Raw genomic sequence first — 70,849 nt, 5'->3', positions numbered from 1 at the left:
GAGACCAGTGTGCATTCCACAAGGGACAGTCTGGAGGAGGTTTTTATTCTTTTTTCACAGCTATCCTTCTCACCATTCCTGGTATTTCCCCTAAACCTTTACCTTAATTCCGGTCCATGGAAAAGAGTCTGACAGCAGCTAAGGACATTGGGTAACCAGAGGGAGTAAATTGCTGATAAAATGACTGCTCCATCAAGAACCCACTCCTCTTTGTCTGCCTTTCTCTAGGTCTAAAGGTCTCCTGCCTGTATGTACATTAGGGTGTTTCACTGAGCAAAAGAAGGATAGAAGAGGAGACTTCATTCATTTATCCCAGGTTTGTGTCAGTGGGGACCTGTAATAATGGCAACCAGAGAAGGTCCCTTAAAAAATCTAGTTCTGGGAGTTTCTGTTCCTCATCCATCCATCATCAGCCCTCCTGCCATCCTTGACACAATTCATTTTGCATACAAAAATGGCTGGAAATTGGGGAGGGTAGGAAGAAATGATGAAAAGTTTGTTGATCTTTCTCTTCTCCCAACAAGTACATCATTTCTACCCTTTCCTATTCCTGGTTGTATCTCTCTGTATAATGCCATAGAGTTAGAAGAGATGGTTACATTCGTTTCCTTCTTCCACTTCTAGGTCTCCTTTGAGTGGCAGCTCTCCTGGCCTGTAAGTGGTTAAACACCATTGCTCAGACACACCATCTTCCTTCGTAGCCTGAGTGAGCCCAGTACATTGTTCCTGCCTTCAGCAGGGGTGATTACATGGGCCGAGTTCAGGATGTGGGCTGGGCAACTGCAGGACTGGTGATCTGGGCTGGCACTTGCTACTGCATTTACAGATTAACCAAGGGAAGATCTCAGAGTGGGAGCAGATTTGCCAGAAATGGGTCCAGGATCGAGACGGAGACTGAGGTTGGGGTACAGAACCAGACCGTGGCCACAGGTGAAGCCATGGCTGGAGCAGAGACTAGAGTCAAGACTGAACCAGAAACTGGAGAAGGAGGTGAGCCTGTGGCCGAAGCAGATCCCAAGGTCCCTGTTCTAGCTAGAGCCAGTATCAACTGTCAGACCGAGACAATGCTTGAGGAGGAGGTAGAGACTCATTCTGAGACCAGTTCATTGGTGGAAACTGTGGTCATGACAGACGCAGTGACTTTTACTGAAGCCACAGCCACAGCCAAAGCCAAAGAAGTAACCATGAAAGAGGCAGTCACACAAACTGAAGTTGAGACTGAGGAAGTAGGCAAGAAAGAGGCAGTGACGCAGACCAAAGCTAAAGCTTGGGAAATGGCTGGCAGGGCAGAGGTCAAGAAAGAAGCAATGACCCAGACCAAAGCAGAAGCTCCTCCATTGGCTGAAAAAGAGACAGAGATTAACAGAGTAACAGTGACTCAGAGTGAGGTCTTGGCAGTGACCAAGGAAGTAGTCAAGATTGGAACCATGAATGAGACTGGAATTGTGGCAGAAGCCACGATAAGAACACTGGAAGAGACTGTGAGTGTGACTAGAACTCAATCTGAGACTAGGCTTGGTGTCACAGTTGATACTAATGAAAATCCCATTGATATGCCCCTTGTAGTGGCTGGAGTGGACGTGGAGTCCTATGCACAGTCTCAGGTTGTGGACATAATTCAAAATGATGACATGATCGGTGATGAGGTTGACGACAAGGGGAATCTCAAAAGCACATCTGAGGCAGGGTCTGGGGTAGATACAAAGGCTTCTGATCAGCCTCCTATTGTTGCCAACATTCCGGCTGAAGCCATGCCAGGGGCAAGGGATGATGCTTGTGATAATACAAATGACATTTGTGAAGCAGAGGCAGATATGACAACTTGTATAATACAACCCGAGACTGTGGCCACGATACAGGCTGAGACAACGTCTGGTGCCACCACGACTGATGACAGGGAAGATGCCAATGGTGAATTTAAGGCAGTGACTGGTGCTGACATAACTGATACCGATCCTCAAGCTGTAACCAGTGACCAGACTGAAGCCATGCCTGATGCCAAGGTTAAGGGTAAAGGTAATGACACTGCCATGGCTAACGCAGGGACCAAGGCAAACACAGAAACCAGTTTGCAGACTGATGCCTTGCCTGATACCGAAGATAAAAACATAAGTGATCCCAACGATGTGGCTAAGGCAGAGGCTAGCAGAGATGTGGTTTTCTGTACCCAGACTGAGCCTGTGGCCAATGTCCAGGGTGATGACTTGCCTGACGGCAAAATCAAGGCTAAGGACAATGCCAATACCACATCTAAGGAAGGGGTTCAGGCTACGGCCCAGAGCCAAGGTGAAGCCTTACCTAACACTAAAGGTAAGGCTAGAGGCAAAGCCAAAGCCAAGTGTAAGGCAGGAGCTGCGACAGATGTGAAAACGTGTGCACAGCCTCAAGCTGGGACGAAAACCCAAGCTGAAGCCTTGTCTGATTCCAAGGTTGATAGCAAAAGTGACTCCAATGCTGCTTCTAAAGCAGGGGCAAAGGCAGACAGTTGCCAGAACGAGGCCCTGCCTGGAACTAAGAATAAGGTCAAGGGCAACTCAAATCCTGTGCCTAAGGCAGAGGCTGGGACAGCTGCAGTGGGCTCTGCCCAGACCAATGTTGTGACCGGTTCCCAGGGTGAGAGTGCATCCGGTGCCAAGAATAAGGTCAAGGGTAATCGCAATTCTGTGCCTAAAGCAGGGGCTGGACCAGACCCTACGGATTCTGCCCAGTCCCAGACTGTAGCCACTTCCCACAGTGAGAACTTACCCGGTGCCAAGAATAAGGTTAAGAGCAATCCCAATGTTGTGCCTAAGGCAGAGGCTGGGGTGGGTGCCTGTCCCCAGTCTGCGGCCATTTCCCAGGGTGTTGCCTTGACTGGTACCAAGACTAAGGCCAAGGGCAATTCTAGTGCTGGGTCTAAACCGGATGCTGGGGCAGGTACAATGGGCTCTGTCAAGGCTGTGGTCAGTTCCCAGGGCGAGGCCGGACCTGGTTCCAAGAGTAAGGTTAAAGGTAATCCCAATGCTGTGCCTAAGGCAGAGGCTGGGGCAAGTACAATACTGGCTTTGGCTTCTTCCCAGGCGGAGGCCTTGCTTGGTGCCAGAAATAAGGTCAGGGGCAATTCCAACACTGTGCCTAAGGCAGAGGCTGGGTCAGGTGCAAGGGGCTCTGTCCAGTCCCAGGCTGTGGTCAGTTCCCAGAACGAGACTTTGCTTGGTGCCAGGAATAAGGTCAGATCCAATGCTAGTACTAAAGCAGGAGCCAAAACAGGTACAAGGAGCTCTGCTCAGCCCCAGGCTGTGGTCAGTTCCCAGAACGAAGCCTTGCTTGGGGCAAGGGATAAAGGTCTGTCCGGTTCACAGGTAGGAGCCACTGTAGACAATAAGATGTATGCAAGGCCCGTGGCAGGTGCTGTGCCCACTTCTGAAACTGCGAGTGGGGTAGGTGCTCAGCCTAACATGCACGATTATTACTGGAATGGAATTGGTGTTGAGGACTGGATTGCTGCTGAGCGGTGGATCAAATTTAGGTTTCAGACCATGGATGGAGACTGGGAGAATACTGTATCCTGGACTGATGATGAGAATGCAGCCAGTGTCGGGCCCTGGAGTGGGGCTAATGAGAAGACTGGCATTGTTAGTTCCTGGGCTGTGGCTTGTGATGAAAACAGCATTAAGTCCTGGACTGGGGCTAGGACTGAGAATGAGGTTGCTCTTGGGTCCTGGGTAGGTGCTGGTGACCAGGCCAGTGGGGCACTCTGGGCAGGAGCTCAGGCTACTGACGCCACTGGAGGCTCCTGGACTGGGGCTGAGAACCAGATCAGTGCAGGTTCTTGGGTTGTCTCTGGAAACCAGGCCATTGCAGGGCCCTGGGCTGTGAGTCAGGTCAGTGACGGGTCATGGCCTGCAGTCCAGGCCAGTGGAGTGTCCTGGGTAGTGGACCAGGCTACTGGGACCTGGACTGTGGCCGACAATCAGGCTGGTGCAGTGTCTTGGACTGGAGCTGGCAATATAGTTAGCATTGGATACTGGACTGGGGCTGTAGACCAGACCAATGCTGTGTCCTGGACAGGGACTGGTGATCAGGCTGGTGGTGAGGTCAAGCCAAGGTTTGAAGATCAGGCCGGTGAAAAGGGGACCTGGGCTGGAGCCGGTGTCCAGACCAGTGGAGAGTCCAGGTTGGGACCTGAGGATCAGGCCAATGGAAGGTCTTGGACTGAGACCGCAGACCAAGCTAGTGCGGCATCCAGGCTTGGGACTGTAGATCCATCTGGTGGTGCATCCTGGGCTGGCACTGGGGACCAGGCTGGTGCAGTATCTACAGCAGGGTCTGCAGACCAGTCTGTTGGTGGATCCAAACCTGGTTTTGAGAATCAGACCAGTGGTGAAGGGTCTTGGACTGGGACTGTTGGCCAGGCTAGTGGAGGGTCCAAGTCGGTGCCTGAGGATCAGTCTGCTGGAAGATCTTGGGCAGATTCTGGAAACCAACTCAGTGGAGGGTTCTTGGTTGGGCCTTTGGACCAGGCCAATGGAGAGTCTCAGCCTGGGTCTGGAGAACTGGCTGCTGGTGGAGTAGATCAGTCCAGTGCAGGAGGATGCTGGGCTGGTTCTGGGGACCAGTCTGGTGGAGAATCTAGGATGGGGCCCAGGGACCAGTCTAATGGAGAGTCTTGGCCTGGCACTGGAGATCAGACCAGTGGATGGTATTGTACTTACACTGGGAATCAGACCATTGGAGGAGGCTCTTGGGCTGGGGCTAGTGGTCAGGACGTTGGAGGGTCGAAGCCAGTGCAGGTGAACCAGACTACTAGTGGATCCTGGCTTGTCACTGGAACTCAGATCAGTGGTGTGTCCTGGACTGGTGATCAGGTTGGTGGCTGTTCCAAACCTGGATTTGAGGATCAGGCCGTTGGAGGAGGATTCTGGGCTGGTGCTGGGGACCAGGCCACTGGAGGGTCCAGGCCAGCTGTGTCTGAGGATCAGTCTAGTGGAGGAGTTTCCTGGGGTGGAGCTGGGAGTCAGGCCAGTGGAGGGTCCTGGGTTGGGCCTGTGGATCAGACTAGTGGCTCTTCTAAATCTGGATTTGAAGATCAGGCAGGTGGAGAATCCTGGCCTGGGTCTAGGTCTAGTAATGAAGCCAGTGGAGGATCTAGGCTAGATACACAAGACCAGGCCAGTGGAAGATTCCTTGTAAGTGCTGAGGTGGAGGCCAATGAAGGATTTTGGTTTGGGCCAGGGAGTGAGGCCTTTATAGGGTCTTGGTGCTGGACAGAAGAAGCTACTATTTTGCCTATAGCTGATCTTAAAGATGAGGCCAGTGTTGAATCCACGTCAGGTACTAAGGAAGAAGCCACCACTAGTTCTGGATTGGGGGATGAGAAGAAGACCAGTACTGAGGAGACAGCTTTAACGGGCACCTGTGTTGGAGGTGAGGCTGAGACTGTGGCTGGAGCCGAGGCTGAAGTTGAGACAGAGGCTAAGGCTGGAGCTGAGGCTGAGGCTGGAGCTGGGCCTGAGGCTGGAGCAGAGACAGAGGTTGAGGCCAAGGCGAGAGCAGAGACAGAGATTGAGGCCAAGGCAGGAGCAGAGACAGAGGTTGAGGCCAAGGCCGAGGCCGAGGCCAAGGCCGAGGCCGAGGCAGGAGCAGAGACAGAGGTTGAGGCCGAGACGGGAGCGGAGACAGAGGTTGAGGCCAAGGCGAGAGCAGAGACAGAGGTTGAGGTTGAGGCTGAGGCGGGAGCAGAGACAGAGGTTGAGGTTGAGGCCGAGGCGGGAGCAGAGACAGAGGTTGAGGTTGAGGCCGAGGCGGGAGCAGAGACAGAGGTTGAGGTTGAGGCCGAGGCGGGAGCAGAGACAGAGGTTGAGGTTGAGGCCGAGGCTGGAGCAGAGACAGAGGTTGAGGTTGAGGCCGAGGCGGAAGCAGAGACAGAGGTTGAGGTTGAGGCCGAGGCAGGAGCAGAGACTAGGGCAGAGGCTGGGGCAGCAGCTGCAGCTGCAGCTGATTCTGAGACTGGAACTGAGGCTGGTCCTAGAGTTGAGGCAGTGGTTGGGGCTGAAGCTGGAATGGAAATTTGGTCCTGGGAGGGAGATGCAACCTCTAAAGGGTCTAGGCTTGGGGCTGAGGCTGAGGCTGGAGTTGGGGGAGGGGCTGAGGCTGAAGCTGAGACTGAGACCAGCATGGGATTTTGGTTCTGGGATGGAGATGCAGCTACTAAAGGATCTAAGCTAGGCGCTGAGGCTGAGGCTGAGGCTGAGGCTGAGGCTGAGGCTGAGGCTGAGGCTGAGGCTGGAATTGGGACAGGAGCAGGGGCAGAGGCAGAGACTGAAGCTGTGGCTGAGACCAGCATGGGATTTTGGTTTTGGGACGGAGATGCAGCCGCTAAAGAGTCTAGGCTTGGGGCTGAGGCTGAGGCTGGAGCTGGAGCAGGGGCAGAGGCTGTGGCTGAAGCTGTGGCAGAGACCAGCATGGAAATTTGGCCCTGGGATGGAGATGCAGCCACTAAAGGGTCTAGGCATGAGGCTGAGGCAGAGGCTGGGGCTGGAGTTGTGGCTGAGGCCGGGGCTGGAGTTGTGGCTGAGGCCGGGGCTGGAGTTGTAGCCGAGGTTGGGGCTGAGACCAGAATGGGGTTTTGGTTTTGGAATGAAGACTCAACCACTAAAGGGGCTAGGCTTGGGGCTGAGGCCGGGGTTGGAGTTGTTGCAGAGGGTGGGGCTGAAGCCAGAATGGAGTTTTGGTCCTGGGAGGGAGATGCAGCCTCTAAAGGGTCTAGGCTTGGGGCTGAGGCTGAGGCCGGCTTAGGGTCTTGGACTTTTGCTGCAGATATAAATGATGATGATGATGAGGAGGAGGAGGAGCTAAGTAGAGAATCCAGCCCTGGTATTGAAGAGATCAGTCTAAGAAACTTGTTTGGGGCTGACAGTGAGGACAATAATGACCTCAGATCTACAAATGAAAAAGATGCCAACTCTGAATCTGGGACTGGGGATAAGGTCAGCACTAAAGATAAGTTTGATGCTGCTGATGGAGTTGACATCCGATCTTGGTTCTGTACTGGTAATGAAAACAGATGTGAGGATGAATCTACATCTCAGGTGAAAGCCAAAAAGACAACTGAACCAAGAGGCATATATCCATCCATGGTCCCTGGAGCAGGAATGGGTGTATGGGATGGGACCATCATTTGTTCTGAAAGCAAGCTACTGAAGCAAAGCAGCTTTCCAGGCGAAGAAGGTTTCAGAAAGCAAGTCAATACTGGAGACAAGGTGCATTCCTGCAACTGCCGCTGCAGACGGGATGTTAACCTGGATCCACAAGATCTTGAGAAACTCATTTGCATGATTGAAATGACTGAAGATGCTTCTGTTCACGAGATAGCCACGAATGCTCTATATAACAGTTCTGATTATCCCTTTCCGCAGGAAATTGACCGGAATATAGGTGGAATTTCAGTTATCCAAAGCTTATTGGGTAATCCCTACCCTACTGTCCGCCAGAAGGCTTTAAATGCATTGAATAACCTCTCAGTTGCTGCTGAAAACCATAGAAAGGTTAAGACATACTTAAGTCAGGTATGTGAAGATACTGTCACCTGTCCCTTAAACTCAAATGTGCAAGTGGCTGGACTAAGACTGATAAAACACCTGACTATCACTAGTGAATATCAGCACATGGTTACCAATTACATTTCAGAATTTCTCCGTTTGTTGGCTATGGGAAGTGGAGAAACTAAAGACCATGTTTTGGGAATGCTTGTGAATTTCTCTAAAAATCCATCCATGACAAAAGACTTGCTCATTGCCAATGCACCAACAGCACTGATTAACATCTTTAGCAAGAAGGAGACAAAAGAGAACATCCTTAATGCGCTTTTACTTTTTGAAAATATAAATCGTCATTTTAAAAAAAGAGCAAAAACATATCCCCAAGACAGGTTCAGTAAAAGTTCCCTTTATTTTCTGTTTCAACGACCTAAAGCCTGTGCCAAGAAACTTAGAGCCTTAGCAGCAGATTGTAGTGATCCAGAGGTGAAAGAAAAAGTTGAGGTATTAATAAATAAACTCTGATTGGCTCTCTGTTCCCCCCAGAGTTTGAGTAACATTTTGGTTTTACATCCTGGACATGCTGTACATTGTAAATTGCATTAGAATTTTGAAACTAATGTTGCCTATAAGGACCTATAGCTGGACAATTTTATGAACACCAAACGAATTCAAGCTTGTTCTGGAAATACATGTGTCAATTTTTATCTTGTCTGGATTGAGATATTTTTAGTATGCTTCATGAGCAGAAACCAAACTGATTCTTCATAAGTAAGGTAATCTTTGGTCCTTTGTGTGGACTTATGTTTATACATTTGAGACTTTATTTTTATGTCATCAATAAAGTTGTGTGTTTTAAGAAGCAAAAACGAGATATTGTCTTCATCCTTGGGTTTATGATCTGTTTAGAAATAAAATCAGGAGTCTTCCGGTCACAGACAGCTGCTTCCTGTCAGTGCTTAGAGGAAGCAGAAAATGCTGCCCAATTTATCAGTGCCCAGGGAATGCTTCATGGAAAAGGGAGTCTTTTTAAGTGAGCTGTGCTTGAATAAGATACAAAAGGTCAAAAAGGCCATTCGAAGACGGAGAATTGATGGAAGAAAGGCAAGGAAGTGGGAAATCCAGTTCTGGAGAACCTGGGTAGAATGACTCAGGAGGGCCATGAGAGGGGATAAAAAGGACCGAGGAAGTCAGCATGATTTCTGTCTATGGAGCACTTCCGACTGCCAGAGTGTCTGAATATTGTATGTATCCCTAGAAACAGCAAGGACTTCCACGACTAGAGGATGAAAGGAAAAGAATGGGATTGATTTGTGTCAGGATGAGTTCAAGTTGGAGCGAGGATAGGAATGGTGACCAGAGGTAGGAAAACAAGCTAGGAAGCTACCATCGTAGCAGAGGCACGAGATGACAGACATCTGAAATGTCATCAGCTCCTGTGGGGATCCTAAGGACAGGACTGAAGTGAGAATGCTCTCCTTTGTGACTTACTATGTAGTCAAGTCTGGCCTTGAACTCCTAGCAATCCCCTAGCCTCAGTTTTCCAAGCGTTGGCAGTATAGGCCGGAGTCACTTACTGTGCCTGGGGTCTTTTGTGGTGAGTAAGTGCTCCAGCTTATTCTGAGGACGTATAAAGAGGATCAGTTTTCTTTTAGGGTTGTGGAGTCCACGGGAACATGTCCTTTCATAGCCAACTCTGGTGTCTATATAAGTGCATAAGAAAATTGTTTTGAATTAATGAGAAAATACAGTTGAAAGAAAAATAAATTTTAGTACTTGCATCAGGATTTTTTTTTAGTAAGATTGATTGGAGTGGGTTTTCACAGTACCATCAAGAGTGATGTTGGGATCCACAGGGGAGAAGTTCCATTTTTCTTCCACCACACAGTATTGACAAGGGTACCTGTATATGTGTGTGTGAGCATTCAGACTGTGAGGCTGGCAGCCTGTCAGGTATGTTCCTGAGCATTTCAGTCCCTGTCTACTCACTTTGTTTCCTTGTATTCAAAAAGAAACTAGGAAAAGGAAATTAGTAGGGGAAAATAGTTTTTTTTTAAAGTTTTGCCTAGTTTGAGGGTAAAGGATGTATGTGGGATTTTTTTTTTTTTTTTTTTTGGTTTTTCGAGACAGGGTTTCTCTGTGTAGCTTTGCGCCTTTCCTGGAGCTCACTTGGTAGCCCAGGCTGGCCTCGAACTCACAGAGATCCGCCTGCCTCTGCCTCCCAAGTGCTGGGATTAAAGGCGTGCGCCACCACCGCCCGGCATATGTGGGATTTTTAAAGTTTATAGAAAACTGCAATACCTTTAAGCCCAGAAACACACACATACACACACACACACACACACACGTTTAATTGATCCTTTCCTAAGATGACTGGGTCTGAGTTTGCCTCTGTTGTCACTGTTCTTAGCAAGTAGCGCAGAAGGCCATACACATCTCTCCTTTAGAATTTGTAATATGTCTATCCTATCAGAGACCCAGGCCATTCTCTCTTCACTTGAACCTTGGCTTCAGGTACAAGTTCCATTGGCACATTTCAAAGCCTTGAAGATATGCATGTCTTTTCTTCCTTTTCCCCTCTTTTATATTTTGTTTTGTGGCGTGTGTGTGTGTGTGTGTGTGTGTGTGTGTGTGTGTCTGTCTGTCTGTCTGTCTGTCGAGGGAGGGGGCTTGCCATAGCACACATGCAGAGGGCAGAGAACCACTTGTAGGAGTCTGTTCTTTCCCTTCCACCATGTGGCTCTGGGGATCGAACTCAGGTTGTCAGGCTTGGCAGCAAGCGCCTTTACCCATTGAGCCCTCTCACTAGCCCTGTGTATGCCCTTTCACCCAATGATTCTATTTGTAGAAATCTATCTTTAGGAGCAAATAAAATAACCAGCTTGCAGTAAGTTGTGCATCTTCAAGCTGTTTTGAAGGGTGAAAAAATATAAGGTTATTTAAAATAGACATCTGCGTTTACGGCAGAGAATTCAGCATGTAATCCTCAGTAGGAAAACAGATTGTAAAAGCATATATGCTTTCTATGAAGAAAAAAAGGTGCATTTCATGATCCCTAAGAGACTGGGGAGGTTGACTCGGTGATGTGCTTGCAGTCCTGGGGACCTACCTGAGTTTGGCTCTCCAGCATTCACAGAAAAAGCTAAACTGGCCTGGCGGTGGTGGTGCACGCCTTCAATTCCAGCACATCCAGGCAGATCTCTGTGAGTTTGAGGCCAGCCTGGTCTACAGAGGACAGGCACCACCAAAACTACACAGAGATACCCTGTCTTGAGAAATTAAAAACAAAACAAAACAAACAAACAAACAAAAAACCACTAAACTGGCAGAGTTTGCCCGTAATCCCTGTACTGTGGACTCAGGAACAAGATGATCACTGGGACTTGCTGCTCAGCCAGTCTAGACAATCGGTGAGCTCCAGGTTCAGTGAGTGACAGCGTCTGAAAATAACAACAGCAACAGCAACAACAAAACAACCAAAGTGGAGGGCTGGTATATACAGGGCTTAGCCTTAAGAGCACTTGCTGCTCTTGCTGAGAACCTGAGAGCATTTCTCAGTGTCCATGTAGGGCAGCTCACAACCATCTGAAACTCCAGCTTCAAGGGATCTGACACCCTCTTCTGGCACCCATGGGAACCCAAACACCTATAGTGCACATTCAGATATCCATATACACATGAATTTTAAGAAAGTAAATTAATCTTTAAAAAAATAAACCTCTAAAAAGGAGGAGAATCAGTCTACTGGGAAGACACCCAAGTTGACCTCTGGTTTCCTCATGCCCATGCATACCACACATGTGCACACACACATAAACACATGCATGCACAATAAAAATAGCCTCTAAAATGAACTATGTACTATGAGAACATTAATAATTTTATGGGTGTTAGTTAGATTGATGGAGATTTTATCATTTTTTTTTTTTTGGTTTTTCGAGACAGGGTTTCTCTGTATAGCTTTGCGCCTTTCCTGGAACTCACTTGGTAGCCCAGGCTGGCCTCGAACTCACAGAGATCCGCCTGCCTCTGCCTCCCGAGTGCTGGGATTAAAGGCGTGCGCCACCACCGCCCGGCGATTTTATCATTTTTTAAAGATTAAAAAAATATTCTTTTTTTATTTATTTTTTTGAGACAAGGTCTCACTGTGTAGACCTGCTTATCCTGAAACTCACTATGTAGACAAGGCTGGCCTTGAACTCACAGAGATCCACCTATCTCTGCCTCTTGAGTGCTGGTATTAAAGACATTTGCTATCACAGCTTCCTTTATATTTTTATGTATGAGTGTTTACCTGCATGCATGTATGTGTACTATGTGTGTGCCTAGTGCTCGTAGAAGCTAGAAAACAGTGTTGGATCCCCTGGAACTTGAGTTACAGATGGTTGTGAGCCATGATGTAGGTGCTGGGAACCAAACCAAAGTCCTCTGAAAGAGCAGCAAGTATTCTTAACTGATGAACCATCTCATCAGCCCCACTTGTTTTGTAAAACACATCTGTATTTCATGATTTTTATATAATAAATAAACTTTTCTTGTATAGTTTAGCCCAAGATCAAAGAATGCATTTTGGATGGGCAGGACTCCCAGTCACATTTGAAAACCTTAGAGCAAAAAATCTAAATAAAGGTTCACATGTTATATCTAAATATTCGGAAGGTATAACTTAAAGGCTCAAATGAGTATTTAAATAAAACTGTAAGTGTATAAAATTTTTATTCTCTTAAACTATTCTGTAAAATGAAAGTATTATTGATCCATATCCAATGGCACACACTTATTGTCCGAGCTAGTCAGAGGACTGAATTTGAAAGGGTGGACAAAATAGTGAGGCATCATGAAAAGAGATGCAAAACAAAAGAGCTCTCAAGTCTACTGTTTGAGAACCGCCAACATTTCACTGTAAAGAAATGCTATCCCAGGCTAGGGATGGTGGTCCACACCTTTAACCCTAGCACTCAGAAGTAGAAGCAGGAGGGCTTCTGTAAGTTGGAGGCCAGCCTGGTTTACATAGTAAGTGCCAGGACAGCCAGGTCTATGTAGAGAGACCCTGTCTTAAAAACAAAACAAAATAGTATCACATTGTAATGAATTCTACCATCTGCTGCCTGGTCCCCCTACAGGAATAAAGTGCTTATTTCATTTGTTAGGAGTGATGTTAGTGGATAGCTGTCAGCTGTCATCACACTTCCAGAAATGCATCAACTGAAGACAGCCATCTCCCCAAGATCATACCACCTTCTTGGGGGCATTTTGTGTCCAGTGACTGATGGCCATGGCTTGAGACAGTTTATTGGCTCCCTCTGTCCATTCCAGCTCCCCTCTCTTCCCTTCAATGGGTGTTGATCCCATGGAATTCCCTAATAAAGCCCTCCATGCTATACTCTGTCTTTGCTCCCTGGAGAACAAACCTCAGGAATCAACACAAGAAGCTGCTCAAGAAAGCCAACCCTGGGATGACAGATTCTAGGCAGATTTCTTGCCGACAAGTTGTCAGTGTTGGAACTAGTGGAACACTCTTCCATCATGGGTGGAAGATTGCATAGATCCAAATATGGGATGAGGTGGCACAAGGATGGCTGGAGAGACTTTGCTAACGAAAGGGGAAGCATTGTCTGGCACCATATGGCAAAACTTGAAAAATGGGGCTGGAGACAAGGTGCATTGAGAGCACTTGCTGTTCTTTTAGAGGATCCAAATTTGATTTCCAGCACCCACGTGGTAGTGTACAACCACCCGCAAGTCCCATTCCTGGGGATTCAGTGCCCTCTTCTGACCTCTGTGGGCACCAGCGTGTACATGGTGCACATACATACATTCAGACAAAACACTCAACACTCATTAAATAAAATACATAAATCTAAAAAAAAATCTTAAATACTTTGACAAACATGGTATAAATTTATATATAGGGAAGGTTATTAAATTTAATTGACATTTTAAAAACTGAAAAAGTAACTTAAATAAATTAAATCCTAAGAGCTATATTCAAAAGTAAGAGAGCTTCCCTCACAGATTATGTACAGCTTTAATGTACAGGAAGAGAAATATAAAGAGTAGGTACAGGAATTATTGAAAAAAGTAAGCTTCAAAGAAAGTTAAAATCATAACCAAATCTTCTGTTAGACCCAAGCCTTGGTTAGAAAGATACGTGACCTTGTGACCAGTAGGATGGAACCTCCTGATAGTTGTCCATAAGTATTTGTATCTCCTACATCTCTCTGCATCCTTTAATTATTCAAAACTGTCTCACTTTTGACTATTGAAGGGTGGAACTCCACCTTTCTTGAAGATTTAAGCATGACTTTCCTCTTTACGATGACATGGATTGACCCTGGAATCTGCTCTTCTCATCTTGGCCACTAAGCCTATAACTGGATCTAGACCACAGTACTAACCTCTCTGGGCTGTACTGAATGTAATAAGAAAGGAAAGGGAATATACAAGTAAGTATCTGCAAGATCTGACTGGCTATCAGTACCAGTAGGTACTGAGAGAATATGCATAGGAGTGAAATCTCAGGAGCATGATTAGTGGGTCTAGAGCACAAAATGGAAAAGAGGAGAATAAATCAATTTGAGAGTCTTTCCAAGATTTAAAACCCTAGCAAAGATCCAGGAAATGATATGAATTAATTAAAATGGTTCCTTAAAGTATGGGAAAACAAAAGCCCATATTGAGACATAAATGCCATCAAGAATGCTGAAAGAAGGGATTAAAGACTCAGATAAGAGGCTGCAGAGATGCCTCAGTGGTTAGGAGCATTGGCTGCTCTTCCAGAGGTCCCAAGTCCAATTAACAGCACCTACTTGGTGGCTCACAACCATCTGTAGCTCCAGTTCCAGGGGATCTGACACCATTTTCTGGCCTCCCCAGCACTACATGCACATGGTATACAGACATACATGCAGCCAAATCACCCATATACATAAAATAAAAAGTTTTAAAACCATGAAATAAGTGAGAATGATAGAACTGTATTATATAATGTAGGGAAAATTTCCCAAGGACTATATGGCACTGGAAAATTCCAAGTGTATGCATGCTAGTTAGCAGAGCTATGAGGATTCTGCTGGTGAGAGGGGTACCATCACCACTCATTTCAGTGGTGTTCCTCTCTGGAGGCCTGGGCTCAGAGCACAAGAGTGTGCTGTGGGTGGACGAGTAACAGTAGAAGTGCTGATGACTCCGAGACAATAGATCATTCAGGGATATCCTTAACTATGAGAGGTCGAGTGGATGTAAGAACAGAGTAGGGGGGGCCAGTGCCGTAACTTGCAGAGACCCATGGGGATGGTTAGCAGTGCTACAGATGGATGGCGGGTTAGGCATGGTTAACGAGACATAGACAATCAAAAAGCAGCTAATACACCACTCCAAAGAAATCAAAGGTGGTTGTGAGTCTGAAGGAAGTTAGTCCCTGTCCAGCATGAGGTCCTAAAGTCATTGAGAGCTTTTGCTCTAGATTACACTATTTGAAGGACTATCTCTTGATGTCCTTCATTGGAATTCATAGGAATGCTTCCTCAGTCTTTCCACCGTCTCAGGTAACTATATGCTAAGGAAAGATGAATGACCAAATATTTTGAGGACAAACATTGGTTTTCAATTGCCTGCCATGGATACTCAGAGGACCCAAAATGTCATTATAGCCCCCAGGGTCCCATGAGAATATGGAAGCTAGGTATTAAATGAGGTCAAGTCCTAGGTCCAGCCCACAGTAGGTCCACTGAGTTCGGAGCTTGACCCAGTGGTTACTTTCATGATCTCTGAAGATTTCATTGGTCCCAGCTCCCTTGTTCTTTGGCCTGTGGAAGCAGTGCTATTAGTAGAGGAAAAGGCCAAGTGACTACTTCTGAAATTGTATATGCTTTCCCTAGGAAACTGAGTATTTTATAGCATACTGGAGGGAGGGTGTGGCACAGATTAGTGCCTCTTTTAAAGACCTAGAAATTATAGATGTGGTCTCCATTATGCTTTCTTTTAATTACCAGTTTTGTGGCCTGCAAATGTGGACAGTGTCTGGAAGATGACAGGAAATTACTGTCAACTCAACCGAATAGTAAGGCGATTCCAAGCCCATGGCAGATATATGTAGTATTTTCGTTAGAGGAGATTATCATGGCCTTTGCATGTAGTATTCAGCTCTTGTGAAAAATGTGCTTGTCCTCCTCTCCTTATTAGACTGAACATCAAAAAAGTGTTTGTACTCACTCTACAGAGTGGACAACACTCCATTTCTCATCTTTCCTCAAGGCTCTACTGCTCTCATGTCTTCTGTTTTAATATCGTCTAAAGGAGTCTGGACAATGCTTCCGAAGGGGTAGCACATTGGTTGCCTTGGTAAGACACATGCACTATAGAAGAAAAGAGCCAAACTCTAGAAAGGACCAGAGGCTGGCCACATTAAGTGTAACTTTTAGTGGTTGAATGGTCTGGGGAATGTGAGAAGATCTTTCTACATAAGGAACAAATTAGGGCATTTTCAGAGTTCTTCACAAAGAAAGGAGCTCAACTTTTGATTAGCCTCTTAGATTCTGGAAGTAGCACATTTCACTCTGTTTCAGTCTGCATATTGAGGAACAAAAGAAACTTCCAACCTTAAGTGGAGTCTAAAGTAGAAGAAGGTTCTATGATCCCAAATAAAGTTTCAAGCCTTCCAGACACTTGGCCCATACAAAAGATAGACCCTGTGGTATTAGTTGATTTGTGTTGATAAAAGTAAGCCTCAGTGGGGCAGTTACAATCTAGCTGAGTTTCCGGAGCAGAGCCCTCTCACATACAGGGGAGGAGTGTGGACCTTTTACAAACAGTGCTTGACATGCTACTGCATGCTGGTAGAGATGGAACACGTGACTGATTATAAGAAACTAAATGGCCATGTAACCATATCCCATTATGAGCTGGGCCATGTCAGACCCATGAATGTAGAAGGTTGAATAGGCTCAGGTCTCCCCCAACATCTATTACTGTTATTCTAATACTCTTCCTTCACCTCATTGCCTACGGCCTCATTGACATCCCTTAAGACAACTTTTCAAGAAAGGAAAACAAACAAACAAACAAACAAACAAAAAACAAAACAAAAAAAAACAAGTGCTGTTTACAGATTGGTAAGCTTATTATATAGGCAGCAGACAATGTAAGAACTTTAGCTTGAGACGGCTATGTGTTCAGAAGTGAGAATCTGGTCACACAACCAAGAGTCTAAGAATGATGTTGATCTGTAATTGATAGCAGGAAACAGAGACAGCTCTCGGTAGCTTTGAGATAATGGAGAGATGGAGGGTGTACTTCATCCTTAGTTTCACCTGGTCCTTGAGGAACTGATTCCAGAACTGACATGAAGTGGATCTAGAATGGACAAGAAGAGTGTGGAACCACTTGAAATTCCCTTTAGGAATAAATGACTTATTGCTTCATTTGTTGGGAATGTTGCCACCAAAGAGAACTTAGCTGTCAGCACTCTTCTGGGATTGTCTCAGTTGAAGAGTGTTTCCTTATTTACGATTAGATCCCATTTCCTGGGTGGCACATGTCCAGTGACCCACTGATGTTGTCATAAAGGCCCCAGTACTCTTGAAGCCATCTCTGAAGTTTCATCCCATTCTTCAAAATTATTATTTATTTATTTATTTATATTTTATGTGCATTGGTGTTTTGCTGTGGGTGTCAGGTCCCCTTGAACTGGAGTTACAGACAGTTGTGAGCTGCCGTGTGGATGCTAGGAATTAAACCTGGGTCCTCTGGAAGAGTAGTCAGTACTCTTAACCTTTGAGACATCTCTCCAGCCCCCATTCTTCAGAATTCTTAATAGGGTATGCTAAGAAATTCCACTACCTCTGCACTGAAATTTGATTTCTCTGATAGTTTGTTCCCATTTCCTTCCTCTCATAATGGTTGGTTTCAGGAGTATTCCCTCAAAATATCATCTCACAATCTGCTTCCTGGGGAGTACAATTTGACAACGTTTTACAAATGTTATCTGTCTGTTCATTTATGTATCTCTCCTAAAATCAGGAGTTACACGGGTTGTTTAATATTGCAAAATGTTCTTCAGCCTCCCTCCATATGCATCTGTTGCAAATATTGTACTAATTTGTGCAACAAAAGCCAGAAAATGCAGAGAAGCAATAAAATGGACACTGTATGTTACCTACTAGGGAATGATAGTTTGTTAAGCAAAAATACATCATGCTCATATATTTAAGGCTTTGGCAACTTAGCTAGTATTTTCTTTTACTTAAATCTTTTTACCCTTTGAATTTTCCTTTCCTGCACTATGAAATAATGCTTGTCTTTTATATGAGGACTGACGAAATTCACAAATCTTCATGCCATTTGGACATAGTTGTCTTTTGTTTAGATAAGAAGAGGCATTTCCCTAGAGCCTGAACAGTGTATCAAAGTGTAAATGTTTAAAGTTACCAATTGTACTGTGCCAGCAATGAGCATCAGAATCCACATGGCACAGGCATCCATGTGTTCCTTAATAGTTGTACAAAGCACGGGACTTATTAAGGCTTCCATGACCAATCCTAAGGGTTTTAAGTGTAGTAGTGAGAGGCTTGGGCATTAGTGGACAACAGTCCATGAGAGTGGCCTCATAGACTATTCTGTATTCAATAATTAAGTGGTCTCATAGACTATTCTGTATTCAATAATGGTCTTAGATCCCTAGGTTTTACTTCAATGTTTCAGTAACAGTCTCAGGTTCAGGGGTTAGTGCAAAGTTTCATTTATTGGCGCTTGCTGGACTATGCACATGTGGGGAAACATTTACTATCACTTATGAAGATGAAAATGCAATCCTCCTTTCCGGACAAAAAGGTCCCTTTAAGGGAATCACAGGAACTGATTTTTTTTCCCTCAGAGGAAGTCTTGTGCATTGGGAAGGGCTGGATAATCTGGAGTTGTAGATGACAGAGAAGGATATGAACAGTTCTCTTTTCTATTTCTATGAATTTGACTACTCCGGGAACTTCATATAAGTGGAGTCATACATGTGCCCTGTGATCAGCTTATTTCACCTAGTATAATGTTTTTTGCATTTATCTGCTCAGGTTACTAAAACAAAATATAATGAACTGGTGGTTTAAGCAACAGAAATTAATTTTCTGGAGGCTGGGAAGTCTGAAATCAAGTTGTCAGCAGTTTCTAGTAAGGGCTTTCTTCAAGGCTGTCTTCTCACTGTACTCTTACATGACAGTTCCTGGATGCACTTGGGAAAGGCAGGAGACTAAAGAGGAGGGAGGGGGAGAGAGAGAGAGGGAGGGGGGAGGGAGGGAGAGAGAGAGAGAGAGAGAGAGAGAGAGAGAGAGAGAGAGAGAGAGAGAGAGAGAGAGAGAGAGAGAGAAGAGCGAGCTTGCTCGCTCTTAGGTGTCTTCTCTTAGAAGAACACAAGGGCCATTGACGAAACCAGACTGCCTCCATCTTGAGCTTAAAAGCCATTTTATAGTAAAGACAAACTAGGTTCATTCCTGTTTATAAGTAAACCTCTGTTTCTCAAGGATTGGGTTATGCCCCACCTGTAACCTTAACTACAAATGGTCTTGACTGCCTGTTCCAGGAATGGCAATGGTGTCTTTGTTTCAAAAGTTGTTTATAAAAGTTGTTTTTGTTTGTTTGTTTTTATAAAAAGTTGTTTATAGAAGTTGTAACTCTACCTTTGTTTCAAAAGGTTTATGACTATCTTGTTCTGACTACCTTGCTATTCCCGCTTGCAACCATGTCTTTGTTTCAAGAGGTCCTTAGACCTAATGTTCTCCTCTAACCTCACCTGTTTTGCTTGCCAACCCCCCATTTGGAAACCTCCTATCCCTGAGCTATAGAAGCCTTGTCTCCCTCACGCCCAGTGCTGACCTTTCAAACTCCACCTTAGGGGGTGGCAGCCCGTGTACACAAATAAAAAAACTTGCTCTCGTTAATTTGGCTATGGTGATTTGAGTTGTTGGTCTTTTTCCTCCCTTCTTTGGGATGAACACTATCTGTGGTCAGTCCCTGGGAGCCATGTAAAGATGGGAGGAGAGAAGTGACTCCACAAAACTGGTCCTATGATTTCCACACAAGTGCTGTGGTGTGCACAAGCCATCCCACACCAACTCACAGCTAAGTAAATAAGTAAACAAATAAATAATGTAAAGTTAAAACAAGAATACTCGTTTTGGGAAAGTGTACGGAGGCTGGTGGAGGAAGGGAATAGGAAACTTACCTATGACAATTCCACAACAAAACCCATTACCTTTTATGCTAATCTAAAAAGGTAATTTAAAAAATCTTATATTACTGGAAAAAAGAAATTGCTAAGTGGCTTTTAGCTTTAAAATGTTAGCATTTCTATGAAAGAATTATTTATTTATTACCAGGCATTCAAAAATACAAGTTTAAAAAGTGTGTGTGTGTGTGTGTGTGTGTGTGTGTGTGTATGATGGCATGCGTGTGGAGGTAAGAAGACAACATGGGAATTGGTTTTCTCCACCATGTGGGTCTAAGGGATCTAACTCAGGTCACCAGCTTGGTGGCAAGCACCTCTACCTATGGAGTCATTTCTCTGGCCCTCAAAAGTATACGTTTTAACATTGAGGTATTATATGTCTAAGACTCTCATAAATGACTCAGTACATACAGTACATACTCCATCATAGTGCCTTTGCCAGAATCTGGTGAGCAGTAAATCTATTTTAGATTTAGACAGAAAAAATATCTATTCATAAATAAATATATCTTGTTGTGGCTGTATTATTTACTGGAGGGCGAGCAACTTACCAGTGGCTACATGACTGAGAAAAATAATTACTGAAAAAAATAATTTCTTTTTTCCCAGCAGCATTAATTACCAACAGCTTCTCAAGGTGGGAAGGATTCATGAGTTCCTTCCCTATCCAAGATGGGATGCTGATGGGCCCAGTGGTCTGCAGGTAACCACAACTGTTGTGAGATCATAAGCGGGCCGAGGGGCCGAGGGGGGGCCGAGGGGCGGCCGAGGGGGGGCCGAGGGGGGGCCGAGGGGCGGCCGAGGGGCGGCCGAGGGGGGGCCGAGGGGCGGCCGAGGGGCGGCCGAGGGGCCGGTTTCTCTGGGTAGCTTTGCACCTTTCCTGGAGCTCACTTGGTAGCCCAGGCTGGCCTCGAACTCACAGAGATCCGCCTGCCTCTGCCTCCCGAGTGCTGGGATTAAAGGCATGTGCCACCACCGCCCGGCTGTTCATTCCTGATAGGTAAGGGCCTTTATTAGTCCTACGTGAATTAGATGGCCTATAGTTTTCCATCACTTTCCTTGTGAATAAGGATCAACAACACAAGCTAATATCACAAGTCCTGTTGATTCAGAGTCATCAGGATGTCAAAGTTGTAGGTGGCAGGTGTAATTCCAGTTCACTGGAGTTACTGTTAAGTTTGCTGCTGGCAGCATTCTTCCATCTGTGATCAATACTTCTAGATCAGCAGAATATAACATTTAAAAAGCAAAAATTTAGCCGGGCGGTGATAGCACGCGCCTTTAATTCCATCACTTGGGAGGCAAAGGCAGGCGGACCTCTGTGAGTTTGAGGCCAGCCTGGTCTACAGTGTGAGATCCAGCACAGGCACCAAAACGACATAGAGAAACTCTGTCTCAAACAAACAAACAAAAAAGCAAAAATTTACTAGAAGATCAATAGATATGATAGAGTTGCCATTCCTTGATTCCAGGACCCATGAATTCCAGTTATTAGAAAAGCAGCACCATAAATTTGATACTGATTCAGTTACAGTTTGTACTGTAACTGAATCCTAAAAAAGCCATTTCATCTTGGCATAAGACTAGTGAATTCCATGAGCATGAGCCTATTGCCATTACTCATCTGCTGTAAACTGAATTTCCTGATTAGAAGTAATATTATGTTGGATACTATAATGGTGCATGAGGTATTTTGTAAATCTGTAGATGATTGCTTTGCAGAAGCATTGAAACCAGGGAGGACACATTCATATGCAGAGTGAGCATCTGCTTTAGTAAGAATAAAATTACCTATTCTTTCATAGTGATGGATATAGTCCAATGTAATAAACCTATCACCTGGTATCTGATTGATTATTCTGAGGGAAGGAGCCATACATTGGACTCATTGTTGGTACATAAGGATTGGGCAATCAGTATTGGCTATAGCCAGGTCAGTCTTTGTGAACAGAATCCTATGAGCCCATCTTTACCTAAGTGGCAGCTTTGTGAATAAGCCTATTGCAAAACACATAGAGTAGCCGCAGAAAGAGGCTGATTGGTACCAATTGAACAGGTTAGAATGGCCTTTCTCTACTAAGGTCACCCTTTTGTGAATGTTCACATGGGTCACAAATATCTTCATATCTCTAGACCACTGAGAAAGGACTATATGCATACATATCCCCAATTCTTTTTTTTTTTTTTTTTTTTTTTTTTTTTTTTTTTTTTTTTTGAGACAGGGTTTCTCTGTGAAATAGTCCTGGCTGTCCTGGAACTCACTTTGCAGACCAGGGTGGCCTCGAACTCACAAAGATCTGCCTGCCTCTGCCTCCTGAGTGCTGAGATTAAAGGTGTGTGCCACCACTGCCCAACTCATGTCCCTGAAATTGTTAGCTACCGGTTTCCCAATTGTGTTTCTTTGAAGTTCCTACCACTCAGCAAAATCATCGGAAGCCCATAAACTGTAACACAATAAATAACAAGGACATTTTTCTTTTCTATTTTTAAAAAAACATTTTATTACATATTTAAAATATTTTTATTTAGTTCTTTGAGAATGTCAGACATCATATCTTGATAATAGTCACCCCCCCTTGTCCATCTCCTTCCAGATCCACTCTCTTTATCCTTACCTCCATATCTACACAACTTGAGGTTTTCTTCTTTTTTAAACCTAGGAAGTACAGTTTGTATTGCCAAATTATTTTTGGGAATTGGGGCTTGCCCTGGATTTTATTGACCTTTTTGTTTTGGTCACACTGAAGAAAAGTGACTCTCCTTCTCCCAGGAGCTATCAAATGTCAATAGCTCCCCACTCAGTGGTGGGATTTCACAGTCATGCTACCCTCATGCTGGGATTGGTCTTCCTTGAGCTTGCATAGGTCTTATACATGTTATCACAGCCATTATGAGTTCACAAGTGCACTGTCTTATATGATGAAAGAACTCTTTCCTCGAAGTTATTCAACACCTCTGGCTTTTATAATCTATCTTCTGCAATGATCCCTGAGCCTTAGGGTGAGAAGTGTTATATAGTTGTTCCATTTAGGAATGAGCATGCCACAGTCTTTTATTTTTGGCATGTTGACCAGTTGAGGGTTTTTATGTTAGTTGCCATCTACTGCAAGAAGAAATTTCTCTGATGAGAGTTGAGAGATGCTCTAATCTATGGGTATAGCAATACGTTATTAGGAGTTGTTTTAATACTATATCCATTTAGCAGAATAACAATATTCAGTACTCTCCTAGGGTGTAGCCACAGGTTCTTGCCCCATTAATGCCAGGAATGGTTTTCATTTCATGGAGCAAATCTTGGATTCATCAGAAAGTGGTTGGTTAACTTCCATAACATTCATGCCCAATAATAGGGATGTTGTGTGTAGGGCCAGTCATTATTGCAGGTCACAGGATTCACATCTGATAATTGCTTTTTTCTCCTCTGGTAGTGTGCACAGCATCTGTAGCACTATGCAAGGTAGTAAGTAGTGATGAAGACTTCAGTTGAGTATCAGATTGATTTCTTCAGGTTCTATGACTCAAATATGTGGTATCTTCAGCAATAAGGTCTTATTGTCAAATTCTGGAGGGTAACAGAGATTATTGTGTAGTTGGTTGTTTTTTACTCTTTGCTCTTTGGGGGGGCCTGCCACCCAGCTCCCAAATAATCACACAGAGACTTATTCTTTCTTATGAATGCCAGGCCTTAGCTTGGCTTATTTCTAGCTAGCTTTTCTTAACTTAAATTAATCCACCTACCTTTTACCTCTGGGCTTTTCCCTTTCTCTATTTCTGTGTATCTTTTCTGTCCTTTTTATTCCATGTCTGACTGAATGGCTGTGTGGCTAGCCCCCAGCATCCACCTCTCCTTCTACTCATCTTCTCTTCCTATTTATTTTTTTTTCGTGCCAGCCCCACCTATCCTTTCTCCTGCCTAGCTATTGGCCGTTCAGCTCTTTATTAGACCATGAGGTGTTTTAGACAGACAAGTAACACAGCTTCACAGAGTTAAACAAATGCAACATAAAAGAATGCAAAACATCTTTGTGTCATTAAACAAATATTCCACAGCATAAGTGAATGTAACACATCTTTAACTAATATTCCACAACAACATTGGTAATAGCTTGTTATGGCTGCCATTTTTCTCTCTGAGAAAAATAAACAACCACAAGAACTGCTTAAGTTCTACCCACAATTTAACTTCACAACTGCCCTTCAGAGATTGTTTAAGAATGGACCTTTTGGGGCTGGAGAGATGGCTCAGGGGTTAAGAGCACTGGCTGCTCCTCCAGAGGTCCTGAGTTCAATTCCCAGCAACCACACATACATGCAGGCAGAACATTGTGTACATAATAAATAAATTAAACTTTAAAAAATGGACCTGTCTTATTTTCCTTTCCTATTGCAGTCATAAAAAATACTCTGACATACTCAAGCTATGGGAGAAAGGCTTTATTTGGATCACAGTTCCAGGTTGCAGTTTGTCGTGTCAGGGAAGTGACAATAGCAGGAACTTGAGAGAACTGGTCACATCACATCACAGTCAAGACTTCAGAACAATGAATTAATGCACATCCGTGTTGAGCTAGCTTTCTCTTTTTTATTCAGTTCAGGAACCCCTTGATTAGGGAATGTTACCACCTACAGTAGGCAGGTCTTCTCACTTTGATTAGCATAATCATGATATCCCCCCCCCAGACATGCCCACAGGACAACTGGATCCAGACAATCCCTCACTGAGATGCCGCCTTTCTAGGCGAGTCTAGATTCTGTCAAGCTGACAATTAACACTAACAGTCACAGGACCATAATGTGCAGGTTTTATAGCTGTGGGTGGCTCTTTAATATGATGCAGACCCATCTGTAAACTAGACAAGATTTTATTCTTCCTCAGCCAATGAACTGTAGGGAAATTTCCGCGAGGCCAGGTACAGGCTAGGAGAGACAGGACAATGAATGCACTAGAAGTGAGAACTGTGAATATTCGAACAACCTTCTCATATAACTTTTACTTTCAGGGCCTCTTGGAGCCAAATCTTGAAACATATCACCTCAGTATAGTAGGTCAGACAACATTCAGTTCACAATGGGCAATTCAGGTTGTACTATAACTTGGTGGACCGTGATTTGGTATTCAGTTTCCATTAAGGCCCAGTGACAGGTCAGAATCCATTTCTTTTTTTAAAAATTTATTTATTTATTACACATGCAGTGTTCTGCCTGCATGTATGCCTGCAGGCCAGAAGAGGGCGCCAGATCTCATTACAGGTGGTTGCTGGAAATTGAACTCAGGACCCTGGAAGAGCAGCCAGTGCTCTTAACCTCTGAGCCATCTCTCAAGCCCCCAGAATCCATTTCTTTAAAGAAAAGTTCCATCTGCAGAAGGTGACAGGGTTCTGCCCCAAAGCTGCATGTGTTTGAACTGTTGTGCATCTATGAGATAACAACAACAAACAAAAAACAGACCAAACCAAAACTCAAACCCTATATCTGTCACTGAAATTTGGAGCACCACTCGACCTGCTGGATTGTAAAATTCAGGTATCAGAGTAGCTTGAAAGGCAGTGTGGACCTGTTGTCCATTTTTCTTTTGTGGGTCCCATTCAACATTAACAGTCTTTTCAGTTACTCAACTGATGTGATAAAGTAACACATCCATATAAGGAATATGCTACCTCAAGAATAAAAAAAAATTAAACCATTGGATGCTATGCCTCTTTTTTTTTCCCCCGCTGTAAAAGAGCTACTTTAATATGGTATGTATCACTGGATCACTAGAAATTTTGCCAAGATGGAAAGCTCTTGAATTTGTTATTCAGTCCCTCACATGCAAATGCCACTCCTTCTTCTTCTCCTCCTCCTTCTAATATTTATTTATTATGTTGTTGTTGTTTGTTTTTGTATTTTTCAAGACAGGGTTTCTCTGTGCAGTTTTGGTGCCTTTCCTGGATCTTGCTCTGTAGACCAGGCTGGCCTCGAACTCACAGAGATCCGCCTGCCTCTGACTCCCAAGTGCTGGGATTAAAGGCATGTGCCACCACTGCCCGGCTTATTTATTTATTATGTATACAGTGATCTGCCTGCATATATGGCTGCAGGCCAGAAGAGGGCATCAGATCTTATTACAGATGGTTGTGAGCCACCATGTGGTTGCTGGGAATTGAACTCAGCTCCTCTGGAAGCACAGTCAATACTCTTAACCTCTGAGCCATCTCTCCAGCCCTCTTTATTTTTCTTAAGGGAAGTAAGTCTTTATTTCCATGTTTCTAAATTAAGATGTGGGTTGGTTGCTTGAGGGGATTAATCCCAGCATTCAAGAGGAAGAAGCTAGCAGATCTGTGTGAATTTGAGACTAGCCTGGACTACAATAGCAAGTTCCAGGACAGCTAGGGCTACATAGAGAGATCTTGTCTGAAAAACAAACAAAAGAACAAACAAACAAACAAAAGAACAAACAAACAAACTGTACTGGCTTGTTTTATGTCAATTTGACACAAGCTAGAGTCATCTGAAAGGAAGGAGCCTCAACTGAGAAAATGCCTCCCCAAGATCCAACTGTAGGACATTTTTTTAAAATTAGTAATTGATGGGGGGAGGGCCCAGCCTATTGTGGGTGATGTCACCCTTAGGCTGGTGGTCCTATGTTCTATAAGAAAGCAGGCTGAGCAAGCCATGATGAGCAAGCCAGTAAGCAGCACCCCTCCATGGTCTCTGCTCCTCCCTCCAGGTTCCTGAGATGTTTGAGATCCTGTCCTGACTTCCCTCAGTGATGAACAGTGATGTGGAAGTGTAAGCCAAGTTAACCTTTTCCTCCCCAGCTTGCTTTTGGTCATGGTGTTTCATCATAGCAATAGAAGCCCTAACACACAATCAAAAAAGGCAAATGGCTTTTCAATTAAGTCTAGAGTCATTGCTATTGCTTCCTCACTTTGTTCTATCAGCAAAGTGTCATCAACATGATGAAACAGTGTTGTAAGTTTTGGAAGAGAAGGGAGACCAAGGACCTTGCAGATTAAATTATGAAGCAAAATGGCAAAACTGATCTAGCTCTGAAGTGAAACACTTAAGGTATATGTTCTTTGGCAGGTAAAAGATTATTTCTGGTAGTCTTTTCAAACTATTGCAAAAAAAAGCATGTTTTTTTTTTTTTTGGTTTTTCAAGACAGGGTTTCTCTGTGTAGTTTTGGTGCCTGTCCTGGATCTCGCTCTGTACACCAGGCTGGGCTCGAACTCACAGAGATCTGCCTGGCTCTGCCTCCTGAGTGCTGGGATTAAAGTTGTGTGCTACCACTGCCCGGCCAGAAAAAAAAAATTTTCTAGATCAATAGCTACATACAAGTTTCCAAGGGATGTGTTAATGTCCTCAATCGAGTCGAGCAAATGGGAAGCGGCAGCTGCATCTGCACTCATCACTTAATCTAGTTTTTGATAGTGCACTGTCGTTTTCCAAGATATGCTTTCTGCATAAGCCAAAGAGGTAAGTGTTGTGGGATATTTGTAAAAAGTGTGAAGATGTATTTTCTTTGATTGGTGTAACAAAAAAAACAACTGAAAAGCCAATAGCTAGTCAGGAGGTATAGGCGGATTTCCAGGGAGAGAAAAGAAGAGGAGGAGAATCTTGGTGCATGGGAGATGCCAGGGAATGCTGAGGGGAAACAGGAGGTGCAAGATGGAAGAGAGGTAAAAAGTCACAAGGCAAAATGCAGATTAATATAAATGGGTTAATTTAAGTTACAAGAGCTAGTTAGGAACAAGACTAAGCTATAGGTCAAGCTTTCATAATTAATAAGAAGTCTCCATGTGGTTATTTGGGAGCTGGCTGGCAGGACAGAGAAAGACTCTACAGGTAAGTTAAGTGGGGCATGTGTGGGGAATAACTACCCGTTCATTACATCTTTGATGATGGCACTAATATCTATGACCCCTCTAGAAATGTGATATTGATTTTGGTTTCCTATTTCCTTGCTTCCTTGCTTCCTTGCTTCCTTGCTTCCTTGCTTCCTTCCTTCCTTCCTTCCTTCCTTCCTTCCTTCCTTCCTTCCTTCCTTCCTTCTTCCCTCCCTCCTTCCCATCCTTCCTCTCTTCCTCTCTCTTTTTCTCTCTATCTTCTTTTGGAGACAGTCTCAGTATGTAGAACTGGCTAGCTTGGAACCCCCTATGTAGACCAGGCTGGCCTCAAACTCAGTGCTTCTGCTTCCTAAGGTGTGTGCCACCATGCCTGATCCTGGTTTCCTATTTTCTTAAAAAGAAGCAATTCTAGTAACACTTGACCCTTCCTACCATAATATTCTTCACTCCAAAACTGCATGCAGGATCTTGCTTGTGGCTGACTTTTTCAATTATGTGCTTTTGAGTTTACTTATTTTTGAAATTATTTATTATTTTAATTACTAGATGATAAAAACAATATCGTTACTTAAATTACAAGAAATTAAAATTTTGTCAATTGTAAGGCCAAATCTGTGTCTCTTTCACTTCTTTTAAGTTGTTTTTTTGGTTAGTATATAAAGTCATGTGTGTCGTCATGACATCTTCACACATGTTTCATTGTACTTGTTTCTCATTTGTTTCCCTTCTCCCAGCCTTCCCCTTCCTCCCTGTCTCTCTCTGTGTCTGGTTCCCTTCCTCTAGGTAATCCTCTTTTCTCCTTTCTTTTTTTTTTAAATTTATCTGCATTAGTGTGAGGGTGTCAGGTTCCCTGGAACTGAGTTACAGACAGGTGTGAGTTGCCATGTGGGTGCTAGAGATTGGACTCAGGTCCTCTGGAAGAGGAGCCAGTGCTCTTAACCTCTGAGCCATCTCTCCAGCCCTGTCTTTTCTCCTTTCTTATCACATGTATTCTATTATCCTTTCTATTTCCCATTTCCCTCAAGACTCCTTCATCCTCTTCATGATCCCCTACCATGACCTCCTCACACACAATTTAAAATCTCAGTTCCTCATATAAAAGAAAATATAGTAGTTGTCTTTTTGAATCTTGGTTTGCTTTGACTAATGTAATTTCCATTTCCATCCACTCTCCTGCAAATGTCATGATTTGATTTTGTAAGGTTACACAAAATTCCATTGTGTACATGTACCACATTTTACTCATCTATTCATCTGTTGATGGGCATCTAGACTGGTTCCATTGACTACTTATGTCAATGAGTGCAGCAATAAACATGGATGTGCAAGTGTCTCTGAGGTAGGTATATTAATGTATTTTTCATGCTTGAGAGAAGGAAAGTGAAAGAGAATTGTATTTCAGCAAACTTTTCAGTATAGAAATAGGTTCAAAGAGCGTCTACAAATGCCTGAAAAAATTTCCTCCACATGGCTTCTTCAAACATCCATAGAGTTATCTATCCTTCTCCCTACTTTCTCTTCCACACGATGAAATCCTACTGTTTTATAAGTTTCATATATTCTTTTTTAAAAGATAGATTTAATTAATTAATTAATTAATTAATTAATTAATATTTATTTATTTATTTATTTATTTATTTATTTATTATGTATACAGTGTTCTGCCTGCATGTATGCCTGTAGGTCAGAAGAGGGCACCAGATCTCATTATAGATGGTTGTGAGCCACCATGTGGTTGCTGGGAATTGAACTCAGGACATCTGGAAGAACAGCCTCTGAGCCATCTCCCCAACTCCCCATATATTCTTTCATAGATATGAGTTTGATTGGAATCACACTACACGGGGATAATACTTCGCCCAGAAGTTATAAGATGCCAAATAAAAAGCTCAGTGCCTAAGTGTGGGTTGTTACCCCTCCAGTTTTAGTTAAGAGTGTCTCAGAGAGCCCCCAAACAACACAGGCTATTTAAATTTTTCCTGAATGCCAACAAGAACTTGATGGTAAAGCCCTATTACAAAGAGAGCACATACTTTGATCAAGGGACCTGGAAAAATCAAGTTGGTACTGACTAGGAAGCTTCTTCCCTGTTGGTTAGTTTTCATAGTACGTGAAGGTGCTGAACAAACTGCTGGGAGAAAACCATCATCATTAGTTTTACCAGCTGTAAATCACTTCTGCTACAGTAATAACCAGTATGACAAGATATGCCCATGGGTTCAATCGTGGCATGAATGTTATGAGGATAACCAACTAACTGCTTTCTGATTGGATTTAAGGCCTGCTCTATAGGAGAAAACTCATGTCTGGCAGGGTGGGCCTGGCCAGGAACCCATGGTCACCAACCCCCAGGATGAACCTACTACCGTTGTTTTGCTAAATGGACATAGTATCAAACTGTCCTCTCAATTTGTATCTCTATGCCCATAGGCTAGAGAAGCTCTCAGATCCCATCAGAGAAGTTTCTTTGTGTGGTGGACAGTGATTAACACAGAAACTCACTACTGGCCTAAGTGCAAAGAATATGTATCCATGGAATGCTCAGCCACACTTGGGATATCTATATTACACCCCCTTCCTCTGAGATTCAGGGACTATCATAGAAGAGGGATGAAAAATTGTACGGCCTAGAGATTGGGTAGGACTGGAGTGAAGCAATGTCTTCTGGACATGACAGGAGTACTGCGTTCATGAATTCACAGCAGCTGTGGTTGACTACATAAAAAGTGTGCAAGCTCCAGCCACTCAACATTCTAGCGTGGAGGTGGAGGCGCTCATACGTTCCCCACTACTAGCAGAGGACCGACCTATGGACAGTTGACAACTGTTAGGAAGGAGAGTCCTTTTTCTTTAAGGGTGTGGCCTCTTCTCAGGTGACCATGCTCTAGAGGATGTAGCCATACCCAAGGGAATATGGGCAGCAAAATTTGGACTGAATGGGTTATTTATAGAAAATAAAAGAGGACATGAGGTTGGAAGGGGAAGTTCTAGGAGGAGTGATGAAGGCGTGGGAGTAGCTAGAGTTTTCCTGCCTTGCCCACAGTCAGGACAAATCTCTGTCACCCGCCAGTCCCACAGCCGCTCAGACCCAACCAAGTAAACACAGAGACTTATATTGCTTACAAACTGTATGGCCGTGGCAGGCTTCTTGTTAACTGTTCTTATATCTTAAAGTAACGCATTTCTACAAATCTATACATTGCCACGTGGCTCGTGGCTTACCAGCATCTTCACATGCTGCTTGTCCTGGCGGTGGCTGGCAGCGTCTCCTTCTGCCTTCCTGTTCTTTTATTTCTCCTCTGTTAGTCCCGCCTATACTTCCTGCCTAGCCACGACCAATCAGGTTTTATTTATTAACCAATCAGAGCAACTTGACATACAGACCATCCCCCAGCACAGCCAAGTGCAGACCATCTCAGACACCTGCACTCAGGCCCATGGTCCTAATCATCCTCTATGCAAACCTGCTGGGTAACGCCACAAGGAACCCAAGAAGGGCTCCCACAGGACATACATTAACATCCCACAGCACGTGGGGGTTGTGAATGTATATATATGCATGCATAAACACCCAGAGGATTAATACAAATACTATATTAGAATGCCTTTCATACTTAAATTTTTAGAAAAGAGTTACCATTGAAGGTTGTTTGAGATTAAAGTTTTATTCCATTTGTGAATACATATTCATCTCAGCTGTAGGTGAAACTGTACAGAGTCTTGATGTCATTGATTGTGTTTGAAGGTACTAGATAGCATAGTTGTCCTCTTTCAGAAAATGTAAGAGAATTTTAAGAAACTGGTAATTTCTTTTAAAATAATAATACTTATTACAATTATTGTTATCACTGTGTGTGTATTATGTGTGACTCAGGTGTGCAAGCCACGGCACACAAGTGGAGGTCAGAGGACAACTCTATAGAGTCAGGTCTCCCCTTCCACCTTTACATTAATTTGTTCTGGGATTGAACTCAGGTCACTGGGCTTGTGAAGCAAGGCCTGTACCTTCTAAGCCAACTCATTAATCCAGAAGCTTCTAATTTCTGTTTTCTGAGAGGCTTAAGAGGAAACAGAGCAACAACAGACTGTTCCAAAATAAGAAACTGGACATTTAAAATTGTTTCATCTATTTAAAATATGATCTAATAAAAACTTCACTAAAAAGGCTAACCTCCCTCCCCTGTACATGACTGAAAATAAACTTAGTTACTTGGGACATTTAATCACAGAATTCTTCCTAAATTGTAAGGATAAATGTTGGAAAAGTTGAATGACACGGGTCTTAGTTCCAGGCAATTCAATATCTGTTCAAAGCTTGTAAGACTTTGAAAAGACAGTCCTAAAGAATTCTTCTTAAGAATTGTACCCCTAGAACTAAACCAAATACCAAATACCAAATAAGGAAATTTCAAAAGCACAAATAAAAAGGTTGATTAGACACATCCTATTGAAATTCCTTAGGTTCCCCAAAATATAAAACCCCCGTAAGCTCCCAGAGAGAGAAAAAGTGCAACTTAAAAAAAAAATAACAAGTAGGCCGGTTGGTGGTGGCGCATGCCTTTAATCCTAGCACTTGGGAGGCAGAGGCAGGCAGATCTCTGTGAGTTCGAGGCCAGCCTGGTCTACAGAGCAAGATCCAGGACAGGCACCAAAACTACACAGAGAAACCCTGTCTCGAAAAACAAAAACAAAAACAAAAACAAAAATTAGCAAGTAGATTGTAACTGGGTTTCTTACACAAAAAAATTTATGTTGAAATGCAACAGAGCAATTTCTCTTACAGTTCTAAAGAAAAAAATGATAGTGAACTACCAATATTGTAAACAGCCAATCAATTATGTTTAGTAGCAATTGTCTTAGGGTTTCTATTGCCTTGATGAAACATATGACCAAAAGCAAGTTGGGGAAGAAAGGGTTTATTTCACTCACAGTTTGTTGTAGAATATTATTTTAAGGTGTGTTACGTTTGTTTATGCTGTGGAACATTTTTTCAATATGCAAAAATGGGTTGCATTCCTTAATGCTGCATTTGTTTAACTCTGTGAAGCTGTGTTACTGTGCCTGTCTAAAACACCTGATGGTCTAATAAAGAGCTGAACAGCCAATAGTGAGGCAGGAGAAAGGATAGGCAGGGATGGCAGACAAAGAGAATAAATAGAAGGGGAAATCTGGGAGGAGAAGAAGAAGGAGCAAGAGATATCAAGGATCAAGAAAAGAAGGGGCCAGTCACCCAGCCAGTCAGCCAGCCATGGAGCAGGAGTGAAAGTAAGATTACAGAAGTCAGAAAAGGAAAAAGTCCAGAGGCAAAAAGGAGACAGGACAATTTAAGAAAAATTGGCTAGAAACAACCAGACATTTATAATTAAGAATAAGCCTCTGTGTGTGATTTATTTGGGAGCTGGGTGGCGGGCCCCTCAAAAGAGTAAAATCCAACAACAACAAGAGTTCCATCACCAAAAGCAGTGAGGGCAGGAACTCAAGTAGGGCAGGAACCTGAAGGCAGGAGCTGATGCAGAGGCTATGGAGCAATGCTGCACACTGGTTTGCTCATCATGGCTTGCTCAGCCTGCTTTCTTATAGAAGCCAGGACCACCAACCCAGGGGTGAAACTACCCATAATAGGCTGGGCCTTCCCCAGTTGATCAGTATTGGAGAAAATGCCTTAGAGCTGAATCTCATGGAGGCATTACCTCAACTGAAGCTCCTTCCTCTCTGATGATTCTAACTTGTGTCAAGTTGGCCCACAAAACCAGCCAGTACAGCAATATTCTATGAAGCTTGATGCAATTGTTGAGAAAGAACTTCTAAAATTATAGTGATATACTACAATAATATAGTAATATTATTATACCTCTATAACCAAGATGATAGAAACACATTTGGAATTGGAATTAGGATGCAAATGAAAGCATAATAAAAGATATCTTGTACTGGAGAGATGGCTCAGCAATCAAGAGCACCTACTGCTCTTGCAGATACCTGAGTTCAGTTTCCAGAACCATATCTGGCCACTCACAGTCATTTGTAATTTGTTTGTTTGGTTTTTTTGAGACAGGGTTTCTCTATAGCTTTGTGCCTTTCCTGAAACTCACTCTGTAGCTAAGGCTGGCCTCAAACTCATAGAGATCCGCCTGCCTCTGCCTCCCGAGCACTGGGATGAAAGGTGTGCACCACCACCACCGCCTGGCAGTCACGATCATTTGTAACTCTAGCTCCAGGGATATCAGAGACCTCTGACCTCTGAGGGCACCTGCAGTCACACACACACACACACACACACACACACACACACACACACACACACACACTCACACACTTAAAAATAATAAAAACAAATCTTTAAAAAAAATCATATATTTGTGGAGGTTGGGGTGGTTATTGAGAGTGATTAAATTTTGATATTGGAAGAAAATATGTTTAGATGCTTGATGAAAATATAATTGTTGCTGGGTGGCAGTGGCACATGCCTTTAATCCCATCACTCAGGAGGCAGAGGAAGAAGGATCTCTGTGAGTTTGAGGCCAGCCTGGTCTACAGATCGATTTCCAGAACAGCCAAGGCTATACAGAGAAATCCTGGCTTGAAAACCCCCAAAAAACAGTCTGGAGAGATGACTCAGAGGTTAAGAACACTTGACTGTTCTTCCAGAAGTCCTGAGTTCAATTCCCAGTCATGTGGCGGCTCACAATCATCTATAATGAGATCTGGTGCCCTCTTCTGGTGTCCAAGCATACATGCAGGCAGAACACTATAATAAATAAATAAATAAATATAATATAGATATATACATCTCACATACACACACACGTATATAATTGTAGCTACCAGTAAAATTGCACTGTGCTGTAGAATTTTCCAGTGGCAAAAGAGAAAAACATGTCAGGAAGACCCCCAAAAGATGCAACAACAAAAAAATTACACAAAATAGGAAACGTATAGAAAACACAACATAAGATGTCAGGGATAAGGCCTCAAATATGCAATTATAATTAATATGGATGGCTGAATTAAAATACAAGGACTTTCAGTTTGACTTTATAAGAAACTAAACTATGCTTTATAAAACACATATAACAAATAGACGTAGAAAGACTGAAAATGAAGAAATGGGAAAAGATAAAAAAACATGAGAATTTAAATAGTTAGAATTGTTATGATTAATTTTAGATAAATTAAGCAAAATGCATTAAATAGTACAAATATTTTATATTTTAAAATATTATGACTCAATAAGAATATATAACAGGAAACTTTCTAAGTAGCATAACATTGAAGTGTACATATAATAGTCCTTGGGAATGCAGCAGATTACAGCCATTTAGACTAGTAGCTAATCAGCTAATGTAAAAATAAACAAAGCTTGGGAGAAAATTACAAAATCCATGTTAGTCATTTTATTTTAACTTGTGATGTATGAAATTCACATTTATTTTGCCAAATGTGATATAAGATGAATGTATTTCCTTTGATTGTAAGTCTTCTGGTCAGCTTCTCACAGTTTCTTGAATAAGTCATTATCCATGATGTACTGTCCATGATTTTCAGTTTTGTTCTTTTTAGGCACAATGTTGTTCAGTAGATCTCTAAAACTTGTTCACGTTGTGTAACTGAAACTTTTTACCTATTCAAGAACAACTCCTTACGTTGGAGCCTGTGAGTTTGACGATTGTAGATACTGCCTAGGAGTGGAATTTCACACTATTGGTCTGTCCTGTAGGGAGCTTGTTTCCCCTAACATGATCTTTCTAAGAGCTTCATAGCATCACATATGGCAAGGGCTCCTTCTTTCTCTAAGGCTGAATACCATTCTATCATGTATATTCTACATTTTCTTTTCTCATTCATCTGTTAGTTGTTTCTATATTTTGGCTAATGTGAATGACGCTCCAATGAACACCAGAGTGCAGGTATCTCTTTGGAATTTCTCTCTCTCCCCCGTGTGTGTGTGTGTGTGTGTGTGTGTGTGTGTGTGTGTGTGTGTGTACATGCATGATGTATGAAACCACTAGAGCATAAGTGTGCTGGCTAGTCATTTTTGTCAACTTGACACAAATTAGACATATTTGGAAAGAGGGGACCTCAACTGAGAACTGTGTTACAGGCAAGTCTCTGAGGATATTTTCTTGATTACTTGATACTCTCCATGGTGGTGGAAGGATCCACAGCACCATGGAGAGCAAGCCAGAAAGCAGCACTCCTCCATGTTCTCCGCTTCCGTCAGTTCTTGCCTCCAGGTTCCTGTCTTGAGCTCCTGTCTTAGCTTTCCTCGATTCCCTGAAAACTGTAAAACAAAATCAACCCTTTCTTCCTCAAGCTGCTTTTAGTCCGTGTTTTAGCACAACAGTAGAAACATAACTAGGACAATATTTATTTAATTGCATTTGAGTGTTTCCATAACTGTTGCACTCTTTTATGTTTTGTCAGTAGAGTTTGTCAGGGTTTCAATTTCTCAACATCCTCGCCAACACTTGTTTTTGTCTTTTTGATAATAGCCATTCATACTTAAAATGAGGTGATGTCTCAGCTTGATATTGAGCATTTTTCATATAATCTGTTGGATAGTTCAATCTTTTTTTTTAATAAAAAGGTCTGTTCAGATCCTTTGTCCATTTAAACAATTGCATTATTTGTTTTATTCCGCCCTATTGCTGAATTGTTTGAGTTCCTTATGTTTCCTTGATATTAATCTCTTACAGAAAGGCTCCATTTAAAAAAGATATCAGTTCTTAAATTAAAATGCAGGTTTATTGGAAGTATTGCATCAAAGGTTAACTTTTTATCTGCAGGCCGTTCAATTTTTTTGTATTTGCACAAGGAACGAAATTGTTAGAAGTGGATGATGATCGCAAAGGCATCACAGGCACTTCTCTATATTTTTTGTACATAGAATGAACAAGTCTATGAGGGGTATAGATCTATATTTTTCTGAGTGATTGGGTTTAGGGCTTTTTCAGTTGTCTATAATTCTGTAAGGGTCTGGTAAGAGTTCTGATTCTTTTCTCTGTTAAAATGAGCATGTGTATGCACACAGTCTGAACACAGTTTCAGGCAACAGTTGGCCAGGTGAAAATGCCTGCCCTAGGTTAAGTGTGGTCAGGGTTGTCAGTAGGCCTGAGAGCACGCTTGACTGAGGGGTCATCAATGTGAGTGTGAACTTGTTGGCAGTGACCCTGAAATAAGCTTAGGTTCTTCCTGGATGTCCTGGAGTTCAGGAGGCCAGAGAGGCCTGGCAAGCTCTTCTCGGGCACTGATAGCAACAGGATCAAGAGTGCCATGAACAAGGGCAGAGAGGGAGGTGGAACTAGTAAGCTCTTCTAAGCAATGCGTAGATACTTCTTGGGAATTTGGGGAAAGGCATAAAGGAACCAAAGATATTTACTTAGGTTTGTCATCTGAATAAAGGGGGCATATATTATTGTGGTTACCCATATGCGTGCATGCGTGTGTGCGTGCGTGCGTGCGTGTGTGTGTGTGTGTGTGTGTGTGTGTGTGTGTGTGTTTGGACTGAGCAACAAACAGCTGCCTGACTACAGGGAATGAAAGGAGGGCTCTGGAATGTAGGAGGGCAGCACATTCCTCACTTCTTGGTAGGGCAAGGAGAATGGGACCATTCCATCTTCTGGCTCTCAGCTGTCTCAGCTTTAGTAGGCGGGAATCTAATCCCGGAGCAGGTGTTTAGAGCAGCCATCAAATCTTTCCTGTAGCAATCAGTAAAGACTCTGGGTACTTAACTACATGTCTTACTTTAATTAAATAAGTTAGGACTGATTGTGTTGCTTTTATTTTACCAAATTGCAAGTTGAGGCAAAAGGAGAAAAAATAAATAAACGAGCAGTTTGTATAAAATGGTCCAAATCAGACAACGGACCATCTTTTCTTAGCGTATTCATGCACAAATTCCAGCTTTCAATTTTAAAAACAAATTAGCGTATTTTGAAAGCAACTGTTTGCCTGCAATCAGTAGAAATATTTTTGTGTGATAAATGCAAAAATGATAAAGGTCCACTGGGTTTTCCTCTTCTACTTAAAATTTTCTCCACACAAATGAAAAACATAATTTTATGTCCTCAGTGTAAAAGTAAAGCTGATTTTTTAACAAGTGGGCAGAACATTTTAAGAAACGTAATTCCACTCCGTGTCTCCTTTTCTGAAATGCTGTCTGGTGGAGGAGTGCATGGGAAGTGCTGGATTTCCCCCAGCTGAAAGGGGAAGGGAAGAAGGGAAAAGCATCTGGGGAGGGAATAAAGAAACGCCAGGATTATTCCTAGAAGAGGAAGAAAGGCCCGTGCAGGCTCTGTGATAAGCATAGAAAGGCAAATTCCAACCACAAAAGAAGCTCCTTCTGGTTTGGGGACTAACAAAGAGGAAATGGATAGCGGCAGGACCTGGTGTGCCGGGGAAGGACTGGGAAAGGCTGCCTCCTGTCGCAGCGTGTAGTCGGAGTCCTGATCTCACTAGTGACGTGACCCTCACGTGAGCTGAAGCCGACGTGTGCAGGCGTCGTTCTGATTCGGGTCTACATTTGGTGTTTGCTCTCTCTGTGTTGTTGCTGAGAGCGGGCAGGCCTGCTGCGGAAGGAGGAGGAGAAGGTAATTGCTTGGACCCCCGCAGGTCTGTGTTGTGGGTGCGGTATGCCTGGGGATTGTTGTCTTATGAGTAGCGGTTAGCGGAGATGCCAGCCATACAGTCTGCTCTCTTCCAGCACTCGCAATGTCTTCGGACCCTCTTAGAACAAAAACCAAACCAAACCAAACAAACCCAAAAAACCGATGGACATTGCAGGGAGAGATTCCAGGGGAGACCCCAGATTAGGGTTTGGGGGCGGGGAGTCTTTGGCATGCCCTGAATCCGGAGGGGTAAATATTATGGATTGGTGCATGGATGCATCTTCGAAGGCAGAATTTTGAAGTAGTGAGACTGTTATCCTCTGTCATTCAGGAGGGCGCAGTACCTTTTCAAGCAAAGGAGTAATCGACATCGAATTTCTGCATGCCCGTCAAAAGCTGAGATTGCCGGAGGACCGCAGATAGGTGGTGATGGCTTAGGGCTTTACCATAACTCGGGACCATTATTGACTCTTTAGCAATCTATGTGTCTGTTCTCCCCTGTCCCCGTCTCAGGAAAAAAAGGGCAACTCTCATAGTTCCACAGGAAAAAAAAATGGCTATCTTTGGGGGTGGGCTGGGGTGGGGAGAACAGAAGAGATCTGTTATCTTCCACAGCTCCAGTTTTCCGTACTCGCTAGGCCAGCCTCCAACCCTGCACTTCCAAAGGGGTGTGGTTTTTGCAGGGAAAATGGCCGGCCACTGCAGAAAGGAGTGCCAGGATGTAGTAATATAGCCCCAGGGAAGTGTCAGTGGAGCCCAGAGAACTGGGGATAGGGTGAGCAATAAAAACATGAAATCCGAATGACCAACTAGCTCCCCAGATTTGGGAAAACGGGCATTTAGACGATCTATGTTTTGTGTTCTGTCTCTGTTTAGGCGCTGCATCTGTGAATCTTGCTCCTGAAGACGAGTCCAAACCGAAGAGCAGGAGAGGGAGGAACAACAATCCAGAATCAAGTAGGTCAGAAAAAGTGTGATGACACTGTTTGGGGTGAGGGGGGGGTGTCACTGGAGTAGACGGTAATGGTGACAATGAACTCGAGTGGACTCAGAGACTTTCTCTCTCCATCACCCTTTCCGGTCTCTTTCTTTGGTCCTGAGCTTACAAAAGGAAACATTTTGCAGATGAGAAACCAAGAAGGAGATAGTTAGGTGAAGATAGCTGTAGAGAGTGCTGGGTTGGAGATGGGGTGACATTTTTTTTTTAATACTGTATGGTGCAGTGTCCTTGGTGTTAGTCTAATAGGCACCCAGTTTGGTAGTCCTGAAGTTTGGTGAAGTTAGGAACTGAGAGGAGGGAGGAAAGAAATCTCGCAGAGCCGTGGAAATCTATCTAACTGTTCAATAGAGTTGAGAGGCTGTCTTTAAGACAGTCGGGTGGCAGAAGCAAGTGCAGATGTACTTAAATTCTATCTGACTTCTAGGGACCTCTGTCCATTTCTTTACAAGAAAGGGTGTGTAGTGTCATCTTTGGAAGAAGTGACAGATAGAGTTGTGGGGGCGCCAGGAGACTGATCATCCAAGGCAGAGGGGAAGGGAGATAATGCCACATCCCTGTGCAGTGAGGAAGCTAACAGAAGGTCAGAAACACTGCAGTGAAGGGCAAGGGCCTGGAAATTCAGAAGATGGGTATATAGCCCGTGTTGGGTGTGATTTATCTGGTTCTTGAACTCTCAGATCAAACCTCTGTATTCTTTTGTTTGCAGATCTGCAAGAGGCTGGAAAGGAGGAAGGACTACTTGCCTCTCTGAGGGTGTATGTGAGGGTGACCCTGACTCAGGACGTCTGGAAGGGTAAAGATCATAGGCAACATATAAATTCATTCAATTTAACATTCTAGGGATGGGGGGCAGAACATAAGGTTGGAGAATCTGGGTGTTTGGAAAACTTCTGAAGTTTCTTCCAGATAAAGGAAAGGAATAATGATAAGGATACCAAGTCCCAAGTGCTAGCCAATGTCTCTGTATGTTTGTATGCTTGTAGGCAAGTGATTCAGTCTACTTATGTACGAAGACACAATTGGAGAAGTCAAAAGTTTAAAATCTTTTTTTTTTTTCCCTCTAGGTCTCACTGCGTCTGCTGTTGTAGCTGCTCCTACCTGCAAAGTCTGAAGAATTTGCTCCTGACCTGGGAGTTTTCTGGACCAGAGCAAGCCAGCTTTGTGTCCTGGTTAAGGGATTCACCCCAGCTGCATCATGGGCCGCACCCGGGAAGCTGGATGTGTGGCGGCAGGCATGGTCATCGGGGCTGGTGCCTGCTACTGTGTATACAGACTGACCTGGGGAAAAGATGAGAAACTCTGGGATGATGAAGAAGAGGAGGAAGAGGAGGAGGAGGAAGTGGGGGAAGAGGCTTGTAGCGACAAACCAGAAATTGGGGGCAAAACTGAGAAAGGAGTGAAGACTAATGTTGGGGTGGGGGCAGGAGCCAAACCTCAAGAGGATTCAAAGGCCAAGGCTGATGTAAAGGTGGGACCTGAGAATGGTCCAGGTGTAAAGAAGGAAGGGCAGCCAGAGTCCCAGGGTGGAGGTGGCCTAGAAGCTAAGGCTAAGGCCCTTTTCAAGATCCTAAAGGAACAGGCAAGTGCAAAGGCAGGCAGAGGGATCAGGTTTGCTAATATATCTGGGAGCAGGACCCTGACATCGAGTTTGCCCTGCCCAGGAGGCAGGGGGGGAGGCTGCCACCCCGGCGGCAGGCGGGGCTCTAGGGCTAGGAGCAGGGCAAGCGGCAAGGTCAAGAGAAAGAATCGAAGTAAGAGCACCAAGGCTCCAGCCACAGCATGGCCTGTACGCAGGGGCAAGTTCAGCTTTCCCTATAAAATTGATGATATTCTGAGTGCCCCTGACCTTCAAAAGGTCCTTAACATCTTGGAGAGAACAAATGACCCTTTTACTCAGGAGGTAGCCTTGGTCACACTGGGTAACAATGCAGCATATTCATTTAATCAAAATGCCATACGTGAATTGGGTGGTGTCCCAATTATTGCAAAACTGATAAAAACGAGAGACCCCATTATTAGGGAAAAGACTTACAATGCCCTTAATAACTTGAGCGTTAATTCTGAAAATCAGGGCAAGATTAAGACTTACATTAGTCAAGTGTGTGACGATACCATGATTTGTCGCTTGGACTCAGCCGTGCAGATGGCTGGATTAAGGCTGTTAACCAACATGACCGTGACTAATCATTACCAACATTTGCTTTCCTATTCTTTTCCAGACTTTTTTGCTTTGTTATTTCTGGGAAATCACTTCACCAAGATACAGACTATGAAACTAATTATAAACTTTACTGAAAATCCAGCCATGACAAGAGAGCTGGTCAGTTGTAAAGTACCATCAGAACTGATTTCCCTCTTTAATAAAGAATGGGATAGAGAGATTCTTCTTAACATCCTTACTCTTTTTGAAAATATAAATGACAACATAAAAAGTGAAGGGCTTGCCTCATCCAGGAGAGAATTCAGCAGAAGCTCACTGTTTTTTTTATTCAAAGAATCTGGAGTATGTGTTAAGAAGATCAGAGCGTTAGCGAATCATAAGGATCTGGTGGTCAAAGTGAAAGTTCTGAAAGTATTAACAAAACTGTAACTTGAGATCTGTTCCAAACAATGCTTAAGTAATGTTTCTTAAGTTTGCATGTGGGAACAATGTGTTTCATAACTTCTTTGGTTTTCATTGCGCTTGTGTGGCAAAGAGATCTTTTGGGCTGCTATTTAGGAAAAATGAATCACAGATTATCAATGGCCATTGATGCTGGCTTTAGACTGAGCCTTTTTAAATATGCCAAATACATATTAGAGCTTGCATAAAGAAAACATTTATTCATTCAACTTTCTACCTAGGTGGAGATATTTTTGTTTACCTAAACTGACAGTGAAGTAACTATATGTCATAAATAAGCTATACTTTTGTATTGATTTAAATTTGTTCATCTAAGAGTTGTGCTTTATCAATAAAGTTATGTTTAAGCAGTAGAAAAAGACACTGTTTTTGTCCTTGGGTTCATGATCTATTTGGAGAGACAATATATATATATATATATAAGAATCAGTATTCTTCCGTTTGTTTTGATTTTTTTATTTAGGTTGATGATAGGATAAGCTGGATCCAACAAGTGCTTGGTGAGACTAGTGTGGGGCATGGCCAGGCCACCTCTTCGTGTCCCAGTGTTTCCCTGGAAGGATGCAGCTCTCAATCATTTTCAGAAGAGCAGCATCCTGGCCTGTGACAGTTTGCAGAGCTCAGGGGTCAGGTCAGGGAGAAGTTAGCTTCTTCTCTTTTAGGGAGGATGTTAGAGACGCAGAGGATATCCTGCTGTTTTGATTTTTCCCATCAAACAGTTTTAGGATCTGTGTCAATCTCAATGTACTCAAAGATAATTTTCTAATAATGGGTCTCAGTTGGTTAAATCGTCTCCACCCCCCACAAAGCATAACTTTTCAAGGCTCAGGAAACAGGCTTTCTTTCTTCAATTCATATTTCATCTGCCTTGTTTCAAAAGAAACTCCAGTGTGGGGTAGGCAGCTGATGTAGGTAACATGCATTTCAAGTTCTTGACTCTCTGGTTTTGCTAGGTTCTCTTGAGAGTGGCTTTGAACATAGCGCTAACATAAGACTATTTTTCCATGCTGGCTATTTACATTATGTTTACACCACATCCCAGGCTGAAGTTTGTCCCTGCTTTGTCTTTCTAAGTTGTGGCTCTTCCTTGCCTTTAGCCCAGAGCAGTGTCAGCTCTGTTGTTAGGTCTCCTGTGTGCTCAGGCTGAGGACAAGGTGGGGGCAGGGAAGGGTATTTACAACTGAGAGTGTTTCACCCTCTCCATTGGGGCCTTGTCAGGCCTGTGTTGAGAGCCTGGGCCATGTGTGTACTTGAAGAGGGCTGTGGGAGGACTGGGAGGGAAGGCAAGGGATGGAAGCCCTGATGGAGGGGGAACTTTGTCTGCATAGGTTCATGCAAATGTAAGTTGATCCCCTATTGAGAGTGGGCTGACCAGTGACATCCTGAAAGGTCAAAGAGGAGCTCTAATAAAGGTAGCTTTGTCTGAGCTTGCAGCTCCTCATTTACTGAGCCTTGCTGAGCTTGCAGACCATATAACATGTTATCAAATAAAGTGGGACTTCCTTTTGAAAACAAAATCCAGAATGATAATTTATTACTGTGAGAAATAGAATTAATAAACACAACAGATTCTTAATGTTTCCTGCTTAGAACATTTTCTCCCTAATATCAATGTAGATTGCAATCAAGGTCTTCATAGAGGGTTGTTTATTTAACGATCTGGAATTTGGGCAATTTGGATAGATATTGCTCCCATCAAAGCAAGAGGCTTGGTGGAGATCTACTTCATTTAGTGTTGTCTTTTTTTTTTTTTTTCTGAAAAAGTGTTTAGTGATTGACGTTTCCTTATTTTCTCTTTATGGCTTCTGGGTTTTGGTTGTACTATAGATTCCCATAAAATATATTATTATTTTTATAAATTTTATCATCTGATAAAATATTTCATAAATTATTAAAATGTCATTTTATAATTTATAAATAAGTTATTGAAATATTATTTATAATCTATAAATAAATTATTTATACTTTAATAAAAATATATAATTTTATATACAATTTTCATAAATTTAATATTTTTAGTTAAAATACTTGTTATGGGGCTGGAGAGAAAGCTCAGTGGTTAGAAACACTGGCTTTTCTTCCAGAGGACACAGGTTTGATTCCCAATATCCATATGATGGCTTACAACCATCTCTAACTTCAGTCCCAGGAGACCCAATACCCTCTTCTGGCCTCCAGGGACACCAGGCATACCCATGATGCACAGACATACATGTAGGTAAAATATTCATACACATAAAATAAATAAATAAATGTAAAAAAATAAAATCTTGGTAATATCCAAACATGTATATTACATAATAAACATCTGTTTTCAATACAATTTCTCAGACAAAGGGCTTACTTTATGGACGGGCTTTTTATATTTCATCAGGCTTTGGCTATTTATGACATGTTACTCTATTCTATAATAGAAACATTATTTTTATGTTTGCTACCTTGGAGGGACAGTGAAGTTCTACCTTTTACCACAGAGCTCATTTCATTAAAAATGAAAAGTCCAGTGGTTTCTTAGCTCAGGACTAGAAAATAGAGCCAGGAACAAACCCTTACCTGATGACACTTTGGTGGGATATGTAATATGAGGAAACATGAGTAAGAAAAAGGGGCACTATGGTAGATGAAAAGCAAAGCCAAGAGTTAGTCACCATCTAGACATAATCTTTGGAAACAGTTGATTCGATTGTGGTTTCCAAGAACAGTGTCAGTAGAGGGAATGTAAAACTGCTGTGTGTTTATTATATGTGGTCCTAGAGATCAAAACCAGGGCTTTTGAGATGGCAGACAAGCATTCTGCCATTGAGTCAAGTTCCTAACCCTCTGTCAGCTTCCACAAGCAGCTGCTCTCTGGGTCAAAATCTGCCTTACAGGACATTTTCTCTCGTATGTCCATGGGTGAGTTCGTGCTAGTTTTGTGCCTCCGTTATCAGTTAGGTGACACTACGTCATGTGACTACTCAGGTTGTAGCTGGAAGCAGGGTGGCAATGCCTTGCACCCTAGGAATGTACAAGCAGGATGACTCTTTGTTTTCTTTCTTCTAGTCAGAATATAAAGCAGTTAATCAGGCTCTAGATTAGATGTAGAGTCAAATGGGTCTAGGATGGCACATAAATTGAAGTAGGTAGGAGATGCCATTATGCTCACAATAATGCTATTGCTGTGGGAAACCAAGGGAAAAGACATCCAAGCTGTGTTATGGCTAACAGTTTTATTGTATGTATATAACAAGGCCCAGGGATATCAGTTCCAAAAGGCCGAACCCTTCAGTATCCAAAGACTGTGACTTTTATACATTTTTTGTTTCTTTGTCTTCTAGTTAAATACACTGTGATTTGGGTATTTCAGACTGGGAGGCAGTGATTGCTAGAATGAGAAGGGTGGGAAAAGGCAGGGGGCTGCAGGGGAGATACATGGTTAGTCGAGTACGTGACAGCTTGCACATACGACCGTGCTGGACAATGACCAGACCACATGGCTGTTTCTTGTTTTTCTTTCTCACAGCCCTCTAGGGGCCCCTCCTTCTACCACATTATGGGTCCATTATAAAGGGTTCTATAAGGACCACAAGATAGGATACCCTATACTTTGGGCTTTGAAAATTATTTAGTTTGTAAAAGTGGTCTGGACCAAAATTTTGGAGTCAGCAATTGAAGTACTCATATATACCATTTTTTCCTCAGGAAGCATTACAATAAATGTGCTAATCAGCACATTTGAGTATTATAAAATATTTTGGCCAGTCCTCTTATCCAAGATATAATACATACGTTGTCAATCTGTGCATTTTAAACAAAGACACTATAATATAATAACTATAAAGCATAGTTAAATCTTGAAGATATGAGTACTTTTATATCTTTTCTTTTATCAAATACTGATATTAGGTTGTGTTGCTTGATTTTCACGTACATAATGATATCTCTATCTTGATATAGAAGACTCTCTCATTTAGCAAATTTTTTGTGCATATATGTGCATGGACTTTTGCTTGCATATATGTCTGTGCACTGAGAGTGCATGGTGCCCATAGACACCAGAAGAGGTCATCATCTGATGGTTGTGAGACACCATGTGGCTTCTGGCTACCAAACATTAATTGTCTTTAAAAACAGTCAGTGCTCCTAACTACTCAGCCATCGCTCCAGACCCTCTCTTCCATTCCATTCGAGACAGAGCTTCACTCTGTAGTCCAAATGGGCCTGGAACTCAAATTTGGTATCCTCTTGTCTCAGTCTTCTGAGTGCTGGGATTGCATATGGACAACATCATGCTCAGCCAAGAAATGCCTCTCAATCAAAAGAAATTTTATCAATGTTTTTCTTCATTTTATTTTATTCTCTTAAAAAGTTTCCCTGGGCCAGGCGGTGGTGGCGCATGCCTTTAATCCCAGCACTCGGGAGGCAGAGCCAGGCAGATCTCTGTGAGTTCGAGGCCAGCCTGGGCTACCAAGTGAGCTCCAGGAAAGGCGCAAAGCTACGCAGAGAAACCCTGTTTCGAAAAACAAAAACAAAACAAAAAAAAAATGTTTCCCCGGGCTGGAGAGATGGCTTAGTGGTTAAGAGCACTAGCTGTTCTTCCAGAGGACCTGGGTTCAATTCCCAGCATCCACATGATGGCTCACAACCATCGAGGGCACCAGACTCACATGCAGGCAAAACAGCCATATCGTAAAAATGTAGCTACACAGAGAAACCCTGAGTTGAACCCCATGCCCCAAAGTCCTACTTTATAATGTCATGAAGATTATATACATTATATCCTAGAAACTATGTTGTTTTGCCATTAATATCTGGATTTATAATTCACTTGCAATTTACTTTGTAAAACATCTTGATTACATTTGTCTCCTGAGTGGCTATCTGCTTAACTCAGATACATACATATATCTCCAGGCCTCTATTGTACTTTTTACTTTGAGATAGGTCTCACCAAGTTGCTAGAGCTGACTCTGAACTCACTCTGAAGCTCAGCCTGGGTTTGAACTTGTGAGATACTCCTGCCTTCGTTTCCTGAGTAGTTAAGATTACATTTCTTTTCTCTCTCCTCCTTCTGGATTTCCCATATGCATATGATTCTCTGTTTGATGGTGGTCCATGGATGGCTTAGGCTGTGTTCAGGTTCCTTTCTTCTTTTTGCTTTCTGTTACTCAGAGTTCATCATTTCAATTTTCCCATCTTTACGTTCACTGACTCTTTTTTTTATACCTAATCAGATGTATTGTTATCCCTTTAGTGATTTTTTTATTGTAATTATTGAAATTTTCAATTCCAGAGTTACTTTTCCCACCCCTGCCCTCCTTTCCTGTTACTCCCCTGCCTCGTCTCCGCTTCTGCCTTTTTCAGTTTCTATCTCTGTTGAATTTCTGGGTCTGCTGAGAAAGCAACGTTAGCTTTCCTATACGTGTTTTTCTTCACTTCTGTGAGCACACTGAATGAGTGGATTTGCAGTCTTGGTTTAACAAGTTTAGCAGGCTTCCTCCAGAGTGCTTGTGTTAGTTTATTGTTTTCCTGTGTGTTGGCCAGATTATCTCGGGGTTTCATGCCTTTCAATATGTTTTTCTTTAAAAAAGGAAAACAAAGCCCCAAACAGACATTATGGCATTTTGGCAGCTGGAAATGAGACTCTGCTTCTGTCTATGAAGTATGGTGATTTTTTTGTTGTTGTTGTTCAGCCATTTTATTGAACCAGTCTGAAACAGGCTATATTCTTTTTTTGTCTGTGGCCACCTTAATGCATGTTCCAGTAGTTTAATATTCAGTAACTGAGTCAATCGAGATTTCATTCAACACTTGCAACCAAATCAAATCAAATCAACAAAATACTCCACTGTTTTCTCATGGACCAAGTGTGTTGTGGGCACGTCATAAAGACTCATTTGCATAATTTTGAACTTTTCCTTGGATTTCATTTCTGCATATGTTTCACTTTCTGCACCTAAGGGTCAGTCAGAAGTGAGAGCTTAGGGTCATCTTGGTCTTTTTATTTATATTTTTATTCTAGTCAGGGTCTCACTAGGTATCCCTGGCTGGCCAGGAACTCTGCTATGTAGAGCATGCTGGCTTCAACCTCACAGGGATCCACCAGCTTCTGCTTGGAGGGGTGGGACTAAACATTTGTGCTGCCATGCTCAACAATGTCCTCAGATCTGTGCGTGCATTATGGATTTCAGAAACTGGCTGAAGCTTTACCAGGGTCTTCTTCCTCAGAACACCTTATTCTCCAGGGTTTCCTCTCGATCGATGCCGTCTATTTTTTTTAAACCTTAATGGATGTTCCACACCTCAGGCATTAGTAGATAAAAATATTTGCCTTTACACATTTTCAATGAATGTCCCTAAAATAGACATTTCATCTTTGGAAGTGTTCTGAATTAGGGAAAATAAATGCAAACCCTTTGAGCTGGTTCTTCAAAGAGTCACCAGAATGGTAGAATCAGTAATCATAGATCCTTAAAAATATAGTCTGTTCTGCTACTTTTAGGAGTAGGAACACTGTCAGGGAATATGTACTGGTTTCTTTAAGGTTACCTCAGAGGCGGGGGTGGGCCTGTCATTAGATGAGACATCACTGAGTTCTTTTTTATTTATTTAAAAAAAAGTTTGTTTGTTTTTTTCATTTTACATACCAATCCCAGTTCCCCCTCCCTCCCCTTCTCCTGGCCCCCACCTCCACCAATCCCACCCTCATCCACTGGTCAGTAAGGGTAAGGCCTCCCTTGAGGAGTCAACAAAGTCTGGCATACTCAGTTGAGGCAGGACCAAGCCCCTCTCCCCTCTGCCAAGGCTGAGCAAGGTACCCCACCCTAGGGAATGTGTTCCAAAAAACCATTTCATGCACCTGGGATAAGTCCTGGTCCCACTGCCAGGGGCTCCCCAAACAGATTTAGCCACATAACTGTCACCCACATTCAGAGGGCCTAGTTTGGTCCCATGCATGTTCCCTAGCTGACAGGCCGGAGCCCATGACCTCCCACCACCTTGGGTCATCTGTCTCTGTGATTTTCCCCATTATGATCTTGACCTCACTTGCTCCTGTGATCCCTCTGCCCTCTCTTCAACTGAAGTCTAGGATCTCAGCCCAGTGCTTGGCTGTGGATCACTGCATCTGCTTTCATCAGTTACTGGATGTAGGTTCTATGATGACAATTAGGTAGTCACTAATTTAATTATAGGGGAAGGCAAGTTCAGGCACCCTCTCCATTATTGCTAGGAGTCTTAGCTGGTGTCATCCTTGTGGATTCCTGGGGATTTCCCTAGCACCAGGTTTCTCCCTAACCTCCCAATGGTTCCCTCTACCAAGATGTCTCTTTCATTGCTGTCCCTCTCCGTCCCTCCCTTCACTCAGCCACCCCAGTCCCTCATGTTCACATCCCCCATCCCTTCCCTTCTACTCCCACCCCCAGTTTACCCAGGAGATCTTAACTATTTCCCCTTCCTGGGGACCTCCATGTGTGTACCTCTTAGGGTCCTCCTTATTACTAGCTTCTCTGGGGCTGCACCACAAAGTTCTTTTACTGAAGTTCAGCTCTTCATTCCCTCTTGATTTTTCTGACTGGTATAAAGCTTTGATTAGTTTCTGCAATTCCAATAAACCTGTTTCTGACAGTATTACCCATCTTGCACTGCTTTTCTATGGGAATGGGATTTTGGAGCTTCTTACGCTGCCATCTTATTTCAGTATTTTCTAGATTAAATAGCTGCACTTCCTCAAAAGAATTATTGCACCCGAGACATCTGTGCTTTTGTCACGGATGTGGGCTTCTGCACAGGGAAGCCGCTCCGTGGTTTTGGATAGTAAGGACCAAGGTGTGAGCCTTCCCAATACCTCAGGTTTAGCTTGAGAAAACAACTGCTGGAGCTGGCCAATTGCTCCAGATCGGATGACATCATGGCCACCCTGTTGCTATAGAGAACAGTCATGTGAACAATACTTTATAATTGCTGTTTTCATCCCACCTTGCCAAAAAACTTGAATGGATTTCTTTCTTTTCCTCTTATCTTCAATGAGAAAACCTATTTCATTTTTGAGGTAAAATCAAGTAAACTGTACCTTTACCTTTAGTAGTTCCCTTTATATGGGAAGGGCAGAGAGAGAGAGAAAGAGAGAGAGAGAGAGAGAGAGAGAGAGAGAGAGAGAGAGAGAGAGAGAGAGAAGAGGAGAGGAGAGATTCCGTGTTAGCACGTCCCTCTTCTACACTTCTCTAAGAGGGGTTGTCTAGGAATTTTCATTTTCCAACTAGTTCACACCCAGGATCCATCAATCTGTCAAAATTATTGTTGAAACTGGGCGGTGGTGGCACACACCAGCACTCAGGAGGAAGAGGCAGGCAGATCTCTGTGAGTTCGAGGCTAGCCTGGGCTACAGAGGGAGATCCAGGAAAGGCTCAGACACAGAGAAACCATGTCTCAAAAAAAAACCAAAAACCAAAACGAAACACCAAACACCAAAATTGTTGAATTGCTCCTACAGCTATTGGCTCTGGAGCCTTCTGCTTTAAGCAAGCTCCTTGTGACCTCCAAACTGGGGAGGGGCATTCTTTTACTTAGTGCTCTGGTTTCATTTCTGTTGCTATAATACAACATTCTCACAAAAAGCAGCATCAGGTTGATGTGGCGTGGTGGCCTTGCCTTTAGTCCCAGCACTGGAGAGACAAAAGCTGGTAGAAGTGCAACTGGAGACCATGGCTCATTGGTGGCATGGATCGTAGGTGACCGAGAACTGTGGAGGCAATGCTCTTCTGATGCAGCTATCAGCTCTTCTTGACCTCGGCGAGATGGCTTTTATAGCCACATAAAAGAAAAAAGGAACTGCTCAGCTTATGAAGCACTTGGAACGAAAATGAAGATTACCTGGGAACCTAGAGTCAAAGTTGGACCACAGACTTCTACACGCAGATTAAGCTCATTTTAGTTCTGTAAATGATCCATGAGGTTGAGGGGGCGGAGCTGTTTTGGGGAGCCTGGGGTAGATGTGCGGGAAACGTTCTACAGAGTCCTAAATTAGTAAAAGGTAGGACCTGTAGCCCAGCATCCAGCGCTAAACAGTGATGGACTCAGATGTTGGTTGGTTTGTCCGTCTGTAGAGGGCAGCACATACCAAGGGAAGGGAAGAGGAAATCCCCCCCCCCTCAGGCTGTTTGTTACTAAGGAAGTTTTTATTCTTTTAAGGAATAACAGGTTTGAGGCAGTCAGAAGACCTCCAGTGAAGCAAAGCTGTACATGAGACCCTGCTCTTCCGCTCTCATTCCCAGAAAACCCTTAAGCCTCGTTCCCTTTGGCTCTGTGAAGACAGGACCAGCATCTGGTGCAGAAAGGAAGGTTGGGAAGCTGCAGGGCGACCAGTCCAGCAGCGGTGGAGGAGCACACAGGTCAGAAAGGGACCGGAAGACAAGGTGGATGGTGTGCTGGAAACCTAAATGGAAGGCAATATTTCAATACTATTTAGTTTAGGTACAAATTAATGGGTTTCATTATGATATTTTCATATATATATCGCTGTACCTTGTTCATATTTGCTTTTCATTCATTTTTATGAGTGTGTTTCAGTTGTATACAATAATGGGTTTCATAATTAGTCATATCTTCATGCAGGCATCTAACACGCTGGGGTTAAATGGCCAACTTCTAAAGCTGGAATCTAGAGGGAACATACCTGAGACTTCTGACCCGGTACATAGACCAAACTTGCTTCTTTCTTGTCTGGTTTCCTGCAGATAATCTGGAAAAGGGAGGAAGGAAATCCCTCCATATAGTGTGCTATCGTGGAGAAAGTGTGGGAACTGGGTGTGGCAACTCAGAGCCCAGGCTCCAGAGGCAGAGCTGTTTCTGCCTCTCTCAGTGTTTGTTTCCCCTTGCCCAGCACCCCATTTTATTCCAGTACCAGAAAAAGATAGGTGTTACACTTGAGGAGGAATTTCAGAGAGAAACATTTGGAAGCTCTTATTCTGAAATAACAGATGGAGTAAGGGAGAAATGGAGGAAGGCAGCAAGAGAGGGAGCTAGGGGGAGAGAGGAGGACTAGATGTTGGCATGTTCTTCTTGAAAGAGTGTATTGCTCTTAGAGCATTAAGAGACTGTTCAGGAGACATGACTAATAATATGGGACCAAGAATACTATAAAGAACTTTGTCAATGAGATCCGCTAGGGATTTTGATGGATATGAGATATGCTCATTTGATGAACGAGGGAAACCTGGTTTGCAGGCTAGGACTTCAAGTGAGCTAGAATGCTCATTCACAGATGCAATAAAGGAGTAATCAGTTAAGAAAAGACCAAAAGAGCGGGTTGCTTCAGGCAGGACTGATGAAAGGCATTAGTCTCAACTCAAGGATCAAAGAAAGCCAAAGTCCTGAGGATAATGTAGAATTAAATCATTTGTGAAAAGGATTTAGAAAGTCACGGAGAGACTATCATCTCAATAAACAAAAAATCAACCTATGACCCACTGAAGGTTAGATTTGGAACTCTGAAGACAACTTTTATTGAGCTCTTGACCTGACCAAGTGTGCTTCCATTCAAGGAAAAAAAATGTTCACCCAGCCCACAAATGCTGTCTTTTCCCTTAGCCACAATGTCAGTAGCCATTTGGCCAGCCTCTCAGTGGTTGGAAACGGGATCCCCACCCGCCAGCCCACTGCGAGGGAGAAGGCATTGTGTGTCCCAGAAAATCCCAACACCAGTATTGGAAATGAGGGCCAGATTAAGATGTACATCGGTGAAGTGTGTCGAGAGACGGTGTTAGGTGGCTGCAAGTCATTTCTGCAGCAGGCCGGATTAGATCTGCTAATAAGCATGACAGTTATTAATAACATGCTTGCCAAGTCGGTTTCAGACCTGAAGTTTCCCTTGATTTCCCAGGGAAGGGAATGTGCAAAGGTTGAGGGTCTGGAAGCCCTGGTGGGTTTGCCTGAAAAGCCAGTGTTGGCAGGGGAAGTGCTGGCTGCCCAACTGCTGTCCTCATCCATGCTCCCCTTTATCAGAAGCAGGAGCAGAGAGATGCTCCTGGAAGCCCTCTCCCCATAAGTGGCCTTCTCGAGCAGAAGGAGACCGAATCCACCCCGAGCCCGAGCAGTTGACTGAGGGAGGCAGAGAAGCTGCAGAGGGGTGCAAGCAAGGATGCAGCCTTAGCCAGTGAGCGCCTCCTGGGGCGAAAGTTCCAATCCCAAAATGCAGGGCCACACTCTTCTTGGCCAGGCAGGGCTCCCCAGAGCCCTGGGCAACCTCTGGGCTTTGTAGTCTGCAGGTAAAGCGCATTGTAAATTGCTCCCTTGCAGCCTTCCTCCTGCAGTAAAGGGTGAAGGGATCGCCCCTTTGGCTGCTAGCTGCAGATAAGGAACATCAAATCACAGCATCACGAGTGCTGTGCTTGCCTGTGGTGATCTCCCTGTCTAAGCAGGACCACTTAGAAGAAATGACACCCACATGGGAGCCTGTGCCCAGCTTGCATCTGCTGCCGCTGCTTTGGTCGAAGTAGTTCCCCTCTCCCCTTTTCTACACTAGCTGATGAATGGCTAGCATGTTAATCAAAGAAATACACTCCCCTCCTGTCCGATGTACCGACTGACCCCCTTCCACCCGAGCCCCCACCTGTGTGTATCATCAATAAACTTGTGTGCTTTGATTGGCAAGAAAATGAAAAGGGGCACTGGACTCATCTTTGAGTTCGCGGTCTACACAATCAGGGAGACACAATACACCACAGAGTCCAGCTGTCTGGGGCCCCTGCTCCCTGACAGGTGCACTCACCAGTGCTCACAGGGGGCAGGGGCAGAAAGGGACTGCTGGGCTCAGGATAAACAGGCTTCAGGAGAGGGGCACAGGGGAGGGGTGAGGGCAGGGGTAGATTTAAGGTGTGGGTAGGGAAGTAGAGGAGACAACACCCTTGAAGCGGGCACCCTGGGGCCCTGAGTACAGGAAGCCCTTAAGCAAGAGGTCTTCTTGACTGGCCTCCTTGGGCTGAAGGCTCCAGCCCATGGCATTTCTCTCTGTGCATCCTGCAGTGGCTCTGTCCCCCACCTGTGCCCATCTGGCAGAGGATTCTCCCAGGAGGGATTACCACGTGGCTGGCCCCTGCTAGGTCCATGTCTATCTGTCCCCTTAAGGTGCTGTCAAAACCACTTCCTGCCTCCCTTCCTTCCTTGGGATCCTAAGCACTGCTTCCTGGCAGGGTGAGAGGGTTGGCAGCTGCTCCACTCTTGGGGAACCTCCTTTCTTCCCTAGCCCTTCCTAGAGGTGGAGCATCCAGGAACTCCCCACAAGGACAGTGGGGAGGGTGCTGTCAGTGCTGTGCATGACTGGCCTGCAGAGATCCGCACAGCCATGCTGTCTCTGAGATCTGCACACCCCTGCAAGGAAGAGGAGGCCCCTATGCACTGAGCCATGAGTCCAGGCCCGCCCAACTCACAGACACACACACACACACACACACACACACACACTGCCCATTTCCAAACCTCTGCCAACTTCCCTTACCTCCTGCCTCACCCAGGCTAGCTTCCCTGCATGGTTGCCATGTGTGGGGCAGCAGACACCTTCCCAAAGCCATGGCAAAGCAGGGGGCACACGTGCTCCCCTTGTGAGTGCTCCCCTTGTGAGTGTGCCCCTTGTGAGTGCTCCCCTTGTGAGTGCTCCCCTTGTGAATGCTCCCCTTGTGAGGCCACGGTGCTGCTGCTGCTGCTGCTGCTGCTGCTGCTGCTGCTGCTGCTGCAGGACAGGTGCCATGCACTGCTGGATGTCCCTGGGGTGCTCTTCTGAGTCACTGTGCCCTGGGCACCAGTGGTCTGTGTGCACTGTGCCCTGCCTCCAGCCTGCTCCCCTCCGTGCATCTCTCCAGAGCTTTCATCCCCTCTTCTGCCTCCATGCACCATTTGAGTTCCAACTCTCCTGTTTGTACCCGGTTCCCAGCAGCATTCCGTGGTGACCAGTATGCTGGGGCGCCTGCCAGGCCCCTGGACCAACTCTGGGAAGTTGTCCAACCTGGAGTGGATACTGACCATCTCCAAGGTTCTGGGAACCTGGATAAAGCCAGTGGCCTATGATCATTATTGCCACACCACACAGCTATCACAGTTCATGCCTCAGGCTGCCTTGGCTGGCTCAGGGACCCTGTCTTGTCTCCCAACAGCTGCTGGTGGAGTCCTCCCCAGCAGGTGGCCTCCCTGCACCCCACCACCACCCACAGCCCCTTTGAGGCCAGTGACCCACGTTTTGGCTGGGTGATGTACATTGAAGGAGGATTTTGTGCACACACCTGCATCCTCTTGTCCTGGTCCCGTGTGCCTTGCCAGTGCTGTGTTCAGTGACAGCTCACTGCTAGGCCTCTTTAATCTCAGCACAGAGGCAAGGCAGAGGCTCCTGTCCTTGCTGGAGCTCCTGGCCCAAATTAGCATGCGCCTCCTTACTCCAGTGCACATCACACACAGAACTCCAAGTTTCCGGTCGGGTGCCGTGGTCCAGCATCTCCCAGGCACTTGAGGCTTGAACACTGCAGCTGTCTCCTAACTCGGGGAGGGCCTCAGAGCCTCCCAGCACACCTTCTGAGCAGCTGTGCCCCAGGAAAGCCACCTGCCACCAAAGCTGCTCCACTAGGAGCATGGTCCCGGCCCATGTCGCCCCCTCCTGTTCATTTGCTGGTAGTGCGCTCCTGAAAACATGGCTTGGGTGTGGATGCAGGGCTTTCTTGTCTGACCCCTCATTGCTTGACTGGTGGTCTCTTGGAGCCTAAGCAGGAGGCCCGTTTCACGGTGTATGGGTGGGGTGTCTGATTCAGGAGGCATCTGAATAGACTTGTGAAACAAGAGCCCTGGGACCCCATCCTGTTGGGCACAGACAATGCAAGATCAAAATAGCTCTGGATCACAAAATGGACCTGTGTGCTGCTGGGCTCTCCCACCACAAACTCTGAACTAGGTCAACCATGCTGCCCTGCCGCCCCTGGTCTACAGCGCTGTACCCTGCCTGGCCTGAGCTGTCTCCTCCGTCATGTGAGCGTGCCGCAGACTGCCTTCCAGCTCCTGAAAGAGCTCTGGGTGTGCTGCTGCTGCTGCTGCTTCTCATGAGCGCCTTCGTGTGTGGTGCCCGAGGGCACAGTTTGTCCACGCTCCTTCTGGAGCCCTCCCCTGGCACCTGTTGTTCCTGGGGATTGTGTGCTTTGAGGCCCCTGCACTCCGTTCCCTGGAAACGCAGGCAGGCTTTCAAATATGCAGTTGCAACAGGGATAATGTATTTGGGGGTTATCTTTGTTAAATATAACCTTGAATAAAAATAGCTTCCGTGGTAGAAGAAAGAGACCAGTGCCATGAGTTACATATTTTTTATGTTGCCATCTTTTTAAATGTGTTCTCTAATGCTATGTTGCCTTGACTTGCACAAGTGTGCTTTCTCTATTATTAATGGAAACCATAAGTGAAAATTGGAAATGTCCAAATATTTCAACATGGCTCCTCTCAAAGAGGAAGGAAGGGGTAGCAAAGATTCATTTGGTTCAATTATTCTGCTAGCGTTTTTTCCCCCAGAAACCCAAACTCCACTAAAGACCCTAACTAAGACATCAGCCTTATCTCTCAGCTTCAGTTGTCCCATGTTGAACTTAGTAGTTTTTCTGTTTGTGTCTGTGGGCATAGAAAACTTACCATGATGCTCTTCAATTTTCAGGAACATGTATGTGAATATCTAATACCCACATTTACTAAGGTCTTCATCTGGGAATTGACTTGAGTTAGGAGACATGAAATTCGCTGTTTTTCTTTCTGTCTCCTCTCTGCTGTCCACAGAGTTCCTCTCTGACAAAAATTTCCTTTAAATGCTAAATTCTTAATATCTGTGACTTGTACAAAATAAAGAAAAATATTCTTATTATAGAATAAGAGAGGGCCAAGGCCAGTTCCAGATATGGCTGGTTTGTTTTGTAAGTTAGAATAACTTGGGGCCGGGCGGTGGTGGCACACGCCTTTAATCCCAGCACCTGGGAAGCAGAAGCAAGCAGATCTCTGTGAGTTCGATGCCAGCCTGGTCTACAGAGTGAGATCCAGGACAGGCTCCAAAGCTACACAGAGAAACCCTGAATCAAAAAAAAAAGTTAGGATAACTCCCAATTGATGGTTTATAGATTTTAAAAATTACTTTTGAGAACTCAGATGTTCTGACTGATGTACAGGCAATGTCTTGCTTCTGTTTATGTAAGAATGTTATTCTATTTACTTAAGCTTGATTATAAGTAATGGGAATGAGCAGGGGTACAGGGGGCCAAGTTGTCAATCAAGATTTTGCTCTATATATTTATATCAGTCCTAAGAAAGAGAAACGTATGTGGAGTGAACTAACTAGAAATCACGACCAGGCATTTCATATCATATCATATGAATGAGGCTGAGCAACAACAGGTCAAGCAGTTCCTTCTGTTGCATTTTAAGTTCAAAGGTGATTTTGGTTTACATAGACAATTCATTTGTTGCCTGCATTAGGGCCAGAGCCCCTGTCCTGGCAGCCCTAACAAGCTAGGCTTGCCCACCCATCCTAAATGAGCCAATGAAAAGAGCCAAATTACTAACGAAAGGCAGCAACAAGAGTGAGCACCTTAAGAAGAGTGACAAAGAGAACTACAGGATCTTCCGCCAAATCTTTCTTCAGGGTCCTGATGCTATGGCAAGGTTTAAATGGAAGGCAAGTGATGTGCAGGATTAGGCAGTCCTGGTCAAGGTGTGGTCCCAACCATCCTTCAATCACCGTTGTTGTCTGGGGTCCACTCTCTCTTGTAAGATGGTCTGACAAATTGTGCGCACTGTGCAAAACCCCTTTCCTCCCTCTCTGGCTGGCACCAGGCTTCATTCAGCCTTCTCCTTCTCCCAGCTTGAGATTGCTGAGGAAGTCTAGTCTAGTTCTTTGGGGTGCCTTGTTCCAATGGTCCAGATTGCCAGAGTGAGGGACTCCTTGGATTATCCTCATTTGCTCCAAGCATGCCAATTACACATCCATCCTAATGGCTCAAAATTCCCCAAATAATGTGTTATACATCAAAATCTCCCATTTCCTTTCCCTCAGCAATATTCAGTTCTCCCCCACAAGAGGCAATGTTGTTGGCAGTGTCTTGTATATTATTCCAAAGACACGGTTTGTGTACATACACATTCTAGACACACATAGGCAAACACATACACCTGCAGTATGTGAATAGCCTTGCCATTTCCTCACCCCACTACATAAATACCTTGATTTTTTTTAATAACTGTATTTTGTTTTATTGCATTAATATATCTTAATTATTTGGTGATTCAATTATTTGTGAATTTTTTGTGTGAATTTCTCTGTGTAGTTCTGACTGTCCTGGTCTCGCTCTGTGGACCAGGCTAGCCTCAAACTCACAGAGATCCATCTGCTTCTGCCCTCCAAGTGCTGGGATTAAAGGTGTGCACCACCACTGCCCAGCTTATTTGTGGATATTTAAGGATTCCCTTCCCTGCATTGCTTCCTATTACAAATACTGCTTTAATAATAGACATCATATGCTTCTTTCTTTCTATTCTTTTTTCATCCATTCAGATTTAGCTGATTAGATTCTATTTCTTGGGCTGGAGAATTAGCTTAGCAGTTAAGAACATTTGTCTCTCTATTGCAGAGGAACCAGGTTCAATCCCAGCACCCATATGGTGACTCACAGCCATCTGTAACTCCGGTAGCAGAGGATCAGACATGTGGAGCACCAGGCACATATGTGGTGCACTCACATACAGTCAGGCAAAATACTCATACACAGACAATAATAAAGATAAGTCTAAATTTAAAAATTCTATTTCTTGCTTAGAGGTGGTGGCACATGCCTTTAATCCTAGCAGTTGGAAAGCAGAAGCAGGCAGATCTACAAGTTGGAGGCCAGCCTGGTCTACAAAGCAAGTGCCACGATAGCCAGGGCTACACAGAGAAACCCTGTCTTGAAAGAACAACAACAAAAATTCTATTTCTTAGTGCTTATCCTTGCAATATTCAGTATATTCCCATCTGTATTTCTGTTTGTTTGCTATATGTGGTATTACTTGACTCCAATTATAAAGACAAAATCGGTATATTGAAATTAATTCTCATCTTTTTCTATCAGTTTTTAGTTATGTGATTTATACTTCATCAAGTTTATCTTCACTTCCTTTGGTCTGTAGCCATAATCACATTTGTTTGCTCTCAGTGATATATTAGCAGAAAATTTACACTAATTGCTATACTTTCAAGTGTTTTTTATAAATACATTATTTCCCCCTTCTCTTCCTCTAAACCCTCCATGCAAAGCCCCCCCTTTTCAAATTCATGGCCTTTTTTCCCTTAAATTTGTTACACACACACACACACACACACACACACACACACACACACACACACACACACACAGTCCATATAATGTTTCTTGTATGTAAAACGTTTTCAGAGATGACCAATTGACGCATCTTTTACTGTAGTTCTTCCTTCCCTGCGCCTCTGCCATCCTGGCCTTCGTTTCCATCATTGTGAAGTTTCTTTTCCATGATTTCTCCCAAGGCCTGACAGTGAAGGGTTCCTGTTGATCTTGTCTTCCCATCTTTCTTGAGCTCTCACTTACTCACATCATTTGTGTGAGCCATTTCCTGAGTTTTCACCTACTTCGTGTGTGGTAACCCTTTTCGGAGAAATGTTCTTCTACCATCCACTTCCTGGCTCCTTTTGTTCACGTAGTACCTCTTCTTAGTTCCTATGCATTCCATTCTCAATCCTTGCTTTGAAGAAGGTACCTAAAGGACGCACATCAAGGACACAGGCCCCGGTACTCAGTACCTTTGAGAGGTAACTGTGGGGTTATCGGAAATGTAGTCTCTTTAATCCTGCTAGTCTGAAGTTATCAAGCTGACAAGTTACTTTCTGAACTAGGACCTGTCTCTCTGATGTCTTATTTAGCCTAATTTAGTTCTGTTTCTTGTAAACCAGCAGAGCCCGTCCAGTTTGTGTGGTTAACTTTGGGCATGTCGCTTTCTCTTTTTTTCCAATTAATGAAAGGTACAAACATCCTCTCATTTTCAGGCCCCTGTAGTTGTCTAGTGGCTGACTCAGAAAATGCAGCTTGAGAATTTCTGGAAAATTAACTGAGCAGACTCTCAAGCGTAAAACCAATTTACAAGCCTACGGAGACATGTGTGATGGAGTCAGAGCCTGGTATACTGAGAGGCCTTGTTTGAGCAGAACCTCTATTTAGGCTCAGAGAGGCAACCACCTCCGTACTTTCTGCCAATCTTCCTGAGCTTTCTTGCCACAAGGTACAGGAACAAAGGTAATCACAACAGCTTCCTCCTGTGTGTGCAACTGAGGTTCTGTCAACTAAAAGCAGGAGAGATGGCATCCAAGGTGCTTAAACCACCCTCTGCAGTCTATTTGAAGTCCTTCTCCTATCTTGATTTTCATAGCATTTATCACACTCCAGTATGTTTCCTGTTGATTTTGACTATATTGCCTGCTGTATATTAAGCCCTACAAACATAGGAATAGAGCTGATTTTGTTTAGTATTGAATTTCCCTCTTCCTGGCAGCACAGATCACAAATGTATTGTCTTCCCACTTTCATTGTCCACTGTTCAGTCTGAAATTCTGACTTGGGAGGGAGTAGTTGACAGAATAGAAGTAGTTTCAATAAATGTGCATTTTTCCCCCCAAGACAGGGTTTCTCCGTGTAGTTTTGGTGCCTGTCCTAGATCTCGCTCTGTAGACCAGGCTGGCCTTGATCCACCTTCCTCTGTCTCCCGAGTGCTGCGATTAAAGGTGTGCACCACCACCACCTGGCATAAATGTGCATTGTTTTTGCAAAGATGAAAGTGTAAAATATGCTAAGCAATACTTTGTAGTATGGACCTGACTTGGTATCACTTTCTGGAGTGTCAGCTTTTCTGAACTTAATTAGGTCCTTCTGATACAGTAGTTCTCACATTTGGTGATTTTGCCCCCGCAGGGAGACATTTGCTAGTGTCTTTTTGTTTTGTTTTGTTTTGTTTTGTTTTGTTTTGTTTTGTTTTGTTTTGTTTTGTTTAGTTGTCACAAAAAATGAGGAAAAGGTGCTACTGACTTCTTGTGGGTATAAACTAGAGATGCTGTAATAGGTAGGACAGTTACTGGTGCTAAAAGTTAATAGCTGTGGGGGATTTGTGTGTATGTGTGTGTGTGTGTATGTGTAGTGTGCAACATGTGTGTAGGTGCACATGTGTGTTCAAGTATACGTATGTACATATGCAGGCCTGATGTTGGGTGTCTTACTTGATTATCCTTCACTTTACTAATTGAGGCAGGGTCTCTTGCTAAACCCAGAGACTGCCAATTCTGGCTACTCTATCTAGCTTGTCCTGGGAATCTCCTGTCTCTGATTCTTGAAAGCTGGGATTATAGGCAGTGGCATGGCTGTCTGGCTTTCACATGGATCTTAGGGGTCAGACCTCTGGCACTTCTGCTTGCATGGCAAGTGCTCTATCCACTGAGCCATCCCCCTGTACTCAGAAACGTTAACAGTTCTGAAGTTGTGTACCCTGTTGTTGAGATTACCCTTAACAATGCCCAAACCCCACTCATATCAATACTGACCTAATATAAAAGTGATATATACTCTTATCATTTGTACTGTCCCCTTTCATCCTGTATGCTATCCTTGATGATTGTGTTATTAGTTTTGTTTAATAATACAGTTGACAAGTCTTTTTAACCATTTAATTTATTTTTTTGAGTTAGCATGCAAAGTAATGTATTTCATTATGCCACGATACATTATTCTTATCCATCCCCTCCCCCACTTCCTACTTTCATGCCCTCCTCCCCATCAGGCTGGTCTCCCACTCCCTCAAAATATTCTTCCCCTTTGCTTTCATGACAAATATATTCCATTATCTTCTTTTACCCCTTCCCACCTAAGGTTACTCACTCCCTTCTTGTGGTCTCCCTTCAGTTTTCATTAGTAAACACCAACATACACAGACAGACACAAATACACACTTAAACAGACATTTTGCATATGAGAGAAAACCCATGGTGTCTGTCTTTCTGAGTCTGGCTTATTTTGCTCAGCCTAATTTTCCTGCAAATGTCATGCATTTTATTTTCCTTTATGGCTGAATGTCTTAGAGTTTCTGTGATTTTTGTTTTGCTGTGATAAAACACGATGGCCAAAGTAATTTCAAGAGGAAAGAGTTTATTGCAGCTTACTGTTCCACATCCCAGTTCACCGTTGAGGGAGTCCGTGCAGGAACTCAAGCAGGGCAGGAATAGAGAGGCAGGAGCTGATGCAGAGGCCATGGAGGATTGTTCTTCACTCTTGCTCAGTCTGCTTTCTTATAGCACCCAGGCCCATCTGCCCAGGGGTGGCACCTCCCACAGTAAGCTGGGCCCTCCCGTACAAATCACCAATCAATAAAATGTACCACAGGCTTGCCCACAGACCAATCTGGTGAGGGAATTTTCTTAACTGAGGTTACGTCTTCCCAAATGACTCCAGTCTGTGTCAAGTTGACCTAAAAACTAACCAGCACATTGAATAAATTCAGTTTTGTATATGTACCACACATTTTCTTCATTCATTCAGCTATTGATGGAAATTTAGGATAGTTCCATTTCTTTTTTAAAAATTTAAAAGTAATTTTTGTGTGTATATGTGTGTGTGCTACGACATTCATGTTTCAGTCAGAGAACAACTTGTGGGAGTTGATTCTGTCCTTCCACTTAGTGATTCTTGTGGATTAAACTAAGGTAGTCATGCTTGGTAGCGAGGGCCACTGAGCAATCTTACCATCCCTGTGTCCATTCCTTACCCATTGTGAATGAATAGTCCAATAAACATGGATGTACAAGCATGTTTATATGTAAAATTCCTGTCTGATACATGGGTGTATTCTGTAGGCTATTTTTTTCACTATGGCAGAGTTATGCTCCTCAAAATTTGGTGCATATATATTACAATTGTTAGAACATTTTCAAAAAGAAATTTTGTATTGAATTATGCTTATGTACGTGTGTGTGTGTGTGTGTGTGTGTGTGTGTGTGTGTGTGTGTGTGTGTGTGTGTATTGGGGGGGATGGATAAATGTGAATGAAGACAGGTGTCCTCTGAGGCCAGAAAAGCGTGTCAGACTCCCTTTGGCTACAGTTATAGGAAGGCACGAGACTTCTAATATGGGTGCTAGGAATTGAACTCAGGTCCTCTACAAAAGCAATGCATGCTTTTAACCACTGAGCCATCTCTCTCAGGCTGTTATAACTTCTTGATGAATTGTTCCTTTTGTTAACATGTGGTGGCCTTCATCATCTCTTCTGATTATTTTAATTTAAAATTGACTATAAGTTATCAGAATAGCCAAGTCAGCTTGTTTTTACCTTCCTCTTTCTTGACAGAGTGATTTCCATTGTTTGACTCTAAGTCTTTGGGTCTCTTTGCTATTAACAAATATTTTTGAGCACTACTCAAAGAATTTGGCATTCAGTAGTGAGCAAGACAGAGAGGTAACTTTTTATTACACTTTTCTTGTGCAAAAGAAATAGTCAGTTAAAATAAGTATGAGAGCTAAATTAAACTTGAATGTATAAACAATTTAATTTTATTTACTAATCTCACAGCAATATTTATTCCCTTTGTACTCCATAAAACAGTGATAAACATTCTGCTGTGGGTGCTCTTTCTTTCGCCACTTACAATTTTCTGCATCTCATGTGTCAGGCCTCCATCCATTAAGTCCAATGCCTGTGTGAACTACCATCCCCCCAAGGGATTTGGAAATAGTTTCCTAAAAGCATGTAAGATGGTTCCAGTTCTAGGATTACATGTTTCAAGAATGAGTTGCATTTATATCCATCTAAAAAACTTCCATGATTATCAGCATCTAGAATAGAAAGCTTGTTTCTTTTAGATCACAATAAAAAAGTAAACTGGAACTTAGCTGCATGCAGATGTATATAAAAAGGAAAACTCAGTGCTTTATTTCCATCAGAAGGGTAAGATCTCTGATTATAAGAGTCCTGAAGATATTAGTTTGACAAAGACACGATCTGCTATTATTATTTTAATTTAATCATACAGCCATTCATGCAATCAACAAATAGAACCTAAGTCTTTCCTAAGTTGTTGAGGGGATTATCTTCACATTCACTCAGTCACTTCAGACTGTCTTGGGAGCCATGTAACTGTGATCTATTTTCCTACTGTCTTTTGCTATGGCCAAGCCAAGTACAATGTATAAATCAGCCACAGAGAATTATGAATGCATTTTACCCTAGGGCTATTTATCTGTATTTCTCTGAGTAACTTGTAAATTTTTCAAGCCTGCCCCTTTGTACATAAAGTGGTCAGATCCTAGGGACATCTGAGGTTGGCTTTTGTTTTAGTTCAGCCTACAATAGTTGCTTGGAAATAGTCTAAGCTCCGAGGTCAAGGGTATTATGACACTTAGAAAAACTGTTCTCACACTCAAGACTCAATAGACTACTTTCTTTTATGTTCCATCAAATGCTCTCGGCCTCAATTAGCTGCACTTTGGGAGCAAACACAATTTTGCTTGGTGTATCTGTTATCTATTGGTACATAAGAACCACTCCAAAACTCAGTGGCTTTGAACGGCCACTCTAATTGCTTTTAGTGTATGGATCAGTAATTTGTGCTAGGCTTCCCTTGTTAGTTCTGCTACTGTTTCCTGAAGTCATCTAACATGGCTAGAGTCAGCCAGCAGATCAGATGGGGGCTAGTTTCCTGTAGCTAGGGCTGTAGCTATCAAGTGGAAATAAAGGGTGCTTAGTTAAAATTCACTTCCAGATGAACAATTAACATTTTAAGTTAAAGTATATTCCATACATCTGTGATACACACACACACACACAGACAGGCAGACAGACAGACAGACAGACAGACAGACAGACACACACACACACACACACACACACACACACACACACACACACACAAATTTATCTGATGTTCAACTGAAATTTAAATTTAACCGGAAGTCCCTTATTTTATCTGGCAACTCTGCCTTTGTATTTTCAGTTAGAATAGTTCATCTCCATTTTACATCAGCCACAGACTACTGTGGGCAGCTTCACACCTGATGGTTTCAGAGGAGGAAGAGTGCATGCCTCACTCAAAATGTACTATTGAAGCTGCTGCTTGGCATATGTTTGCCAAAGTTTAAACTGGTCCACACAAATCATACACTTCAGCCCAAGTCGAAACGGAAGCGAACTAAGCAGTGGTAATGATAGAGGCATGTCTCACTGGGAACCATTATTGTAAAGCACTTTTAGGGAGAGACTACCAGAAGAAGGCGGATTCTTAAGGATTTAGAAGTATTCATGCGCTAACATTTCACAATCAGTGTTATGAATTAAGAAGTCAATCTGATGTCAATCTGATTTGTGAGAGAAGCTTTTAGGGTCATTTTTCAATGTTTAGTTTTCTAAAATTTCTTGAGGAAATGTTTAGGGAAGGGCGCTCTTTTTTTGTTGTACTAGGTACACAATATATCTTTCTTTTTAATTAAAAAGAGTACAGAGAAAAGTTATGGTGATCTAAGTATAATAATAATAAGAAGAAACACTAATATACTGTAATATTTCATTATACTCTCTAAGAATAATTAATAAAATTGAGCTGCTTACATTGTTAGGGTCACATTTTCTGACATTTCCTTCCAGACACAAATGTTACTGCAAAATTGATGCACACCTTTCAGTAGGCCATTTAAAATTTTTCTAGAAATATATGTATCCAAAATAATATATCATATTATTTCAGATATTTAAAATTATATAAATGTCATTTTGCTGCATCTTTCTGCAAATTGAGTATTTCACTCAACCTTAGGTACTGGAGAATTATCTAGACCGATACAGAAATCTAGTACACTTATTTTTTTTTACTGTTTTATAAATTTGATTACATAAATACATGACATATTACTTATTCAAAAACCTCCAGTAGACATCAACATTTCACTGAAGCAGAGCCCTTTCAAATCAGAAAGAAGACAAATATGCACTTCAGCGTCAATGCCTTTGTTCGGGAGGTCCTTGACAGAGCAAAGAGATAAGTAAAGGGAATGAACTATGTATGAACTATTGGATAGCAAGAGATAAAACTGCCATAATTTGTAAACTACGTTTATCTACATAGGAAGTCAGAGAGAATAAAGAGGCAAAATAGTGAAAATGATGTGTTTACCGAAAGAAACTGACTACAGAATAATGTTACATAAATACCTGTTATATCAACCAAGAATAATTGTTGCTTAGTAAATTTATTTTTGAATGGAAAAGGAATCCATAAGTATTCCTTTAAATTTAAAAGGAAAGGATCTTGGCAAAATTAACCTTTGCTGTTTCAATATACCTGACAGCATAAAAAATTCTATGTCTTATTATGGGGGATATTTATAGATATTTGACACTACATTAGAAAATGTATGATTGCATAGGCTAGACTATAATATGGCACATAGGATGTTTATGATGGCAGCACAGCACAGCATTCTGAAACTTAATATGTCTTGAAGACACGAGACTTTGGCAGAGGAAAGATATCAGTGCCCGATTTCTCAGAATGTTAAATTCAGCAGAATGAGGCTTCCTAAGCTTCCCACAGGCTCCAATATAAAAATTGAGAGAGTAGCTAGGCAGAGGCCTGTTCCCAAGCACTTAAAGTGACCCTTCTCACCAAAACACATACCACTTGCATTGGGACACCCAAGAAGATGAGGCTCCTCAAGCCAACTAGAGTAGCTTGGGAGAAAGGAGTGTGTCTCAGGGGGCTTCAGTGTCAGGAAGCCACAGACAAATGCTGGGTTTGGTGGATAAAGATGCTACACTAGGCTATGAATGGGCTATTCAACCAGTAATGGCAGGGCCCTCAACTGTCCTTGCAGGAGAAGACATATCATATTACTATAGCACGTCTTGCTTTTGTTTGTTTTCTCTTGCCTTTTGAGACAGAGTCTCTACATCACCTTCTGGTAACTCAGAGAGACCTGCCTGCCTCTGCCTCCTGGGATTAAAGGCGTGCTTCATGACTACGCAGCCTAACAGTACACTTCTTAGCAGATCCATTAAGTCAAAACTTGAAATAAGACGGCACAAGATAGCTGACAAAACTATTAAGGGGACACATTCTGTAATCAAAGAGTGTCAAAAGAGATCCACTACCATCACCCCCCCCCCAAAAAAAAAATCCTGAAAACAGACTCATTCAAGTAAAATGAAGCTCCCGGCCTGGAGCAAAGATATCTGGAGAATGGCAGATTGTAAATGACAAATGCCACATCTGGCACAGAAGGGAAGAGGTATGTTCTGCAGGACTGTATGGGACTCTTATTCAGTGTCTTCCTGAACCTCACACCTCCCAGCCAAATTTAGTATGTTGCTAAAATAAGTAGCAGTGGGGTTCTCAATAGGCTCCGCAGAGGCTGGAGTAGGTCCTGAGAGGCTTCAGGGTAGAGGCTTGTAAATTCACCAAAGAAACTCTCTCCACCAACACATCACAGCAAGGAAAGCAGGAGCAAGGACACACTACTGTCTGCTGCAGACCCTACAGTGTCTTTGAATCAGACAGTGTTAATGGACAGAGAGAGACATGGTGATGGCAGTACTTGTGGGTAAAAAGCATTTAAACGTGAGGGTTTGGCAGTCAAAACTGCTCTGAGCGTGACACAAAGAGTTAAGAAAGGGTGAATGTTTCCAGAGTGGAATAACCAAGAGGAAAGCTGCAAGCCTGCCTGCGTTTCCAGGGAACGGAGTGCAGGGGCCTCAAAGCACACAATCCCCAGGAACAACAGGTGCCAGGGGAGGGCTCCAGAAGGAGCGTGGACAAACTGTGCCCTCGGGCACCACACACGAAGGCGCTCATGAGAAGCAGCAGCAGCAGCACACCCAGAGCTCTTTCAGGAGCTGGGAGGCAGTCTGTGGCGGGCTCACATGACAGAGGAGACAGCTCAGGCCAGGCAGGGTACAGCGCTGTAGACCAGGGGCGGCAGGGCAGCATGGTTGACCTAGTTCAGAGTTTGTGGTGGGAGAGCCCAGCAGCACACAGGTCCATTTTGTGATCCAGAGCTATTTTGATCTTGCATTGTCTGTGCCCAACAGGATGGGGTCCCAGGGCTCTTGTTTCACAACTCTCTTCAGATGCCTCCTGAATCAGACACCCCACCCACACACCGTGAAACGGGCCTCCTGCTTAGGCTCCAAGAGACCACCAGTCAAGCAATGAGGGGTCAGACAAGAAAGCCCTACATCCACACCCAAGCCATGTTTTCAGGAGCGCACTACCAGCAAATGAACGGGAGGGGGCGACATGGGCCAGGACCATGCTCCTAGTGGAGCAGCTTTGGTGGCAGGTGGCTTTCCTGGGGCACAGCTGCTCAGGAGGTGTGCTAGGAGGCTCTGAGGCCCTCCCCGAGTTAGGAGACAGCTGCAGTGTTCAAGCCTCAAGTGCCTGGGAGATGCTGGACCACGGCACCCGACCGGAAACTTGGAGTTCTGTGTGTGATGTGCTCAGGAGTAGGGAGGCGCATGCTAATTTGGGCCAGGAGCTCCAGCAAGGACAGGAGCCTCTGCCTTGCCTCTGTGCTGAGTTTAAAGAGGCCTAGCAGTGAGCTGTCACTGAACACAGCACTGGCAAGGCACACGGGACCAGGACAAGAGGATGCAGGTGTGTGCACAAAATCCTCCTTCGATGTACATCACCCAGCCAAAACGTGGGTCACTGGCCTCAAAGGGGCTGTGGGTGGTGGTGGGGTGCAGGGAGGCCACCTGCTGGGGAGGACTCCACCAGCAGCTGTTGGGAGACAAGACAGGGTCCCTGAGCCAGCCAAGGCAGCCCGAGGCATGAACTGTGATGGCTGTGTGGTGTGGCAATAATGATCATAGGCCACTGGCTTTATCCAGGTTCCCAGAACCTTGGAGATGGTCAGTATCCACTCCAGGTTGGACAACTTCCCAGAGTTGGTCCAGGGGCCTGGCAGGCGCCCCAGCATACTGGTCACCACGGAATGCTGCTGGGAACCGGGTACAAACAGGAGAGTTGGAACTCAAATGGTGCATGGAGGCAGAAGAGGGGATGAAAGCTCTGGAGAGATGCACGGAGGGGAGCAGGCTGGAGGCAGGGCACAGTGCACACAGACCACTGGTGCCCAGGGCACAGTGACTCAGAAGAGCACCCCAGGGACATCCAGCAGTGCATGGCACCTGTCCTGCAGCAGCAGCAGCAGCAGCAGCAGCAGCAGCAGCAGCAGCAGCAGCAGCAGCAGCACCGTGGCCTCACAAGGGGAGCATTCACAAGGGGAGCACTCACAAGGGGAGCACTCACAAGGGGCACACTCACAAGGGGAGCACTCACAAGGGGAGCACGTGTGCCCCCTGCTTTGCCATGGCTTTGGGAAGGTGTCTGCTGCCCCACACATGGCAACCATGCAGGGAAGCTAGCTTGGGTGAGGCAGGAGGTAAGGGAAGTTGGGAGAGGTTTGGAAATGGGTAGTGTGTGTGTGTGTGTGTGTGTGTGTGTGTGTGTGTGTGTGTGTGTGTGTGTGTGAGTTGGGCAGGCCTGGAAGTTGGGAGAGGTTTGGAAATGGGCAGGGTGTGTGTGTGTGTGTGTGTGTGTGTGTGTGTGAGTTGGGCAGGCCTGGACTCATGGCTCAGTACATAGGGTCCTCCTCTTCCTTGCAGGGGTACGCGGATCTCAGAGACAGCATGGCTGTGCAGATCTCTGCAGGCCAGTCATGCACAGCACTGACAGCACCCTCCCCACTGTCCTTGTGGGGAGTTCCTGGATGCTCCACCTCTAGGAAGGGCTAGGGAAGAAAGGAGGTTCCCCAAGAGTGGAGCAGCTGCCAACCCTCTCACCCTGCCAGGAAGCAGTGCTTAGGATCCCAAGGAAGGAAGGGAGGCAGGAAGTGGTTTTGACAGCACCTTAAGGGGACAGATAGACATGGACCTAGCAGGGGCCAGCCACGTGGTAATCCCTCCTGGGAGAATCCTCTGCCAGATGGGCACAGGTGGGGGAGAGAGTCACTGCAGGATGCACAGAGAGAAATGCCATGGGCTGGAGCCTTCAGCCCAAGGAGGCCAGTCAAGAAGACCTCTTGCTTAAGGGCTTCCTGTACTCAGGGCCCCAGGGTGCCTGCTTCAAGGGTGTTGTCTCCTCTACTTCCCTACCCACACCTTAAATCTACCCCTGCCCTCCCCCCTGCCCTGTGCCCCTCTCTTGAAGCCTGTTTATCCTGAGCCCAGCAGTCCCTTTCTGCCCCTGCCCCCTGTGAGCACTGGTGAGTGCACCTGTCGGGGAGCAGGGGCCCCAGACAGCTGGACTCTGTATCATGTCTCCCTGATTGTGTAGACCGCGAACTCAAAGATGAGTCCAGTGCCCCTTTTCATTTTCTTGCCAATCAAAGCACACAAGTTTATTGATGATACACACAGGTGGGGGCTCGGGTGGAAGGGGGTCAGTCGGTACATCGGACAGGAGGGGAGTGTATTTCTTTGATTAACATGCTAGCCATTCATCAGCTAGTGTAGAAAAGGGGAGAGGGGAACTACTTCGACCAAAGCAGCGGCAGCAGATGCAAGCTGGGCACAGGCTCCCATGTGGGTGTCATTTCTGCTAAGTGGTCGCGCTTAGACAGGGAGATCACCACAGGCAAGGACAGCACTCGTGATGCTGTGATTTGATGTTCCTTATCTGCAGCTAGCAGCCAAAGGGGCGATCCCTTCACCCTTTACTGCAGGAGGAAGGCTGCAAGGGAGCAATTTACAATGCGCTTTACCTGCAGACTACAAAGCCCAGAGGTTGCCCAGGGCTCTGGGGAGCCCTGCCTGGCCAAGAAGAGTGTGGCCCTGCATTTTGGGATTGGAACTTTCGCCCCAGGAGGCGCTCACTGGCTAAGGCTGCATCCTTGCTTGCACCCCTCTGCAGCTTCTCTGCCTCCCTCAGTCAACTGCTCGGGCTCGGGGTGGATTCGGTCTCCTTCTGCTCGAGAAGGCCACTTATGGGGAGAGGGCTTCCAGGAGCATCTCTCTGCTCCTGCTTCTGATAAAGGGGAGCAT

At 44.0% G+C, this 70,849-nt stretch overlaps 4 protein-coding genes across 14 annotated transcripts in view; 3 read left to right on the top strand and 1 right to left on the bottom strand.

The window, feature by feature from the left end:
- The window catches only part of Armcx4 (armadillo repeat containing X-linked 4), a 10,392-nt gene extending 2,006 nt beyond the window's left edge, over positions 1-8,386 (top strand). For all 3 annotated transcript variants that reach the window (XM_076562769.1, XM_042269336.2, XM_042269337.2), the window contains 2 exons: positions 229-316; positions 625-8,386. In XM_076562769.1, the coding sequence (XP_076418884.1) occupies positions 750-8,042 (7,293 nt within the window). In that variant the 5' untranslated portion in view covers positions 229-316; positions 625-749 and the 3' untranslated portion in view covers positions 8,043-8,386. The remainder of the gene's footprint in view (positions 1-228; positions 317-624) is intronic.
- A 29,336-nt stretch (positions 8,387-37,722) lies between these two features.
- Positions 37,723-42,145, top strand: Armcx1 (armadillo repeat containing X-linked 1). 8 transcript variants are annotated; one of them, XM_042269349.2, is made up of 6 exons: positions 38,030-38,150; positions 38,500-38,591; positions 38,784-38,943; positions 39,045-39,129; positions 39,875-39,961; positions 40,233-42,139. In XM_042269349.2, exon 6 carries the CDS (start codon positions 40,364-40,366, stop codon positions 41,756-41,758), a length of 1,395 nt encoding a protein of 464 aa, XP_042125283.1. In that variant the 5' UTR covers positions 38,030-38,150; positions 38,500-38,591; positions 38,784-38,943; positions 39,045-39,129; positions 39,875-39,961; positions 40,233-40,363; the 3' UTR covers positions 41,759-42,139. The 8 variants fall into 8 exon arrangements, with proteins under 8 accessions (XP_006996473.1, XP_042125280.1, XP_042125285.1 ...); XM_006996411.4 differs by lacking the exon at positions 38,784-38,943 and having other exon boundaries at positions 37,723-38,150; positions 39,045-39,125; positions 40,233-42,145; XM_015989760.3 differs by lacking the exon at positions 38,784-38,943 and having other exon boundaries at positions 38,026-38,150; positions 40,233-42,145.
- A 7,397-nt stretch (positions 42,146-49,542) lies between these two features.
- Positions 49,543-53,430, top strand: LOC102927200 (protein ARMCX6-like). The gene is made up of 2 exons (XM_006996419.4): positions 49,543-49,597; positions 52,279-53,430. The coding sequence occupies exons 1-2, from the start codon at positions 49,543-49,545 to the stop codon at positions 52,812-52,814; spliced, it is 591 nt and encodes a 196-aa protein (XP_006996481.3). The 3' UTR covers positions 52,815-53,430.
- A 16,743-nt stretch (positions 53,431-70,173) lies between these two features.
- The window catches only part of Armcx6 (armadillo repeat containing X-linked 6), a 2,945-nt gene continuing 2,269 nt past the window's right edge, over positions 70,174-70,849 (bottom strand). For both annotated transcript variants that reach the window (XM_042269362.2, XM_042269363.2), the window contains exon 4: positions 70,174-70,849. This exon is cut by the window's right edge and continues 991 nt beyond it. In XM_042269362.2, coding sequence (XP_042125296.2) covers positions 70,790-70,849 — 60 coding nt within the window. In that variant the 3' untranslated portion in view covers positions 70,174-70,789.

This window comes from Peromyscus maniculatus, chromosome X, assembly GCF_049852395.1.
Source record: "Peromyscus maniculatus bairdii isolate BWxNUB_F1_BW_parent chromosome X, HU_Pman_BW_mat_3.1, whole genome shotgun sequence".
Classification (NCBI taxonomy): domain Eukaryota; kingdom Metazoa; phylum Chordata; class Mammalia; order Rodentia; family Cricetidae; genus Peromyscus; species Peromyscus maniculatus.
Note: the sequence above shows the minus strand (reverse complement) of the source record. Positions and strands in the feature narration are given on the sequence as shown.

Coding starts and splice junctions, on each gene's coding strand:
- LOC102927200 (XM_006996419.4), top strand. CDS start 49,543: ATGTGGGCTTCTGCACAGGGAAGCCGCTCCGTGGTTTTGGATAGTAAG. Junction 49,598..52,278: donor TTTGGATAGTAAGGACCAAG/GTGTGAGCCTTC, acceptor ACTTTTATTGAG/CTCTTGACCTGACCAAGTGT.
- Armcx1 (XM_006996411.4), top strand. CDS start 40,364: ATGGGCCGCACCCGGGAAGCTGGATGTGTGGCGGCAGGCATGGTCATC.